Genomic DNA, 53,505 nt, shown 5'->3' on the forward strand with positions numbered 1-53,505 from the left:
GATGACAGACACTCTTCTTGTTCCTAATCTAAAAGCAAATTCTTTCAACGTTTCAACACTGAATTATGCCTATATCTAAAGCTGAAGAAATTGTACTGCTCAGCAGTAAAGCAATTGCTCAAGATCATAAAGCCTTTATTTTTTTTTCTTTTCATTTATTTTTATTAGCTGGAGGCTAATTATTTCACAACATTTCAGTGGGTTTTGTCATACATTGATATGAATCAGCCATGGAGTTACATGTATTCCCCATCCCGATTCCCCCTCCCACCTCCCTCTCCACCCGATTCCTCTGGGTCTTTCCAGTGCACCAGGCCCGAGCACTTGTCTCATGCATCCCACCTGGGCTGGTGATCTGTTTCACTATAGATAATACACATGCTGTTCTTTTGAAACATCCCACCCTCGCCTTCTCCCACAGAGTCCAAAAGTCTGTTCTGTACATCTGTGTCTCTTTTTCTGTTTTGCATATAGGGTTATCATTACCAGCTTTCTAAATTCCATATATATGTGTTAGTATGCTGTAATGTTCTTTATCTTTCTGGCTTACTTCACTCCGTATAATGGGCTCCAGTTTCATACACCTCATTAGAACTGATTCAAATGAATTCTTTTTAATGGCTGAGTAATATTCCATGGTGTATATGTACCACAGCTTCCTTATCCATTCATCTGCCGATGGGCATCTACGTTGCTTTCATGTCCTGGCTATTATGAACAGTGCTGCGATGAACATTGGGGTGCACGTGTCTCTTTCAGATCTGGTTTCCTCAGTGTGTATGCCCAGAAGTGGTATTGCTGGGTCATATGGCAGTTCTATTTCCAGTTTTTTAAGAAATCTCCACACTGTTCTCCATAGCGGCTGTACTAGTTTGCATTCCCACCAACAGTGTAAGAGGGTTCCCTTTTCTCCACACCCTCTCCAGCATTTATTGCTTGTAGACTTTTGGATAGCAGCCATCCTGACTGGCGTGTAATGGTACCTCATTGTGGTTTTGATTTGCATTTCTCTGATAATGAGTGATGTTGAGCATCTTTTCATTTGTTTGTTAGCCATCTGTATGTCTTCTCTGGAGAAATGTCTGTTTAGTTCTTTGGCCCATTTTTTGATTGGGTCATTTATTTTTCTGGAATTGAGCTTCAGGAGTTGCTTGTATATTTTTGAGATTAATCCTTTGTCTGTTGCTTCATTTGCTATTATTTTCTCCCAATCTGAGGGCTGTCTTTTCACCTTGCTTATAGTTTCCTGTGTTGTGCAAAAGCTTTTAAGTTTCATTAGGTCCCATTTGTTTATTTTTGCTTTTATTTCCATTACTCTGGGAGGTGGGTCATAGAGGATCCTGCTGTGATTCATGTCAGAGAGTGTTTTGCCTATGTTCTCCTCCAGGAGTTTTATAGTTTCTGGTCTTACATTTAGATCTTTAATCCATTTTGAGTTTATTTTTGTGTATGGTGTTAGATAGTGTTCTAGTTTCATTCTTTTACAAGTGGTTGACCAGTTTTCCCAGCACCACTTGTTAAAGAGGTTGTCTTTTTTCCACTGTATATCCTTGCCTCCTTTGTCGAAGATAAGGTATCCATAGGCTCTTGGATTTATCTCTAGGCTTTCTATTCTGTTCCATTGATCTATATTTCCGTCTTTGTGCCAGTACCATACTGTCTTGATGACTGTGGCTTTGTAGTATAGTCTGAAGTCAGGCAGGTTGATTCCTCCAGTTCCATTCTTCTTTCTCAAGACTACTTTAGCTATTCGAGGTTTTTTGTATTTCCATACAAATTGTGAAATTATTTGTTCTAGTTCTGTGAAAAATACCGTTGGTAGCTTGATAAAGATTGCATTGAATCTATAGATTGCTTTGGGTAGTATAGCCATTTTGACAATATTGATTCTTCCAATCCATGAACATGGTATGTTTCTCCATCTGTTTGTGTCTTCTTTGATTTCTTTCATCAGTGTTTTATAGTTTTCTATGTATAGGTCTTTTGTTTCTTTAGGTAGATATACTCCTAAGTATTTTATTCTTTTTGTTGCAATGGTGAATGGTATTGTTTCCTTAATTTCTCTTTCTGTTTTCTCATTGTTAGTGTATAGGAATGCAAGAGATTTCTGTGTGTTAGTTTTATATCCTGCAACTTTACTGTATTCATTGATTAGCTCTAGTAATTTTCTGGTAGAGTCTTTAGGGTTTTCTATGTAGAGGATCATGTCATCTGCAAACAGCGAGAGTTTCACTTCTTTTCCTATCTGGATTCCTTTTACTTCTTTTTCTGCTCTGATTGCTGTGGCCAAAACTTCCAACATTATGTTGAATAGGAGTGGTGAAAGTGGGCACTCTTGTCTTGTTCCTGATTTCAGGGGAAATGCTTTCAATTTTTCACCATTGAGGGTGATGCTTGCTGTGGGTTTGTCATATATAGCTTTTATTATGTTGAGGTATGTTCCTTCTATTCCTCCTTTCTGGAGAGTTTTAATCATAAATGGATGTTGAATTTTGTCAAAGGCTTTCTCTGCATCTATTGAGATAATCATATGGTTTTTATCTTTCAATTTGTTAATGTGGTGTATTACACTGATTGATTTTCAGATGTTAAAGAATCCTTGCATTCCTGGGATAAAGCCCACTTGGTCATGGTGTATGATTTTTTTAATATGTTGTTGGATTCTGCTTGCTAGAATTTTGTTAAGGATTTTTGCATCTATGTTCATCAGTGATATTGGCCTGTAGTTTTCTTTTTTTGTGGCATCTTTGTCTGGTTTTGGTATTAGGGTGATGGTGGCCTCATAGAATGAGTTTGGAAGTTTACCTTCTTCTGCAATTTTCTGGAAGAGTTTGAGTAAGATAGGTGTTAGCTTGGTAGAATTCAGCTGTGAAGCCATCTGGTCCTGGGCTTTTGTTTGCTGAAAGATTTCTGATTACAGTTTATATTTCTTGCTTGTGATGGCTCTGTTAAGATCTTCTATTTCTTCCTGGTTCAGTTTTGGAAAGTTATACTTTTCTAAGAATTTGTCCATTTCATCCAAGTTGTCCATTTTATTGGCATAGAGCTGCTGGTAGTAGTCTCTTATGATCCTTTGTATTTCAGTGTTGTCTGTTGTGATCTCTCCATTTTCATTTCTAATTTTGTTAATTTGGTTCTTCTCTCTTTGTTTCTTAATGAGTCTTGCTAATGGTTTGTCAATTTTGTTTATTTTTTTAAAAAACCAGCTTTTAGCTTTGTTGATTTTTGCTATGGTCTCTTTAGTTTCTTTTGCATTTATTTCTGCCCTAATTTTTAAGATATCTTTCCTTCTACTAACCCTGGGGTTCTTCATTTCTTCCTTCTCTAATTGCTTTAGATGTAGAGTTAGGTTATTTATTTGGCTTTTTTCTTGTTTCTTGATGTAAACCTGTAATGCTATGAACCTTCCCCTTAGCACTGCTTTTACAGTGTCCCATAGGTTTTGGGTTGTTGTGTTTTCATTTTCATTCATTTCTATGCATATTTTCATTTCTTTTTTGATTTCTTCTATGATTTGTTGGTTATTCAGAAGCGTGTTAGTTAGCCTCCATATGTTTTAATTTTTAACAATTTTTTTCCTGTAATTGAGATCTAATCTTACTGCACTGTGGTCAGAAAAGATGACTGGAATGATTTCAATTTTTTTTTCATTTTCCAAGACCAGATTTATGGCCCAGGATGTGATCTATTCTGGAGAAGGTTCCGTGTGCACTTGAGAAAAAGGTGAAGTTGATTGTTTTGGGGTGAAATGTCCTATAGATATCAATTAGGTCTAGCTGGTCCATTGTGTCATTTAAGGTTTGTGTTTCCTTGTTAATTTTCTGTTTAGTTGATCTATCCATAGGTGTGAGTGGGGTATTAAAGTCTCCCACTATTATTGTGTTACTATTAATTTCCTCTTTCATACTTGTTAGCGTTTGTCGTACATATTGCGGTGCTCCTATGTTGGGTGCATATATATTTATAATTGTTATATCTTCTTCTTGGATTGATCCTTTGACCATTATGTAGTGTCCTTCTTTGTCTCTTTTCACATCCTTTATTTGAAAGTCTATTTTATCTGATATGAGTATTGTGACTCCTGCTTTCTTTTGGTCTCCGTTTGCGTGAAATATTTTTTCCCAGCCCTTCACTTTTAGTCTGTATGTGTCTCTTGTTTTGAGGTGGGTTTCCTGTAGACAGCATATATAGGGGTCTTGTTTTTGTATCCATTCAGCCAATCTTTGTCTTTTGGTTGGGGCATTCAACCCATTTACATTTAAGGTAATTATTGATAGGTGTGGTCCCGTTGCCATTTACTTTGTTGTTTTGGGTTCACGTTTATACAATCTTTCTGCAGTTCCTGTCTAGAGAAGATCCTTTAGCTTTTGTTGAAGAGCTGGTTTGGTGGTACTGAATTCTCTCAGCTTTTGCTTGTCTGTAAAGCTTTTGAATTCTCCTTCATATCTGAATAAGATCCTTCCTGGGTAGAGTAATCTGGGTGGTAGGTTATTCTCTTTCATTACTTGAAGTATGTCCTGCCAATCCCTTCTGGCCTGAAGGGTTTCTATTGATAGATCAGCAGTTATCCTTATGGGAATCCCTTTGTGTGTTATTTGTTGTTTCTCCCTTGCTGCTTTTAATATTTGTTCTTTGTGTTTGATCTTTGTTAATTTGATTAATATGTGTCTTGGGTGTTTCGCCTTGGGTTTATCCTGTTTGGGACTCTCTGGGTTTCTTGGACTTGGGTGGCTATTTCCTTCCCCATTTTAGGGAAGTTTTCAGCTATTATCTCCTCGAGTATTTTCTCATGGCCTTTCTTTTTGTCTTCTTCTTCTGGGACTCCTATGATTCGAATGTTGGGGCATTTCACATTGTCCCAGAGGTCCCTGAGGCTGTCCTCATTTCTTTTGATTATTTTTTCTTTTTTCCTCTCTGCTTCATTTCCACCATTTTATCTTCTACCTCACTTATCCTATCTTCTGTCTCCGTTATTCTACTCTTGGTTCTCTCCAGAGTGTTTTTGATCTCATTTATTGCATTATTCATTTTTAATGGACTCTTTTTTATTTCTTCTAGGTCTTTACTAAACATTTCTTGCATCTTTTCAATATTTGCCTCCAGGCTATTTATCTGTAACTCCATTTTGTTTTCAAGAGTTTGGATCATTTTTATTATCATTATTCTAAATTCTTTTTCAGGTAGATTCCCTATCTCCTCCTCTTTTGTTTGACTTGGTGGGCATTTTTCATGTTCCTTTACCTGTTGGGTATTTCTCTGCCTTTTCATCTTGTTTAGATTGCTGTGTCTGGAGTGGGCTTTCTGTATTCTGGAGGTCTGAGGTTCCTTTTTATTGTGGAGGTTTTACCCAGTGGGTGGGGTTGGACGATTGGCTTGTCAAGGTTTCCTGGTTAGGGAAGCTTGCGTCGGTGTTCTGGTACTGGAACTTGATTTCTTCTCTCTGGAGTGCAATGGAGTGCCCAGTAATGAGTTTTGAGATGGATCTATGTGTTAGGTGTGACCATGGGCAGCCTGTACGTTGATGTTCAGGGCTATGTTCCTGCGTTGCTGGAGAATTTGCGTGGTATGTCTTGCTCTAAAACTTATTGGCTCTTGGGTGGTGGTTGGTTTCAGTGTAGGTATGGAGGCTTTTGGACAGTCTCTTATTACTTAAAGTTCCATGTAGTCAGGAGTTTTCTTGTGTTCTCAGGTATATGTGCTGCTGAAGCGAGCACCATAAAGCCTTTAAGTGACACCTCCAGCATTCAACATTAATCCAAGACCCATGTTTTTTGGGTTTTTTTAATCAATTTGTCAGTGGCCAAAAATTTAACTAGAGAGACTTAAGTTAGGCAGAAGCAAGGGGATACATTTGGATTTAAGACAATCTAACACAAAGTAAAAATTAAAAATAAAAGCCTTAGAGCTTTGCTAAAACTTCAGAAAATTCTGGTAATCATCCTGAGGTTCAAACATGGACATAATCCTTAAAATGTCCTGATAGTTCCTTGCTTCTCACAAGGATAAAGTCAAATTCTCATCAGAATACCCTTCCAGATTCACTTCTAGCTACCTTATCCCCAAATACCTTCAACACTGCACGATCCACTATTCTCTAAACCTGTAATACATTTTCATCTCCTGTGACTTTGAGCACTCAGTCCTACCTGTTGTACAATTAAGAATCTTATCCATTAACTCATTCATTCATTCAACTAACAAATACTTACCAAGAGCCTTGAATGTGGCAAAAGTTGTGGTAAGCACTGAGGATATAATGGTGCAGAAAACAGAAAAGTCCCTGCATTTGTCAAGGCTTTAGAAAATAGGAAATTGTGAGAAAAGAACAGAAGAAATTGTGAGAAAAGAGCAGTGTTCTAATTGTATTTCTGTTTGCTTTAATGGAATCTTTGATTTGTAAGCTGGGTTAACCATTCTGAAGTCCCCTATCTTTCTTACTTATCCTTGTACTTCTTGTATTAGTCAGAGTTCTCCAGAGAAACAAACTGAATGGATGAATGCATACTTGTGAATGTGTGTACAACACATACAAAGAAAGAGAGAGATTTTAAGGAATTGACTCACATGATTGTGGGGGCTTGGTAAGTCTAAAATATGATGGGTAGGCCAGCATGCTGAAGATTCAGGAAAGAGCTGCAGTTTGAGTCCAAAGGCAGTTTGCTGGCAGAACTCCTTTTTACTTTGGGGAGGATGGAGGAAAGGTGTCAAGTCTATTGAAACTTTCAACTGATTGGATAAGACTCACCCACTCATTACGGAGAACAATCTACTTTACTCAAAGTCTAACAATTTAAATGTTAGTCTCATCCAAAATATACCCTAATAAAAACATCAAGAATAATGTTTGACCAAACACCTGGGCACCATGGCCCAACCAATCTGACATATAAAATAAGCCATCACAATTATCCTTTCCTCTGTTTCCTACATTCTTGAACTAATTTTTTTTAAGGAAAACTTGAGTAGGAGAAGGGAGAGGGGGATAGAAGGAAAGTTTCAAGAATAGCCATCTGTTTTTTTCTCTTTTTCTGCAAGCTTAAACTATGAGGAAGGTGTGGTTGAAGAAGGGCTCAATTGTTCAGTCTGTTTAACCCTGAAACCCCAACAAACATCATTTGTCTTCATGCTCATCTCCCTCAGAAGCTCCAAGAACATGCATAGAGTATTTGGCTCCTACAGCTGGAGAAAAAAAAAAAATCTTATAAAGTAGAGCAGTTATTTTCTAGAAGAAAATAATGTAAAACTGTTTCAGATTTAGGGTTTATGTTCACAAAAAGGGCCCACATAGACTCCCCTTTCTGAAAGAAATTTAGTTTTAAATGTTAAATAATTAAATAACAGAAAATAATTCTTTAAAGTCATATAAAAAGAATATAGGAAAGAAAGATATACTGAATATAAAATGAGATTCCCTGGGGGATATCAGAAGCAATAAGTATTTATTTTCCTAAATCTCTCTTCCACACAGATTGAAAAAGATGTATCAAATAAAAAAATGTATCCTGCTTGCAAAATCATGTGAAATAGCTCCTTCAGGATAGGAATAAAGCTCTGTGAATTGACAGGGAAATATCAATAGATAAAACATTCAGTTCAGTTCAGTTCAGTCGCTCAGTCGTATTACAAGTGTGCAAATATACAAATCTGAATTCACCTTGGATCAGCTGAAGAGGCCATCATGACAAGAGTCCACACTACCATCTAGTGGTTCATTTAAGGAAATGACATTTGTACCCTTCAATATGTTTCAACTAGTTAGGCAATCCAGTCCTTATAAGTGGACCATTTTGCTCTGAGAGAAAACACGCTAAGAAAAATTAAACAGATACACAGTATGCCATGGCAAACATATCACTGGACTGAGAAGTCCGATATCTGTATTCTAGCTCTGAGCTCTACTTTTCACAGCTGTGTGATTTTGGGCAAACTTTACCTCTCCAATACTTGTTCCTCCTTTGTAAAATAAAGTGGCTGCACTAGGGCTTCTCTGGTGGCTTAGGGGTAAAGAATCTGCCTGCCAATGAAGGAGACACAGGTTTGATCTCTGATCTTGAAGGATTCGGCATGCCGTGAGGAGACTAAGCCCACGCACGGCAACTCGAGCCTGTGCTCAAGAGCCTGGCAGCACAAGTACTGAGCACACAAGCCACAACTACTGAAGCACGTGAGCCCAGAGACCATGCTCTGCAACGAGAAACAACGGCAATGAGAAGCCCTCTCGCCACGACTAGAGAAAAAGCTTGACAGCAGTGAAGACCCAGCACAGCCAAATATTTAATAATAAATATTCATTATGCATAAATAAATGTGACTGTGTTAGATTAATGTTTCTCATTAATTTAATGTTAAATGTTCTTATAATTTATTAATTATAAATTAATGTGGCAATTTATAACACAGTAGTCATACAAGCAATTTAATGGGTCATTAAATACAACACAATCAAAACAATGGGTCATCGTGGCAGTTGTGATCTTCCCAGACCAGAGATCCAGGTCTCCTGCATGGGCAGGCAGATTCTTTACCACTGAGCCACCAAGGAAATCTCATACTAGGTACTTTTAAACAAAGTCCCAATCTTTTCTCTCCCAAATCTCAAAATAAATTGTTTTTGTTGTTGTTCAGTCAGTAAGTCCTGTCTGACTCTATGTGACCTCATGGACCTCATGCTACAAATTTTGCTCAAATTCATGTCCATAGAGTCGGTGATGCTATCTAACCATCTCATACACTGATGCTCCCTTCTCTTTTTGCCATCAATCTTAACCAGCTTCAGGGTCTTTTCTAATGAACTGGCCCTCACATCAGGTGGATAAAGTATTGGAGCTTCAGTTTCAGTGCTTTCAATGAATATACAGGGTTGATTTCCTTTAGTATTGACTTGTTTGATCTCCTTACTGTCCAGGGGACTATCAAAAGTCTTCTTTAGCACCACAATTTGAAAGCATCAATTCTTTGGCATTCAGTCTTCTTTATGGTCCAGCACTCACATCTGTATATGTCTACTGGAAAAATCATAACTTTGACTATACAGACTCTTGTTGGCAAAAAGATGTTTCTGCTTTTGAATACACTGTCTAGGTTTGTCATTGCTTTCCTTCCAAAGAGCAAGAGTCTTTTAATTTCATGGCTGCAGTCACTGTCAGCAATGATATGGGAGCCCAAGAAAATAAGTCTGTCACTGCTTCCACTTTTTCCCATTTGCCATGAAATGATGGGACTGGATACCATGATCTTAGTTTTTTGAATGTTGAGTTTTAAGTCAGCTTTTTCACTCTCCTTTTTCACCTTCATCAAGAAGGTCTTTAGTTCTTCTTCAGTCTCTGTGATTAGAGTGGTGTTATCTTCATATCTGAGGTTATTGATATTCTCCTGGCAACCCTGATTCTAGCTCACGACTTATCCAGTCTAGCATTTCACATGTTGTACTCTGCACAGAAGCTAAATAAGCAGGATGATAATACACAGCCATGTTGTACTCTTTTGCCAATTTTGAACCAGTCTGTTGTTCCATGTCTAGTTCTAACTGTTGCTTTTTGACATGCATACAAGTTTCTCAGGAGACAGGAATGGTGGTCTGGTATTCCTAGCTCTTAAAGAATTTTCCACAGTTTGTTGTGATCCACAGAGTCAAAGGCTTTAGTCGAAGCAAAAGTAGATGTTTTTCTGAAACTCCCCTGCTTTTTCCATGATCCAACGGATGTTGGCAATTTGATCTCTGGTTCCTCCGCCTCTTTGAAACCCAGCTTGTACATCTAAGTTCTCAGTTCATGCACTGCTGAAGCCTAATTTGAAGGACTTCGAGCATTACTTTGCTAGCATGTGAAATGAGTGCGACTGTATAGTAGTTTGGACATTCTTTGGCATTGCCCTTCTGTGGGATTGGAATGAAAACTGACCTTTTCCAGCCCTGTTGGCCACTGCTGACTTTTCCAAATTTGCTGGCATATTGAGTGAAGCACTTTAACTAGATGATAATACTAAAAGTATCATCTTTTAGGATTTTAAACAGCTCAGCTGGAATTTCAGCACCTACACTATCTTTGTTTGTAATAATGCTTCCTAAGACCCACTTAACTTCACACTCCAGGATGTCTGACTCTAGGTGAGTGACCATATTGTCATGGTTATCCGGGTCATTAAGACCTTTTCTGCATCAGTTCAGTTCAGTCACTCAGTTGTGTCAGACTCTGCGACCCCATGAACCGCAGGATGCCAGGCCTCCCTGTCCATCACCAACTCCTGGAGTTCACCCAAACTCATGTCCATTGAGTCGGTGATGCCATCCAACCATCTCATTCTCTGTTGTTTCCTTCTCCTCCTGCCCTCAATCTCTCCCAGCATCAGGGTCTTTTCAAATGAGTCAGCTCTTTGCATCAGGTGGCCAAAATATTGGAGTTTCAGCTTCAACATCAGTCCTACCAATGGACACCCAGGACTGATTTCCTTTAGGATGGGCTGGTTGGATTTCCTTGCAGTCCAAGGGACTCTCAACAGTCTTCTCCAACACCACACTTCAAAAGCATCAGTTCTTCGGCGCTCAGTTTTCTTTATAGTCCAACTCTCACATTCATACATGACTACTAGAAAAACCATAGCCTTGACTAGATGGACCTTTGTTGACAAAGTAATGTATCTGCTTTTCAATATGCTGTCCAGATTGGGTCATAACTTTCCTTTCAAGGAGTAAGCGTCTTTTAATTTCATGGCTGCAGTCACCATCTGCAGTGATTTTGGAGCCCCCAAAAATAAAGTCAGCCACTGTTTCCACTGTCTCCCCATCTATTTGCCATGAAGCGATGGGACCAGATGCTGTGATCTTAGTTTTCTGAATGTTGAGCTTTAAGCCAACTTTTTCACTCTCCTCTTTCACTTTCATCAAGAGGCTCTTTAGTTCTTCTTCACTTTCTGCCATAAGTGTGGTGTCATCTGTATATCTGAGGTTATTGATATTTCTCCTGGCAATCCTAATTCCAGCCTGTGCTTCATCCAGCCCAGCATTTCTCATGATGTACTCTGCATATAAGTTTAAGAAGCACAGTGACAATATACAGCCTTCACATACTCCTTTTCCTAGTGGGAACCAGTCTGTTGTTCCATGTCCAGTTCTAACTGTTGCTTCCTTACCTGCATACAGGTTTCTCAAGAGGCAGGTCAGGTGGTCTGCTATTCCCATCTCTTTCAGAATTTTCCACAGTTTCTGGTAATCCACACAGTCAAAGGCTTTGGCATAGTCAGTAAAGCAGAAATAGATGTTTTTCTGGAACTCTCTTGTTTTTTTGATGATCCAACAGATGTTGGCAATTTGATCTCTGGTTCCTCTGCCTTTTCTAAAACCAACTTGAACATCTGGAAGTTCAGTTTATGTATTACTGAAGCCTGGCTTGGAGAATTTTGAGCTTTACTTTACTAGCATGTGGGGTGAGTGCAATTGTGCAGTAGTTTGAGCATTCTTTGGGATTGCCTATCTTTGGGATTGGAATGAAAACTGATCTTTTTCAGTCCCGTGTAATGCAGAAAAAGAAATCATGTACCAAGCACACTGGAGAGCCAAACTGAAGCAAAACTTACCCTACAAATAAAGCCAAAATTAGGGGAATGAGGGAAAACTACAACAGGGGGTTGTCTAGACAAGCAGGGCTCTTGTTGGAAAGCAAACACTAGGTTACTGATATTGTTGATTAGACTGCCATTTTCAGGGCTGACTCAGGAACTGGTGAGGGTTTGAGCCTAACAGATGGGATACATCATCTGCAGAGCTGGATAAAACACTGAGTAACAAAATAAGGCAGTAATAGACAACATAGGCTAAAGTAATATCTAAAGCATCCTAAAGAGAGTAAATGATTCGCATAAGGACAACATGGTTAAACTAAAAGGGGAAGGCTCAGGGTTGACAATTTGTTATGTGTCCCATTATAACAATACTTACTGTAAAATATGAAAATGCTTCCACGCTAGTTTGCCAACAGCAGTTGCAATGAGCATTCAAAGTGTCCCTCTCTCCTCACCCCTCTCCCTCACTGACACCCCCAGTGGCAGGTCATGCTATACAGCTATCTTTTATAACCCTTCTGAGTCTATGAGACATCTGTAGTATTTACCAATCTAACAAGGTTTAGTAAAACACTTTCAACTTTAAGATACAAATTCAACTCTGGACTTCTGTTAAAACTCCACATCCTCCAATGATTTCACCAAAATGAGAATAGAAGGAATTACATACTTTTAAGGCACAAGCCATAAGGACAAAGAGGTGAGAGGAGACAATCACCACAAACATGAAGAAAGCAGAGGGAAGAGTAGTAACTTGCTTGGAAGACAAATCTTAAACTGGTAGTGGAGAAAGTCAAGAGTCAAAGCAAGTTACATGGCATGACTACCAAAGGTTTAAGAAGTGGCAGCACCAGGTGTCTCTGGAAGTAGATAAAGGAGGGTGGTGGAATGAAAATGAGACTAAAAACATGAAGACAGGTTGAAAATCCAGTTAAGAAGTTAGACTTCCTACAACCCCTCCCCCAACTGTGGTCAAGCAACTATGTCAAAATCATCACAAAATACTGAAAGTTTACTGTCTGGAAAGGGTAAAACAGGGTTTTTGTATCAAAGGCACAAATGAGAGCAAGGATTTTATATTCAAACAGGGAGATAATTTTGCAAAACAACAAAGCCACAGATGGCCAATGAAGACCTTTCTTAAGTTCAACTAGTAATTAAAGTAATATAAATTAAACAGTAAAATGTAATTTTTCTCTATTAAATTGGCAGACTTAATGATATGACCTAGTGTTAATGAGAACACAGGAAAATAAACTCTCTCACATTCTGCTGATGGAGTGTTAACTGTTATGTTTTTCTGATTTTTATATATATATATATTTATATATATCAGGTCACTTATTCATTCTTCTACCTCAATTATTCTGCTATTGATTCCTTCAAGAATATTTTTCATTTCAGACATTGTATTGTCCATCTCTGTTTGTTCTTTAGTTCTTCTAGGTCCCTGTTAAACATTTCTTTGATCTTTTTGATCCTTGCCTCCATTCATTTTCTGAGATCCTGGAGCATCTTCACTATCATTACTCTGAATTCTTTTTCTGGAAGGTTGCCTATCTCCACTTCTTTTAGTTGTTCTTCTGGGGTTTTACCTTGTCAGTTAATCTGGAATACATTCCACTGCTCTTTCATTTTGTCTAACTTTCTGTGATTGGGGTTTCTGTTCTACGGGCTGCGGGGTTGTCATTCTTCATGTCTGTGCTCTGTGCCCTCTGGTGGATGAGGCTAAGAGGCTTGTGCTGGCATCCTGATGGGAGGGACTGGTGGTGGGTGGAGTTGGGTCTTGTCCCTCTGGTTGGCAGGGCCATGCTCAGTAAGATGTTAGTCTGCTTGTCTTCTGATGAGTGGAGCTGTGATTCCTCCAAGGTGCTTGCTTTGTCTGAGGCTTTCCAGCACTGGAGACTACAGGCTGCTGGGAGGGCTCAGGCTAATAAGTACATCCCGAAACCACTGCGCCAGCGCCTTTGTCCCTACAGTGAGCCACAGCTGACCCTGCCTCATCAGGAGACTCTCCAATACAAGCAGGTAGGTCTGGCCCAGTCTGCTTTTCCCCCTGGGGCCTGGTGCTCACAGGTCCTTGTGCATGCCCTCCAAGGGTGAAGTTTCTGTTTCCCCGAGTCCTGTGTAATTCCTGTAAATAAACTCCACTGGTCTTCAAAGCCAGCTTCTCTGGGGACTTCTTCTCCTATTGTCAGACCCCCAGGCTGGGCAGCCTGATGTGTGGCTCAGAACTTTCACTCCAGGGGAAAAATTTCTGTGGCATATTTGAAAAACAATAGATACATCTGTATGTATAACTGAATCACTTTGCTGGACCCCTGAAACTAGCATAACACTATTAACTAACTATACTACAATATAAAGTAAAAAGTTTTTTAAAAAAGAAAGAAAGAAAATAGCAACACAGGATCCCAGGGTAGGGGTGGGGAGCAGGTAGGGTAGGGTAAGGATAGGAGATTTCTCATTGCATATCTTTTAGTATCTTTTGAATTCTGTGTCTTGTGAGTGATTTACATATTCTCCCATCACCACACATACACACACAAAAACAGTTTTTAAAATAAAAATGTTTTAAAGTATTTTAAAATCATAGTAAAAGAATGTATATTTAATGACATAGAAAATGTTCATGATAAACTGATAAGAGAAGATAACAGGTTATAAAACAGAAATGTATATATAATCCAAGTCTAGTAATCATATATGCACAGAGGGAAAAAAGCCTGGCAGGGTATAATCAAAACTTTTCTTTTGCAGCTAGAAAGAATTGTTAGCTTTAAATGGATATTATATATAGCTATAAAAAGACATAACAAAATAAACACATAACAACATAAAAACATCTGACATAAATTTAAATAAAAGAAGTCACACACACACACGCAAAAGTGTTTATTACATGATTCCATTTATGGGCTGTTCAAGAAGAGGCATAATTTATGTTAACAGAGGCCAAATTGGTGACTACCTCTGTGGGAAGAATGACTGTGACTGGAAAGGGGCATGAGATAGTCTTCTAGAGTGTCAGAAATACTCCATGTCTTGACCTGGGGGGAATGGTACATAGTTGTGTCATATGTACAATTATCTTGAGATATATATTCAAAACTTGACCACTTTATAGATGTTATGTCTCAATTTTTAAAATTAAGCCTGGAAGGATGCGTGTGTGCATGTGTGCATGCTCGCTCGCTTCAGTCATGTCCGAGTCTTTGCGACCCCATAGACTGTTGCCTGCCAGGCTCCTCTGTCCATAGGATTTCTCAGGCAAAAATACTGGAGCAAGTTGCCATTTCCCTCTCCAATTATGAGAGTTATATATACCACACCTCAAGACAAAAATAATAAGAATGTTCCAGGTAACATGAAATGGTAAAGAGGTTGAACTTTGGAGTCAGATAGACCTAGGTTTGATTCCCAGCTCTGCCACTTATCAGCTGTGTGAATTTGGGCAAGGTATCCAACCTCTCTCTGTCTCAGATTCCTCACCTGTAAAAATGGGAAAAATAAAGAGTACTGATATCACAGGATTATTGTAAGTATCAAATTAGATAAAGTAGGTGAAGTGCTTAAAAGAGTAAGGGAGCAATAGTAGGTATTGTATTCAGGAAAAATTTCTCTGCTGCTAAAAGTAAATGCAGAAATTCTTTTTTTTTTTGATCCAACACAGGAGCATGCCCATGTCTGAGTACCCACTTGCACACACACATGCATGCATACACAGACACATATACACAGATTCTCTACAAATGCCTCTATTCTATTGGCCAAAATTACCAAGAAATAAAGCAAAAAGAAAAGAGACTAACAGCTAGGATTACATCATTTCCAGGAAAAATATAAAGTATTAGACAAAAATATTTTAAAATATGCATATTTCAATTTGCACAAAACATTTTGTGAAGTTTCCAATGGAATTTTCAAAAATCCTAACATCAAAAGAACATATTTCAATATTCATCATCAGTTTTCAAAATTATCACTTGGGAATAAAAAACAAGGTCAATAAAAAACTATATAGCACAGAGGACTATATTCAGTCTCCCATGATAAACCATAATGGAAAAGAATATTTTAAAAAGAATGTATGAATGAATCACTTTGCTGTACAGCAGAAATTAACACAGTACTATAAATCAACTATTCTTGTTTAGTAGCTGAGTCGTGTCCCCATGGATTGCAACCCTATGGATTATTTCAATTCAAAAATATGTGTAATTCTCACTGAAAATTTCAAATAGGAAATTGGAAAATGCATCAGAAAATGGACATGCAAGTTTGTAAATGCAATTGACTTCCATTATTGGAGATATTCAGATCAACCACTAACTATGTGGTGGAAAAGTAAATAAATCTTCGTTTGTATATTAATAAAAGCTGAAGTAAACCCTGTGATTCTTTTGCTTGGGCCAAAGGGAAGAAAACAGTAATAACTCTTTTTCATAGATTTTTAATCAGAACTGCACTCCTGGCCTGGGAAACAGAAATATATCAGTGGATCAATGACTAAAAGAACCAGCATTCTGAAGAAAATTTTCAAATTGTGAGTGAACACAGCACAATTTTAATAACTAAATTATACAAACAAAATGAGAATAAAAATCTTTCAAAGGAGTGCCCTGTGAAGTACTTTTGTTGGCAGACAATGCAAATTTTAAAGCAATGTACAATACTTTAGGGATAATTCAAAACTCTAAGAAATAAAAGACAAAGGTCTTCCCATGTTCAAAGTGTAAAAACCAGGTTATTTGTGATTTTTGTTCTACGACTGAACACCAATAATTTAATTTCTGAGGGTGAGAGAGACCAGAGGACACATTAATGGAAATACACAAATCTCATGTTAGTCAATAATATCAAAAAATAGTCAAAACTGATACTGAAAGTTTGTTGCTGAGCCATGAAAAATGCCAGGATTCTTGGCCTCCAGAGAAGAGGAATTCAATCCAGGGCCAGTGACTAGGCTTGATCGCTCAGAGCTTTTGTGTAATAACGTTTTATTAAAGTATAAAGGAGAGAGACAAAGCTTCTGACATAGACATCAGAAGAGGGCAGAAAGAGTGCCCCCTTCTAGTCTTCAGCCGGATGTTTTATGTCTGTTAGGAAGCTGTTAATCAGATAAGAGAGACACTTCAAGGCTGAGGGAGTTTCACCAGACCCCTCTCCCATAATATGCACTTTTGAGATAGGATAGCATGAGGTGTGTCATCCCCCAGCCATAAAACAATTGATATGAACACTGGTTTGTTGAGCTATTATCAGCCCAAGGTTTGAGAAAAGAAAAAAAGTTAGTCTTAGGTGGAATCATTTTGAAGAAAGGCAAATTCCAAAGCAAATACATAATTTCATTAACATAGCTTAATAAAAACATTTCTATAAGAAAAATGCTTTGGTTAGTTCAAGGTTTGAGAAAAGTTAAGTTCAGGTGGAACCAGGTGTCACCATGGCAACACAGAATTTTAAGAGAAACCTCCTTTTAATTTTGTATGGAGAAGGAAAAAAATCTGACACGTGTAGTTTGCTTCCTCCTGCCGCTTACGGGAGAGATTAAAAAATGTCTGACACTTGCAGCCTATTTCCTCTGTTTGGAGACCCTTGGCCTTCTTGCCTGTTACCCTCTCAATACCCTACTTCCTCTGTGCCAAACACTACCCTAAGTGTTTTTCATGTATCTACTAATTTAATATGGTAAATATTATCCAACTTAATACAGTAAAAAATTATCTACTAATTTAATATGGTAAATATTATCATCACTTAACAGACAAGGAAACAAGGAACAGAGGGATTAAGCAACTTTACCAGGAACTAATAAATGACAGAATCACGATCCTAATTCAGTCTTCAGACTCTAACACTGATGCACTCACCACTCAGTCATTTAACTCGATATTAAAAAGTATGTTAAGTCAGTGATGTCATGTTGATAGTATCCTTGATATAATGTGATGAGAATGACACTCTCCTTTTATCCTCTCCCAAACATCAGACAACCTTAAACTGATAGACTTCTATAAAACACTTGACTAACGCTACTCAGAATAGTCAATATCCTCAAAAACAAGTCCAAAAAACTGTCACAGGCCAAAGGAAGCTAAAACAGCACTAGGACTAAATGTAACGTGGTACAAATTGTGGAAGAAATTCTGGAATAGAAAATGGACATCAGGGAATAATTAGAGGATTCAAATTGTGGAATTTACTTAACAGAAATATGCCAGTGTTGGTTCCTTGGATGTGACAAATGTAGCACAGTAATATAAGACACTAATAAGAGAAAACTGAGTAAGTGAATATAGGAATGCTCTGAACTATTTCTGCAACTTTAATGTAAATCTAAAAATATATATACAAACAGCTTATGCAGCTCAATATTAAAAAAAACAAATAACCCAATTTAAAAGTGGGTTGAAGATCTTCTTTCTCCAAAGAAGACATATAGGTGGCTAAAAAACACATGAAAAGATAGTCAACACCACTAATCATTAGAGAAATTCAAGTCAAAACTATAATGAGGTATCATCTCACCCCAGTCAGAATTGTCATCATCAAAAATATACAAACAATAAATTCTGAAGAGGGTGTGAAGAAAGGGGAACCCCTCTAGCACTGTTGGTGGGAATGTAAATTGGTGCAGCCACTCTGGAGAACAGCATTGAGATTCCTTTAAAAACCAAAAACAGAGCTATCATCTGACACCATAATCCCACTCTTGAGCATGTATCTGGAGAAAACCATGGTTCAAAAAGAATAGCCAGAATTAGCCATAATTAGCCTCCAACTAATAAAAATAAATGGAAAAAAATTCTTAATACAAACATCCAATAAACACAATAATATTTAAAAAAAAAAAAAAAGAATAGCCAGGACATGGAAGCAACCTAAACGTCCATCAACAGAGGAATGAATAAAGAAGATGTGGCACAGGGACGTCCCTGGTGGTTCTGTGATTAAGACTCGGTGCTTCCACTGCAGGGGGAACAGGTTTGACCCCTGGTCAGGGAACTAAGATCCCACGTGCTGCACAACACGGCCAAAAAACAAAAGAGGAAGATACAGTACATATATACAATTAAATAATACTCAGACAGAAAACAGAACAAAATAATGCCATTTTCAACAATATGGGTAGACCCTGAGATGGTCATACTCAATAAAGTCAGACAAAGAAAGACAAGTACCATATGCTATTGCTTATATGTGGAGTCTATTTTAAAAAAAGGATACAAATAAATTTATCTACAAACCAGAAATAGAGTTATAGATGTACAAAACAAGCTTAATGGTTACCAAGGGAGTAAGGGGAAGAGGGATAAATTTGGGAGACTGGGGTTGACATAGACAGACTACTATATATCAAATAGATAACTAATAAGAACCTATTGTATAGCACAGAGAACTCTACTCATTACTCTTATTGGTTTACACGGGAAATAAATCTAAGAAAGAGTGGGTAAATGTATAATTGATTCACTCTGCTATACACCTGAAACTAACACAACATTGTAAATCAACCATACTTCAATAAAATTTTTAATTACAAAAACATTTTTTAAATGTGTTACAAATAAAAATGGCCTGCATAAACTCCTTTTTAAAAAAATGTAAATCTAAAACTATTCAAAAACCAAAGGCTATTTCTTTTAAAATATATAACCAAATGTATGATTTTTTTACTTGACATCTCCACTCATCTTTTGAGGTACTTCTTGGTGAGATATCCAACAGATAAGCAGCTAGCATCAGAAAAACACAAAGAGGGAAACAAATGAGAGATTTTCTTTCCATGCCAGGAAAAAACTCCTGGAAAAGAAAGTGGGTTTTATCTTGTTGCTTTTAGGGAAAGTACTCTGGAATCTAGCCAAAAGACCTGAAGGCAAATGAAAATAATCTATATTTTTCCATCTCTCTTTTACCAACAAGGATATGATTTGTGCCCTACCCCCAACCTAGTTCAGTTCAGTTCAGTTCAGTCGCTCAGTCGTGTCCAACTCTTTGCGACCCCATGAATCACACCACGCCAGGCCTCCCTGTCCAACACAAACTCCCAGAGTTTACTCAAACTCATGCCCATCGAGTCGGTGATGCCATCCAGCCATCTCATCCTCTGTCATCCCCTTCTCCTCCTGCCCCCAATCCCTTCCAGCATCAGGGTCTTTTCCAATGAGTCAACTCTTCGCATGAGGTGGCCAAAGTACTGGAGTTTCAGCTTCAGCATCAGTCCAATGAACACCCAGGACTGACCTCCTTTAGGATGGACTGGTTGGATCTCCTTGCAGTCCAAGGCACTCTCAAGAGTCTTCTCCAACACCACAGTTCAAAAGCATCAATTTTTCGGTGCTCAGCTTTCCTCACAGTCCAAATCTCACATCCATACATGACCACTGGGCAAACCATAGCCTTGACAAGACGGACCTTTGTTGGAAAAGTAATGTCTCTGCTTTTTAACATGCTATCTAGGTTGGTCATAACTTTCCTTCCAAGGAATAAGCGTCTTTTAATTTCATGGCTGCAATCTCCACCTTCAGTGATTTTGGAGCCCTCAAAAAAATAGTCTGATACTGCTTCCACTGTCTCCCCACCTATTTCCCATGAAGTGATGGACCAGATGCCATGATCTTAGTTTTCTGAATGTTGAGCTTTAAGCCAAATTTTTCACTCTCTTTCACTTTCATCAAGAGGCTTTTTAGTTCCTCTTCACTTTCTGTCATAAGGGTGGTGTCATCTGCATATCTGAGGTTATTGATATTTCTCCCGGCAATCTTGATTCCAGCTTGTGCTTCTTCCAGCCCAGTGTTTCTCATGATGTCCTCTGCATATAAGTTAAATAAGCAGGGTGCTGTCGCAGGTATCTAATAAATGCTCCTCTGTCCCTTCTTTCAGAAAGAGAAGAGGAATCAGTGCAAATGAAGGTCCATTTGGAATTCCAATAGAAGAATCAAGCACAGCCGTTACTGTTTATACTTTGCTTCATTACTACTGTATTTCGTCACTTCTAATAGTCACATTTTGTGACATTTTAATGTTTCTAAAATTGGGATTGAATTATTTAATCAGCAGGATTTAATACAGGTTTTTCCTCCTAGAAACCTCTTATTAAAATGAAGATGTGTCTTACAATTGATTGTGTCTCAGAATCAAGGAAATAAAGTAATTATGCTGTTGCTATAGAAAGCATGACAATTTTAAGACAAGAATAGCTAAGCAACTATGGAGTAGAGAGCAGGCCTTAGGTTTTTCGTGTTACAGCAAATTCCCCACAACAGCCATAACCTTTCAAAGACTGAATTTTCTACTGGTAGTAGCCTGATTGTTCCCAGGCCTCTGCAGCCTATGGACACAAGTGAGTCAAACTGCTCTGGCTCCCATGTTTCACTAGTTCTAAATCCTCAGGGCCAAGCTTCAGGACTCAAGCACATCTTCCACTGCCAAGTCTCCCCAGTTACTTCCTGGAGTCCTCTATGCTCAGGATCAGCCTTTACATGAGATTCTAATCTGTTCTCCCTGTAGATGTCCAGTCTTCAAAATCTCAACATCCTCCTGACAAATTTTCCTGCTTAGTTAAAGTGTCAAGTAATCTGGGCCCCTTATACACATTTTAACAGCAGTCTGTGCCTTTGTTGAAACTGCATGTACTTCAGGAAGTGTGTTACTTGGGGAAGAGGGTGATAGTGAGAAGCAAGTGTGTCAAAATGCCTTTCGATAATTCCCTGCTTCCTTTTTAAGGAATCCTCCTAGTTCTTAGATCCTGACTGCTGCTGCTGCTGCTGCTGCTGCTAAGTCGCTTCAGTCGTGTCTGACTCTGTGCGACCCCATAGACGGCAGCCCACCAGGCTCCACTGTCCCTGGGATTCTCCAGGCAAGAACACTGGAGTGGGTTGCCATTTCCTTCAATGCATGGAAGTGAAAAGTGAAAGTGAAGTTGCTCAGTTGTGTCTGACTCTTTGTGACCCCATGGACTGCAGCCTACCAGGCTCCTCCGTCCATGGGATTTTCCAGGCAAGAGTCCTGGAGTGGGTTGCCATTGCCTTCTCCTAGATCCGGACTAGAGAAACACAAAAATCCCTGGGTTCCTTGGCAGAGCACAGACAACCTATTTCTCTCAGCCCATAACTAACCAAGTCTTTTCTGGCTCATATACCAGCTTCACATACATTCTTCTCTTGGATGACTCCCTGTTGTCGCTCCCAGGACTTACCATCCAACATACTATCTTTCATCATGTAAGAAGAAAATAAAATAAAATAAAAACTTCTGGAAAGGGAGAATCTGTTCCCTACACTTTCCTCATCCAACTGGAAAAAAAAAACAAATGAGAACATATTCTGTTGTGAAAACCCCCCTAAAGTCTGCTCATATTGCCCTTTATTTAGCTTACTTTTGGGGCTTCTTTGCCTTTTATCTTCAGCATTAAGAGGAGAGTTTCTCATTTAGAATATGGGAAAATGCCTGAAAACACTGTGTCTGCAAGTGTCAAAAAAAAAGTCCATTCTCTGGAACAAAATAGTGGTTAAAGAGCCCTTACTACTCTTTGTTGTTGTTTAGTCACTAAGTCACATCTGACTCTTGTGACCCCATGGACTGTAGCCCGCCAGGCTCCTCTGCCCACGGGATTTCCCAGGCAAGAATACTGGTGCGGGTTGCCATTTCCTTCTCCAAGGGATCTTCCAAACCCGGAGACTGAACCTGAGTCTCCTACATTGAGAGGTGAATTCTTTACTATTGAGTCACCAGGGAACTCCAACTACCCTTTGTAGGTCTTTATATAGCCTTCACATTCCCACAAAGAAAAATATTCATTTTCAATCTAGGGAAGTTCCTATATGTATTTTTTAATTAATTTATTTATTTTAATTGGAGAAGTTCCTATATCTTTTGATCATTTTCCTTTCCCTTCTTTCCACCCTTCCACCTCCTTGTCAGTTCCTCTTCTTCTCCTTCTGAGGAGCCACACACAAAATTCCTCCTAATAAGCCACTTCATCTCATACATATCATCTATTGCAAAATGGAGGAGGGAGAACACTACTTCTTCAGATTCAACCAGATTCTGAATTTCAATTTGATTCCTCCAAGGATTCCTGCTACAATTACATACACCACCAAAGAGAGTGAATAACTCTCCAAATAAAATAAGCTCCTATTTGATTCCTGAGAGTATGTTTGGGCTTCAGAGAGGAAAATCCTACTCTGTAATATACCTCATTATTTTTTTAGTTAATTAGTCCATGTAGAAGGCTACTGAAAGGAAATGCCATCCTGGTTCTAAATGAAGACCAACTCAACTGCTGAACTGTGAGGATTATTACTAATAACTCAAGCAGCTGTGAACTGCAGCAAATAAATCAGTTCATGCTGGAGAATATCTATGCAGAGGGTGACTCACTGCATACATTACTGATGGAGCTGGGCTGTGAAGTGAGATAGTTATGAAAATAACTTACAAACTGAAATCAAATATAATATTATGGCTTTCCACAAGAAAAGCCTAACTACCAATTTTCTCCTCCTACTCTTGAAACATTCTGACTGGATTAGGCTTTCAACTATATGTCTTATTTTAAGGCCCAATTGAATATTTGAACATTTTTCTGGTATTCAGCTAAAATGAACAAAATATTCATGATAGTATTATAGTTCTGTCATCACAGAAATAAAATCCTAGGGAAATCACTATGGTTAAATCTGGCAGTGCAAACGATCAGACTACAGGGTGAGTTATCACTTCTTTAGAAGCAATCTTAACCACCGATGTGGATTATTTTACGAGAGTTGATATAATCAGGAAGCTCTATATTGACCTTTCATAACAAAAGAAGTTATGAAAGAGGTTTCCCAGGTGGCACTTCCCACCTGCCAATGCTGGAGATTTAAGAGATGTGGGTTCAGTTCCTGGGTGGGGAAGATCCCCTGGAGAAGGAAATGGCAACCCACTCCAGTATTCTTGCCTAGAGAATCCCATGAACAGGGGAGCCTGGAAGGCTACAGTCCACAGGGTCACAAAGATTTGGACACGACTGAAGCGACTTAGTCTATAACACAGTGCAACAAAAGAAGTAGTGAAAATCGCTGACACTGGTGCAAGTCCCGAACCATTTCTAGACTCAAGTATCAATTAATACAATCTCACTCCTTCCATCCCCAAACAACCCAGACCTGGTGAGTGGTATAACTACGCTTTTACATTCAAGTTTTACTAACTCATTCCTAAAAGATAACATATAGGCTTCTAAACGGTAAAAGAAAAACAATCATTTTGTTGTATCACTTACCTTTACAAAGGAGTGGTATAAATCCACCACTCTTACTAGAGAAATAATTCAAATTTTATTCTTCGCTAAAAATGGGTCAATAATGTCTTCCTTGGCAACAAAGGATAGCAAACCATTGTAGGAATAAAAATAATTTTCAAGATCTCTTTTCAGAGGTCACTGAATCAAATATTTCGGCTGGTTTTAGTACATGTGTGTGCATGCTGAGTCGCTTCAGTCGTGTCTGACTCTTTGCAACCCTATGGACTGTAGCCTGCCAAGCTCCTCTGTCCATGGGATTCTCCATGCAAGAATACTGCAGTGGCAAGAATAGTGAAGTGGGTAGTCATTTCCTTCTTCAGGGGATCTTCCCGACCCAGGGATTGAACCCAGCTCGCCCACATTGCAGGCAGGTTCTTTACCATCTGAGCCATCAGGGAAGCCCCTTTTACGGCATAAATAGCATCAGAAAGCTTTCAGTTTCAGATGAACAGTTTTGTGAGCCTTGCTGTATAATACAGATTATTTCATTGTCTAATCTAGAGATGTGAGCTTCTAAAGTCATGAGGCAGTAGCTCAGTATTTTACATCTTAAAAAAACAATTATTCAAACAGTTTGTTAGAATCACTATAAATCAAGTGAAATTTCATTTGATAGATCTATGTTTCCAAAATACATGAGTTTTTTTTTATGTGGTTATGCATAAGCCTAATAACATGGATTATTTCATTGTGTTACCTATTTTTCCACGTCTACTCAGGTCAGAACATTACTAGTTAGGAGGCCCCCTTCCAGAGGCTATATTTTGATATGGAATCTGGAAACAAAGTTGCTCAGAGAGGTCAGGTCAATTTTGTATGAGAGAAATCATTCCTGTACCAAAAGAATCAAACTTAACGAAAGATTTCACACACTAAACTAAAGGGCGAGGAAACAGAAAAATAAGAAAATAGGCAGTGAGGTTGGTGGCTGTAACAATTCAGAGGATAATCAAGTGTAAGCTCAAATCCAGTGGTTTGGAATAGACAAATGTGTGCTCCACATTATTTAGCTTAATTCAGAGGTTTCTTTGCCCTTCACCTTCAGTTTTGAAAGAAGAGTACTGGTTCAGAGTCAGAACACTCCTGAAACCACTAGTGTTTCTGCAGGCAATGAAGGAAGAGTCTACCCTCTGGAATAAAACAGTTTTTATGCAGTCCTTACTGCCCTTTTCAGGCCTTTATACATACAGGAAAATCCCTTATCAGCCTTCATGTTTTCATAAGGGCAATCCTCATTTTTTTAAATCTAGGGAGGCACATGCTTCAAGGTAAGCCAATAATAAACACTACTGAATGATATGAAAGGATTATTAAATATAAAGTCAAAGGTTTGTGGTTGGTTTGGATGCCAGCTAGATGCTTCACTGTAGCTATATAGACATGAGTATGGCAAATCACTGAAATCTGCTGAGGATCATATCACCTTCCACAAGATCCTGCTTGTAAGAATTACCAGAATATCCAACAAAACCACTAGAAACTAAGACCTGCTCAAGGCTATCCCCTGGGAACGGGCAGCCAGGTAATGAGCTAAGTGACACCTAGCCACCTGCCCTCACTGAAGTCCTGATTTTTCCACTCTGTAAGTTTCCAGCTCTGACTGAAGTAGGGGATATACTACTACTACTTTTCTTTGCGGACCACCTCCCACAACTGATAACTGTGCATGTGGACAGACGTGCCTTCAGAAATGTTCAGTGGATGCTTGGAAAGGAAAAAAAAAAAAAAATTGAAAACACATGCATATATCTGCATATATCGTATTTCTTCTCTCTTAAATTCTCATAATACAGTAACCTTTGCTTTTCTTAAACTTAAACTTGACACAAATATAAATTTACTAATTCTCACTCCCTTTCCTTCTTCAAAATAACAGACAGTTGTGACTGGTCAGGCTCATTTTCTAAGCTCTACCACCCCAAGCCTCTGGTACTGTTGATACTCCATGCCATGGGGGCACTGTTAAATTTAAGAGCTTTGAGGGGCCTTCAAATACACTTTATAAGTGGTGCCAGAAGTTTCTCAGGCCCCTTTAGGAACTTGGGAAGGGAAAATTGGGAGGGTATCAATTGGAGTTCTAGACTCCCTGTCCCACTTTGAGGCGGTTTTTATTTATTTCATGTATGAGGCTTTGTTATAAATCTGTTAGCACAAAAAAGTTCAACTTTTCAGAGTTTTTAAAATGGCTTCTGTGATGGAAAGAGGTCCGTACACGGAGTCAGATTTGGTTTGAAGGCCAGAACCAGTCACCTACTGATGTAGGAGGGAAAGTTCCTCTCCCTGACAACTGCTACAGTACCTACCTCACAGGGACGTTGTGATGTCGAAACCACTATGAATACTGGAGGCGCAGGTACTGAGCCTAAGTTCCGCCCTCCGCCGCCTTCAGGCCGGAAGTCCGACCTCCACCACCCCAACCCAACCTACCCTACCCTCCAGCCATCCCCCCCTCCCCCGCCCGCAACCCTAGCCGGCAGTGGACCCTATAAACCAAGGCATCTAGTCCGCAGCCAGGACATTCACTCATTGGCCAAGGCATCCGTTCTACTAGCCAAGACATGGATCCTTCCTGCCTAGAGTCCCACCCCACCCTAGAGTCTGACCCGGAAGGCCTAGACTTCAACTCTGCTGGCCAATACTGTTTCTCCTCTGGTCACGAGTTCGACTGTCTCTACCAAGAACTGGACCTGGACTCTCTTAATGAAGATCTTTCTCAGTCTATGCCAGACGCCTTGACAGAGACCTCTGTAGGCCCTTATGAATCCCACTCGACTGCCAAACCAGAGGATCTTACTGAGGCAGAGCAAAAGGAGCTCAAATCTGAGCTCGCTGAACTGGAGGCAGAAATTGTAACACTACGCCAAGCGCTGGCAGCCAGAGAAAGACGCTGCGTGGAGCTCAAGAGGAAGCTGGGTCTTACGGCCTTAGTGGGGCTGAAGCAGAATCTGTCCAAGAGCTGGCACGACGTTCAGGTCTCCAACGCCTACATGAAACAAAAGACGTCAGCTGCCCTGTCCACCATGAGCTCTGCCATCTGCAGGAAGCTTGGAGACATGAAGAAATCAGTCACATTAAGACCCTTTGAAGGTCTTATGGGGACAATCAAGTCCAGAGTCGCAGGTAGCAGAGAGCTTGGCCGTGACTGTCTTCCTTCTTCAGCGGGGAGTGGGAATGATCCACTCCCAGTTTCTGGGAGTTGGGATGACCCGCTCCCGGTGTCAGGGATTGGGAATGATCCAGTTCTGGCAAGTAGGGATGACCTACTCCCCTTTCTGGAGCCAGAATGAGCTCCTTGGTTAACTTGCCTGGTCACCTAACCAGTGCAAGAACTCCCTTCCATAATCCTGACTGCAACTCTGCCCATCAAAAACAAGTAACCAAACCACAATGGTAAAGTGAATTTAGGAAATGGAGAGAGTCCGGTTTTGAGAAAAGCAATCCCCGTTTGTACATAGATATTTGCTACTGTTGAGATAAAAATCCAACGTTTTGTACCCAGTTATTTTACACTGAAGTTTGTAGATGAAATGTATCACTATACTAGCCTTCCCGGGGTTGCATTTAAATGGACAGGAGTATGGTTCCAGAGGGTTTTAGGCCAAAGCCAAAACTTTTTTTTTTTTGGAAAAAACTAGTGCACAAAAAGGGCATAATAGGCTTCTGTTTAGATCTAGGAACAAAGGATGAAAGAACTGCAAGTTTCTTTCCTCCTTTCCCTAAATCTTACAAAGAGCCTTGAAAGCTCTGCCTGGCCTATGATTTTTATTTTTTAAAGGTGATAAAACTGTTGTTTTTCTCTGAGACCCTCATAAAGGGGGAAAATACTAATAGACTAACTGTTACAGGATACTATGACTTTTATAAAATGATTTTTTAATTGCTAATTAAGCAAAGTAGCTTCAATTTAGGGATCGTCAACTACTTTGGACTCAAGCTGAAACTGCAACTTTATTCTGCTTTGTGCTTTGTTTAGAATCTTTATATATATGAAAATGAGGGCCTTATAATTTAATCCTTGTGGCTATGTGTCTCTGCCACAGCAGCATGCTACCTATAAAAAAAGAATATTGTTTCTTTGTTCTGCAGCAATTCCTAGTTATCATTTTCAGTTGAGGGACTGAGGGAAAAGAGCATTGCCAAATTCAAGAAAGGTAAACCTCTGTCTTAAGTGACATTTAAAACAGACTGTCTTTCCCCTGAAATTCTGGCTATTATACCTTTGAATGGACCTAACCGATTGTACATCACTGGTCATTTTGACTCCAAGTTTGTACTTGTTTATAAGCACTTGTTTGTACTAATCCCGAATGAGACGGAAACAAAACCCAACCCTCAGGGATATCAAGATAATAGGACCCTGTAGGACCTGGTTTGGGTTTATTCAAACTTTCTCATATCTGATTTTCATAGGAGCTACTTTTTTTTTTTTCTATTTTCAACTGTCAGGATCTGGCAGCTTCTCTCACTCCTCCAGTAACACTGCCTGGATTAAAAGCTTGTGTTTTATATTGGCTTTTAGCAGGGGTCTAGAGTCTTTATTTTCTTGGATATATATATTGATAACATCTCATCGCCTAAAAGTAGTCCCTACAATGTAATAAAGTGATCCTGTTTTGTTGATTTTTGACTGCTTCACCTATATTATTTTGGTTTGACTATAAGCAAAACAAAATACCACTATAAATACAAAAGCATTTGGTAAACTATAAAGCCACTGATACAAAGTCCACATATTCCTGAAAACAAAGTTTTGCTTGGATTAAAACAAGATGTTCAACTTGTCTTACAAGTTGTGTTTTAATTTGTTGTAGTTTTTTAAATTTGGGGCTTATTTATTTTTGGCTGTGCTCAGTCTTCGTTGCTCTCTGCAGGCTTTCTCTAGTTGAAGTGAGTAGGGGCTACTCTGTTGTTGTGCGCGGGCTTCTCATCATGGTGGCTTCTCTTTTTGTGCAGCATGAGCTCCAGGGCACCTGGGCTTCAGTAATTGCATTGCATGGGCTCAGTAGTTGCAACTCATGGGCTCCAGAGTGCAGGCTAAGTAGTTGTGGTACATTGCCCTGCAGCATGTGGAATCTTCCTGGACCAGGGATTGAACCTGTGTCCCCTGCATTTACAGGCAAATTCTTTACCACCAGACCACTGGGGAAGTCCAATTTGTTGTAGCTTTATAAGTTGAAGAACTGGAGAGAAACTTGCAGAATTCATGAAGCCAAAGTAGCCCAACAGGCAAAGTCTTTGACCCCATATTACAGAAAGCCTTGTGTTAGAGAAAATCTCCAGCTAACATGATGGGCCAAACTCAGAATATGTTCTGTTTTATTTAGTAATTTATACAATTGCTATAATAATTTCCCCCAATAAATCCTCAACTCCTGAAAGTAGTGAAGAGCACAACTATTTTTGTTTATCATTGTATTCCCATGCCAAGCTTAGGGTAGATGTTTAATAAATACTTGTTGCATAAATGAAGGAATCAATATCACATACTTCAGATATCAAATCTTGAATCCAAGAGATTATCAACAACATGAACTTATTGACAAGTTCCTCCTGCTTTTAAAGCATTTCACTTCCGTATCCAGAGATAATTTGAGATTCTACTATGTGTCGGGCACTGTGCCAAGCTCTGAAGGCACAGAAATTTATTAGTCATGGACCCTGCTCTCTTAAAACATTTTCAAATCATTGCAACTCATTGCAGTAGATGCTAAAATAGAAGATACCTATAAAAAAAGAATGTTCAACTCTGCCTTGGTAGATCAGAAAAGAATTCAGAGTCAAAGTCTTAGAGGACTAGTAGGAATTTGTAAGATATAAAAGAGTAGAACATTCCAGACAATATCCAGAGGAACTAAGTCATGAAGGAATGTAATAGAATAGTATGTTCCAGGAAATACCAATAGGTCATTGTGGTGGGAGAGAGGGGGGGAAGTGATGAGAGATGAGGATGGAGAAATAAGCAAAGGGCAAGATCATAAGTAGTCTTATATACTATCTGACATTAGTATTTAATTCTGTAGGAAATGAGGAGTTGAAGATGTTTAAGTCAAATTCATGTTTTAGATGTATCACTCTGGTCACCATAGAAATAGATTAAGTATTTAAGAGATATACTCTCTAAAACTTAGGAAGAAACTGCATAGGAGAGAGGGACAGATAGATTTGCAAGTTGATAAAGATGTAGAATTAAAAAGACTTGATACTGATAATGCTGGAGCTGAACATTCATTTTGCTTTGACTCTTTTATTGGATTTCAGCATACCTGCATCAACAGCCACAGACACCAAACAAAATGCCTCCATGAGCTTGTGGACTCTGGATCAAAAGTTTCCCCCAGCTTTTCTTTCTTCCACTTGCCTCTACCCTTCCGATACATTGCTGACCTTCATTTTCTAGCCTGTCCACCTTTATAATTTGATCACTTCTGCTCATCTAGCCATATCTGGATTTTGTAGCCTAGCATCAGTCTGTCTCAGTTTAGGGCACTTCAGGATGCAATTTGCAATAGTGCTCAATATATGAACCCTCAAAGATGACCCATCTGACTCAATTTCTGAGAACCTTTGGTTGGGAGTGATATTGGAACAAAATTCCCTGAGTTTCTTGGTTTTCTTGGTCTTCCACTGCTCATATAAGTGAAGGGCTGGAGTGGAAGATAGAGACAAGGTTGAAAGTTCTAACTCCCACAGATGGCACTCTCCATGTAGTTAGCAAGGACGGGAGTATAGTACCAAACCCTTGTTCATTAGCATCATACATACACCAGAATATTGCAAGCATCACTTCCAGAGAAATTCACTTGCACTTTTGGAGTATACTTTATTCTTATCTTCATATTTGAGAGAAAATATATCACATACCTACTCATGAATTGCATGAACTGCAGAGAGGTCAGTGGTAATCTAGAACTGTGTAGGTCTTCTGACAGTGCTAGCCAATGTGCTTGATGGCCCTCCCCGTTAAGGGGACAATGATGTCATTTGTTGATTCTGCTAAGGAATGAGATCAGTTGCCTCTGGGCCATGTAATTTCAGTTCTTGTCCATGAATTCCAACATAAGAAAAATTGATGATTGCCACACTATCAAAATTACTGGGGCTTCCTGGCAGCTATTAATATCTGAGACCATGTCCCACTCCTTCTGACCAGATCTATTGCTGGGAGGCTCAGTGATGCCATGCCTTCCAGTGCCTAGAGCCTCATTCACATAAGGCAAGTGAAAAGTGGAAGAATGCCCTCAAAATGATGCACCTTGGCCAGCTACTATGACACATTATCATGGCACTTGGTCATCTCTCAGAAATTACTAAGCAGATCCCTAGAACAGTCAAAAATATCTGGAGATTCCTGAGAATTCACCAGGTAATTTAAAAGTTCCTTCCCTGTGTAACTACACAACAACCCAAATAAATGATTACCTCAAGAAAAGAAATGGGTTCTTCTGGAAGTTGAAGGTTTCCATCACCTCTACCCCAGTCCTGGCTACCTTACCTCAGGCCCATGGCACTAAAACTTTCAGCTAATTAGATAAAAAATGCTTACCTAAGTTAGAGGAACAATTCATAGACTTAGCTGAGCCAAACTTTCATTCTAGAACATTAGAACTAAGAAAATATTCAATTACATCGAAACTGGTCCATACAGTCATATAGATTTTTCATATTTAACTTCATAGTATGACTTCAAATATCCTAATATTGACCTGGAAACTTGTATTGTAACCCAGGCCACCCACACTTCTGACCAACTGGCTACAAACCTCCAGGGATTTCTCAGTACTCCTTGAAATACCATAATTAATTGGAATAACTCACAGAACTCAAGGAAGCCCTGTGCTTGTGATTAAAGTTTTATTATAAAGGATATAAATTGGGATTGACGAAGTGAAGAAGCACCAGAATGAGACCTTAGAGGAAACCTGATGCTTCCATGTCTTTAGGATGCATCCTCCTGACAGCACATAAATATTTGATTACCAATCTGGCAGGTTCACTTGTACAGCTTCAGGTGACCAGAGTTTTTATTGGGGTTTCATCACATGGGTATGATTGATTGAATTATTGGCCACATGATGGAACTCAATCTTCAGTCCTCTTCTCTCTCCAGAGATTGGGAGGTCAGGCTGATATAATGTGACTCAACTCTCCAAACCTTAATCACATGGTTGGGTCTTTCCAGCACTGCTGCTGCTGCTGCTGCTGCTGCTGCTGCTGCTGCGTCACGTCAGTCGTGTCCAACTCTGTGTGACCCCATAGATGGCAGCCCAACAGGCTCCTCTCTCCCTGGGATTCTCCAGGCAAGAACACTTGAGTGAGTTGCCATTTCCTTCTCCAATGCATGAAAGTGAAAAGTGAAAGTGAAGTAGCTCAGTTGTGTTCAACTCTTAGCGACCCCATGGACTGTAGCCTACCAGGCCCCTCGGTCCATGGGATTCTCCAGGCAAGAGCACTGGAGTGGGTTGCCATTGCCTACTCCACCAGCATTGCTAGCCCCCGTCTTGAACCTATTGAGGGACCTATCACGAAAAACGACAACAGTCCTTTCACTTGGACTCGGGAAATTCCAAGGATTTAGAGGCTCCTTACAAGGAATCAGAGACAAAGACCAGCCAATATTTTTTATTATACAGAAAAACAAGCAATAGGAGGCTGCTCTACAATCTCCACAAACACAAGCAAAAGTCATTGTGCCTCCATTCTAGCCTGTAAACACTTCTTAGAAATAATTTAGCTGGTCAATGTTTCTTACTGCCACAAAAATCTCATATAATTCACAGCATTGCTTCACCACCCAACTATACCATTCCATAACTCTTATAGCTTCCAGACTATTATTTACCCCAAATTCCTGATTATTAGAAACAAACCCAATGATCAGCACCTAGAAAAGACATAGACTACAATGGACATGTATAAAACACCTTCAAAGGCACCAGTGACCATTGGGCTGAGACTGTACTAGAGACGAGACATCTACCCCACTCATTCCTGCATAAAACTTAAATATGTCTTCCTTAGCCTATTTATCTACCTTTATCTATCCTATGGAAGAAGACATCTAATTATTCCCATCTCCTCATATTCATCCTGCCTTCCATGAATCCTTGCTGAGCCGAGTCAATCTAAATCTTTACCTACTCTTAAATATTATCTCCTAGTCCTAAAAACTTGGGCTGGGAAGCCAGGGCACATAGAAATATTAAACACCTGTTGATTGGTACCTTGGCTCCCACTTCTATGGTACTTAATACCATGGGGATTTTATGGAGCCAGAAAAAAATTGTAATGGAAATCAGTCTCCCACTGCAAAATTATCCTAGACCCTGGCCAGGGACTTTCATGAGGCTTTCCTGATGGGGTTGGGTGGGGAATCTAGGGGAGTGGGATGAAGCTTTGCAGCAGCCATCCTGAACACCATCTCATTTGTTTCTAGCACACTGTCATACTGAACTCTCCTCCTTCCTCTGTGCTCTTCCCCGCCTCTGACTCCCAACTTTTGACTCTATACCCCCAACTTTAAGCCTACCTTTGGCTATATGGATTTGTTATTCAAATCAGGTGTTCTCATCAAATGGCCCTTATCTTTTCCCAGCAGACTTAGTTTACCTTTCAATCTATGACTTTGTGTTGCTGCCTATGAAAGCCTGATAAGCCCACCTGAACTTTATAGGAGAGGAGATAGGTACACATTTGGAGGCATGAGATTGGCTACTTTGTAATGTATATAGTTGCCAGGAAGGCAAACATTTATAACAATAATATACTATTTACTGTGGACCATAAGTTTTCCCAACTTCATTTCATTTTATTCATTTAATCCTCACGATACCTTTGTGAGGTAATTATTCCAATTTTACAAATTATGAAACCAAAACGCAAAGAAGTAAAGCAACTTTCCAAAAAATATACAGCTAGTAAATGGCAGAGCCACATGCATGCCAGGAAGAGAAGTCTCCTCAGAAACCAATCCTAACAGCATCCTGCTGTTAGACATCCAGCCTCCAGACCTATGAGAAAACAAAGGTCCACAATTTGAGCCACCCAGTCTGTGCTATCCTTTTATGACAGCCCTACCAGACTAATCTCCTTCAAATTTTTACTCAAAAACAACCCCTTTGGTCACCCTATGTACAGTTTTAACTACTATATCCTTGTTCCTGGGTTTAGCATCATATGTCACAGATTATATATTTGCAATCTGTTTATTGTCTGCCTCTTCCACTAGAACGTGAACTTCATAAGTGCAAGATTTTTGTCAGTATTGTTCACTAATATATTCCCTGTGTATAATGAAGTGTCTGGCACAAATTAAGTGTTTAGTAAATAAATGACAGGAGGAAAGAGAGCCCAGGAACTGACTGGCTCCATTTTCCTCATATCTCACCAAACTCCACAGGACAGAAAGGAGGCAGGGCTGGGACAATAAATGAAACCTTGTCTGTATGTAGAATGGTTTCAGCATGATGACAAATACCAACTTCTACAAACAATCAGAGTAGCCAGAGTCAGAAAAGCAAACCAAAGAGACATCTAAAATCACTAAAAACTTAAGGGCATCTAGGCAACCAATGACTAACTCTGCCCTATACCTGCTTGTTAAGGGTTATGACCGGGAGCTTCCCTGGTGGCTCAGATGGTAAAGCATCTGCCTGCAATGCAGGAGACCCAGGTTCAATCCCTGGGTCAGGAAGCTCTCCTGGAGAAGGAAATGGCAACCCACTTCAGTATTCTTGCCTGGAAAATCCCATGGATGGAGGAACCTGGTAGGCTATAGTCCATGGGGTTGCAAAGAGTCAGACACAACTGAGCAACTTCACTTTCAAGGCTTGTGACTTTTACTTCTGCTTATTTTACCTACTCAGATGTCTGTCTTCGGAATGCTTCTGCCTCCAGAAGCCTTCTCACTCTTACTTTAGCACTTTTGTCCTTAGCTAAGGCAAGATTGGTGGTGATTTGAGGAATGATATGCAAGTTTACCCAGGGTCTTCAAAATTTTCCTTCCCTTAAAAGCTCGAGAGTCCTAGAAAAATAAATGCTTATAATGTTCACTCAGGTAGCAGCTAGGAGTCTCTCCAGGCTCCACCAGGAATCCCTTGCTTCTGCCTAGCTTCCGTTACTGTCTATAGCTCATTCCTGGGCACTTGATTTTCACCTCCCTCCCTGTTCTCTTTTGATGGCATCTTAGTTTTGGTTTCATCCCTGGATGCTTCTCTTGAATTACCTTAAGCACTTTACTCAGAAGTCTCTTAGCAGATGAATCCAGCATCCTGGAATTCTGCTCCTGAAGAAGTGGATTTAAAGCTAAACAATAAAGAGAAGGGGCTTCCCAGATGGTACTAGTGGTGAAGAACCCACCTGCCAATGCAGGAGACACAAGAGATGTAGGTTCAATCCCAGGGTCACAAAGATCCCCTGGAGTAGGAAATGACAACCCACTCCAGTATCCTTGCCTGGAAAATTCCATGGTCAGAGGAATCTGGCGGGCTATAGTCTATTGGTCCATAAAGAGTAGGACATGACTGAGAGACTTAGCACCAACAAAGAGAAATTCTGTAACACCCCCATCTCTCAGCCACCTCTCCTCTACTCATAGCTTCTCTTCAACACTAGGGGGTGCTAGTCACACTGTCATTTTACCCTGTTAAACCTCCAACCATCAGTTACATTTCTTAATATGTTTATCACTAAAGACTAAATCCATGGCCCCTCTTGAAATATGGATAAATCTTGCACCTGTTCCTTATGTGATAGAAGAGGACTTACCATTAACTAGGGTTTTGACCTTAACCTGTAGAACCTACTTGAAATACTGAGAATAAGGTCAGGGGGAAATTTCTTTTGCTAACTCCATAGAGTATGTGTTCTGTGTATTCGTTTCAGGACTAGGCAAGGAGAGGGGACTCCTTGTTCTGATGCAAAATGAAAAGAGAGAAATCCTTCTTTGAAGAAAGAGGTTGTTTGCGGCAGTGGAGGGAGAAGGAACAGGATCAATTATCGGGGTTGGAAGATAAAAAGAAAGGAAAAGAGGAGGGGCACACAGGCTGAGGACTGGGGGGTGGATGGAGCAGGCACGGTGGAATCTGAGGGCCTTGGACATGTATCGCCAGTTGGCTGGGGTGCTGTGGGCCAGGAGTATCACACACTATTTTGAGGTGGTGGCGGTCATGGGAAGGAAGGAGGAGAAGCAACCTAAACGTTCATTGTCAGAGGAAGGGATAAAGAAGATGTAGTACATATATCAATGTAATACTCAGTTCAGTTCAGTCTCTCAGTCGTGTAAAACTCTTTGTGACCCCATGAATCGCAGCACGCCAGGCCTCCCTGTCCATCACAAACTCCTGGAGTTTACGCAAACTCATGCCCATCGAGTCGGTGATGTCATCCAGCCATCTCATCCTCTGTCATCCCCTTCTCCTCCTGCCCCCAATCCCTCCCAGCATCATGGTCTTTTCCAATGAGTCAACTCTTTGCATCAGGTGGCCAAAGTACTGGAGTTTCAGCTTCAGCATCAGTCCTTCCAATGAACACCCAGGACTGATCTCCTTTAGGATGGACTGGTTGGATCTCCTTGCAGTCCAAGGGACTCTCAACAGTCTTCTCCAACACCATGGTTCAAAAGCATCAATTTTTTGGCACTCAGCTTTCTTCACAGTCCAACTCTCACATCCATACATGACCACTGGAAAAACCATAGCCTTGACTAGACGGACCTTTGTTGGCAAAGTAATGTCTCTGCTTTTTAATATGCTATCTAGGTTGATCATAACTTTCCCTCCAAGGAGTAAGCGTCTTTTCATTTCATGACTGCAGTCACCATCTGCAGTGACTTTGGAGCCCAAAAAATAAAGTCTGACACTGTTTCCAATGTGTCCCCATCTATTTCCCATGAGGTGATGGGACCAGATGCTGTGATCTTAGTTTTCTGAATGTTAAGCTTTAAGCCAACTTTTTCACTCTCCTCGTTCACTTTCATCAAGAGGCTCTTAGTTCTTATTCACTTTCTGCCATATGGGTGGTGTCATCTGCATGTCTGAGGTTATTGATATTTCTCCTGGCAATCTTAATTCCAGCTTGTGCTTCTTCCAGCCCAGCATTTCTCATGATGTACTCGGCATATAAGTTAAATAAGCAGGGTGACAGTATACAGCCTTGACATACTCCTTTTCCTATTTGGAACCAGTGTGTTGTTCCATGTCCAGTTCTAACTGTTGTTTCCTGACCTGCATACAGGTTTCTCAAGAGGCAGGTCAGGTGGTCTGGTATTCCCATCTCTTTCAGAATTTTCCACAGTTTATTGTGATCCACACAAAGGCTTTGGTGTAGTCAATAAAGCAGAAATAGATGTTTTTCTGGAACTCTCTTGCTTTTTCGTAATACTACTCAGCCATTAAAAAGAATGAAATAATTTCATTTGCAGCAACATGGATGAATCTAGAGATTACCATACTAAGTCAGACAGAGAAAGTCAAATACCATATAATATTGCTTATATGCAGAATCTAAACAAAACAAAACAAAACAAAAAACGCTTCCCAGGTGGAACTAGTGGTAAAGAACCCGCCTGCCAATGCAGGAGAAGTAAGAGACGTGAGTTCAATCTCTGGGTCGGGAGAATCCCCTGGAGAGGGCATGGCAACCCACTCCAGTATTCTTGCCTGAAGAAACCCATGGATAGAGGAGCCTGGCAGGCTATAGTCCATACTGTTGCAAAGAGTCAGACATGACTGAAGTGACTTAGCATGCACACACATTCGCAGAATCTAAAAAAAACGATACAAATGAACTTATTTACAAAACATAGACTCACACACTTAGAAAACAAACTCAGGTTACCAAAGGGGAAAGAAAGAGAAGAGGGATAAATTAGGAGTCTGAGACTGACATATACACACAACTCTATTTAAAATAGATAACCAGCAATGACATATTGTACAGCATAGGGAACTCTGCTAAATATTCTGTAATAATGTAAATGGGAAAATAATTTGAAAAAGAACAGACACATGTGTATGTATAACTGAATCACTTTGCTGTACACTTGGAACTAACACAGCATTGTTAATAAACTATAGTTCAATATGAAATAAAAATGTTTTTAAAAAGAAAGTTAAAAAAAAGGAAGTATATCAGGAGCTACTCCGAAGCTAAGCAAGGGAGAATTCTCACAACACATCATCCTCTGGTCCCCAGACTCTGAGAGCCTCCAGCTCCACACCTCATTACCCTCCTTTCAATCATCTCTTAGGGAAACTCTTTGCCGTAGGCAACAGAGGCTCAGAAATGGAGGATGGGAAGGACAGAAGAGGCTCCATTCCTGGCATCCATAGTTAGATCCCTGAACATATTTCTCTGTAAAAATACTGCTCATTGAATGGCCACATAATATAGTTCTGTTGGAGCTTTACTTCAAAGTATTATGGGTTAAATATAACTGACCACCATGTATAATATGGTTTCTATGGAGAATGCATTTTGAGTTCCACATAACTCACTTCTACAAACAAACCACTGGAATTCTGGCATTCCAACAGGACTGCCTGTGCAACTCTCAAATGAGAGAGCAAGATAAATTAATGTGTTTTGGGACTGTTGACTTCATCAGACAAGGAAAGACTTTGTGTCCTTTTTGCTTGAGAGCTTTCTTATATTGCCTCCTGATCATTCTAGAGATAAAGAAATACAAGAGAACAAGTAAAATATAAGAGAATGAGTAAAAATCAGAAGGAAATCTAATTTTAGCTTCTTTAGGTATTCTGATAATGAAAACTACTAAAGTATACCAAATAAAAGTGAGATCAATAAATTAAGTTTATCTAAATTCAGATTATTAAACTGTACTTTAACCACTTTAGTATAACTGTATGTGTGCATGCACATACACACAGATTAGGGAGAAACGGAGAAAATTATTCGTGCAGTTCTTCTTAGTGAAACTGAAAGTTTAGTTAACCTTGAAAAGATGCCATTATTAAGTGAGCTATAGCTCATTGTTTATGTGCAAGTTAGCCACTAGATCACATGTATCCTTTTTGGAGGCCTTTAGCAAAACTAAACATTTAACTTCTAGTACACGGAAATATTTTTACTTTTTTTTCTGGTAAAAGAAACCCCATGCTTTGAAAATGCAAGAGATGAAACAGACTTTTAAAAATGATTCTTCAGTAATTAACATTTTTACATAAAAGAAATGTCCTGCAAATATTTAAAGAACATTCATAAGTGTCAGGACAGAGATGAAAAAAAAAAAAGTCCAGTAAACCTTGATATCATGCATTTGAGCACTTCTTATGTGCTAAGGGATTTACTTCTATTATTATTTTTAATCCTCACTAAAGGAAGAAATTAACTCCCACATTTCATCAATGAGAAACTTAAGGCAGAGAGACTAAAGAACTTGCCCAATTCTTCAAAGTCTGAAAATAACAGAATGGACACTTGAATCCAGGTGCAGATAACTCACAGCCAGGCTCTCAGCTACTCTGCTGCCTCACAAATGGCAGAAGTCCAAGTGCCACTATTAAACATTAGCCATTATTACCAAGAATTGCCCACGGGGATCTTTATAGTGCAAGTATCATGTGCAAAACACTCCCAAAGGGTTTCTCTTTAGAAAAGAGTACACTTGCCAGAGGAAGGTGTTTCTGAATATCATTACCAGTAACAAATCCTTAAACTTAATCTATACTTTTGGGATAATAAACAATCTAAACAAGTACCATTTTTATAAATAAGCCATGACTAATGCAATCTGCATAAAAATAAGCATTATGTCTTGGAGGGATACAGATGCCCTGCTTGGGGGAGCTGGCAAACAGAGGTGGACAGGCAAACACAGGGGCACAAGTGTGTTTACATGTGTGTGCACCTTGAGGCATGGTTCTGTTATCATCCAAGAGAAAAAGGGAGTCATGGTCTGTTCCATCTCTAGCCTTATACAGAAGCTTGTTAATATTGGGAGGTTCAAGTTTAGTAACCTGAACTAGTTCATTGCATAACCCACTCTTGAGGCTCTGGCTAAACTGCGGTGGAAGTTTGGATCCTTTCCCCCAAGAGAGCCCATAAAGCTTAAGAGCTGTCAATTCTTTCTCCTGGCAGCTGGTCAATGTCTATCAGTTCTTGTGGGTAGATCTTCATTGCTTCCTCTTCCCTCCTGGGAAATGACTGCTGGGCTTCTAAAGCTAACACCCTCCACGTCTCCTAAAATGTAGTATCTCAGAATTGCAATCAGTGTGCACCCAACAGTATTACCCACCCCAACTCCCCACGAGTTCCCAACCAAAGCTCTGGATATTCATGAATCATTATGACTACTTAATCCCAGTGAGTTCTACTGAATTGCCTCTAAATTTCTCTGGATGTGTGAATAAGGGAAGGCTTAGCTGCTCAGAACAGTTGCTAGACTCAATATCCGTGAAAGCAGGGTCTGAATCTGCATCTCAACCTCCACTGACTGGATGGATCCAGTGGAAATCTGTCCTCAGGATTTTGAATTTTCCTTCTGTAGTGTCATAGTCCCCATGCCTAGGGACAGAGAAGCCTGGTGGGCTACAGTCCATGGGATCACAAAAGAGCTAGACATGACTTAGTGACTAAACAGCAAGGGAGTAAAGAAAAGCAGAGACATTGCCTTCTTGCCAGGGCAAACAAACAGGTGCTGTGAATCCAGTGGTTCATAACAAAATGCTCAATTTCTCCTTGCTTGGAGGCAGAAGTTGTTCTAGCTAGGATAGAAGTTAGATTCCAAGTGGTCAGAACTGGAACAGTTTGCCATGTGACATCAGGAGGTCAGTTGGGCCAGTTAAGTCACAATCCAGTAGGGAAATCTTATATTTGAAAGCTGGCAAGACAAATAGCTAATATAAAACCCAAAGGCCAGAAATTAGTATTTCAAAACAAAGACTTGAGAATCAGACAAACTGTGATTCAGTTTGTTACACAGGAAGGTAGAGAGCAAAGAGAGGTGTCTAAGGGCACTGTTGTGAAGAACCTTAGAGTGTTTGTAAGTGAAAAAGTGAAAGTGAAGTCGCTCAGTCATGTCTGACTCTGCGACTGCAAGGACTATAGCCTAACAGGCTCCTCCGTCCATGGGATTTTCTAGGCAAGAATGCTGTAGCGGGTTGCCATTTCCTTTCTCCAGGACATCTTCCCAACCCAAGGATTGAACCCAGGTCTCCCTCATTGTAGGCAGACGCTTTACCATCTGAGCCAAAGGAGATACAGGCAGATTTGTCAGGTTTACAGCAAAGTGTGTATACTTCTTGCTCCTGCCCAGCCTTCACATGATTGGAACAGTTTCAGGCCCAGGGGTATGCATCAGTGGGTTACACTATAGAAAAGCTCCTTCCTCAGAGCTGTGATATTACCTTGGCTCCTTCTGAATATTTTTGTCTACTTTTACCTATATTTGACCACAGACCAGCTGAAATCTCAAGTCCCTTCTTTCAGATGTTCTGTCTAAAAGCTTTGCAGATAAGTCTCAAGGTCCCAATCAACTCTCACTTAAAGCTTTGCAGACCTAACTGCAGGTTGACTGGCAAACAAGATATGATAAAACAAAAATCTGAAAGCCTTTTCATTGTCTTCAAAGCTTAGATCATCAGTCTCAACTTATTATAGCTTCCCATGCTTACCTCCTTCTAGCTTCACTAGTCTTTTTGTTCTCTGATCATTCCAAGCTCCCCTTCCACTCCTAGACCCAGGCCCTGCCTCAAGTCCTGTACTTTATAGGGTTCCATCTACCTTTCCTTCATTCATATCCTTCCCTGTAGGGTGAGGTCACAAGACAATGGACATGCCACTGAGACCCAGTACCTCCCATCCTTTTAGATCACACTTGGCATGCCTAGGACCACAGAAGGCTCTGACCAAACAGCCTTGAACCTGCCCCTAGAACCTGCAAGGAGGTTTTCCCTACCTTCATCCTCCTGAAAGAACAACCCCCACCTCTAGATTCTCTGTTATGTAGCATATCTTGGAATATAGTGACACAATGTAGTTATTGAACAAAGAAGTAAAATTATTCAACATATTTGGTTAGAAATATGAAGAGTTAAATTAAAAGCATTGCCTTCAGCTGTGCCCTGCCTGAACACCAACTCACTAAAACTTCATTAAACCAGAAAGTCAGGGAAACTCAGAGCTCAAGTTACTCTTAAGACAACTTTAGTTTTTGTCTCTTTTGATGAAAACCCAGGAACTTGCTCCTAGTTTTTCAATATATGCAGTGCTTCAAGGTTTGAGGATTAAACCCAGCATTTCACAAGTCCATTGCCAAATCAGTGCTACAACACAAACTTTATCATTGACAGTAAAGACTGTCTTTTAAAAATATTTTCCAAGTCAGAATGTCAGTCATATTTGGACTGTGGTACAGAGATTAGAATATTTCTTATCTGCAATCTTAAAATAATTGCTCATGGACACTGTCTTGCTGATACAAACTAAATGATAAATGTAAATTAAAATGACCAGATGCTATATGGCTATTCAGAAGGTCTATATAGAGAAGTGCAGTTCTCTTTCAAAACTTACCTCTGCTTATCTACATATTTATGTTCTCTAGGTTAAACCACTTGGAGTGTGTGGAGATCCATTTTCTTAACTCAGATTTATTAGAAAATAGCATGAAGTAAAACTTTCTGCTAATCCTTCATTGAGGATTCAGTCCCAGGGTGGCAAGAATGAAGGGAAAAAGCAAAGATGGCAAAGAAGAAGAAAAAGGTAAATAGACTCTTTCTTGTATTTACTGAGCTCACTAGACCTTTAAAAGAGACTTCACAAGTTGTTTGGTAACGCAGGATAACTTCAGGAAGGCATTTTTGGAATTATTGCATTTTGGAATCTTTGAAGGGCAAGAAATTTATCTTTCAGCTCTTTTTCCTTGTCCGGTTTCCCATAGGACATTAACTCAGTGCTGTTCTTGCCATGTAAAGACAAAGAGATTTTGATACTTCCTATTGGGGACTGGAAGAAAAGCATTTATTAACCAATACTTGCATGGCAAATGCCAGAGGATAAATTGATATGATTTTGTAAAGATAACCATATCCTGCCCACTAGCCATTACTGGGACTGTCACCAGACTGGATGAATGGGGACTCACCATCATCCACCATGATCCATATGGTTTTGAGAGAACATAGAAGTGAACTGAAAGGGAATATGATGGGTACCACCATCCCCGCATCCTTCCAGTCCAAGAGTAGCACGAATTACTGCAATCTTTCCTCAGATGAGACATTTGTTTCTAATTTACATTCTTGAATGGGAGGGTGGGAATGGTCAGTTTATGGAACTTCCACTTAGCTATTCTAAAAATAATGGTCCTTAGTCTACATAGTGGAGGGAAGATATCTGATATAAGATATAAGAGTTCTGATATCTATTCCAGTTGACACCTACTCCTTTTATATACTCAAGGACTAGGGAAATAACCACAGACTATAGAGCAAGTCTGCTGACTCAATTGTCCTACTGAATTGGACTTGGGCTAATACCCCGTTTATCATCTGGCTACTGTAACTTCTGCTCTAACTAGAAGACCAGGATAGCATTTTGGGTCTCCTAATATCAGTGTCGGGCTTCCCTAGTGGCTCAGATGGTAAGAATCCACCTGCAGTGTGAGAGACCTGGGTTCGTTCCCTGGGTTGGGAAGATCCCCTGGAGGAGGGCATGGCAACCCATTCCAGTATTCTTGCCTGGAGAACCCCGATGGACAGAGGAGCCTGGAGGGCTACAGTACATGGGGTTGCAAAGAGTCGGACACGACTGAGAGACTAAGCACAGCACAGCACAATATCAGTGTCAGTGCCAGCTCAAATCCCATATCTAACAGATTTGAAAAGCCTGAGTAGTTGCCCTTTCCTCTGGAACAGTTACTCTGGTAAATGACCGAATGTCCCCTTAGGGAAGAATCAGAAAAGACATTTATCATATATATCTACGGTGACACTGACAGACTTTTCCTCATGGGGACAGGTTCCCTTTCAGTAAATGAACTCTAGGTCTATAGTCCTCTTTAGTTCTAGAAACTGGATGATTTTTTCACTGTAGCACTGACGTCAGCTTTCCAGCTCTCAATTTTCTATTACACAAATCAAACAATGCCCAGGTCAGTTCTCCATCTATCTTACCGCTAAAATCACCATAGATCCATGTAGGCCAAGTCACTCTGATTTCTACTCTGACTTTGATGCCCATTGCTGTAATTGTGTCCATTGTGACTCTGAGAATTAAGTCCTGCCACTGGTCTCTGTCATTCTGAAATTCCACCAGCCTCATTAATATCAGGCAGCCTAACTTCTATGCCGCATTTACAGTCATGGCCAGCAGAGAACAGGCACCACCAAGCTTCCTAAAAAACCTGGAATACCTAGCACTAGTATATTTCTTATTGCTGTAGAGATGGGAGTGAGCTCTGCACCCTTCCAGGGGATGCAATCAGTGATAAGCTCTCCAGCTGTACATAGTAAATCCATTCTAATGTTCCTTGTCTGGAGCTGCCGATGAGGTGTAGTAGAGGCAGTTTTTGAGAACAAGTATCACCTTGTTAGGCACCTTTTGTTGAGATCATTGCACAGCCTCTAGGAAAGGAAAGAGGAGGTTGCTTTCCTTTGGCAAAGAAAGCAGGTAGATTCCACTGGCCCAGAAACATTCCAGGAAATTTTTTTTAGTTTTTTCTTAGGTATATCCACTCAAATATCTTCACTACAGACAAGTTTTCCTGCCCTCTTTCCCACCTGGGTCCTGAGATTTTCATATAGCATATTCATGGATGCTACAAATTTAATTTCCCTTTACCTCTCTACTGTCTTTATAATTATAATCTGTATCTGATTTTCAACTCATTCTACTCTGAGACCAGACTGCTATTGACACCTTTGGTTTTCAGAGGATCCTTTAAGTTAGCAAGGAGCTGCCCTGAGTCTATCATTTTCTTTAATAAGACTTGCACTGCCACTAAAAGCAGCCACCCCACATAACAAATCTCACAATTACCATTTACCACATTATGATCTCACAGTGCCTTGCCTTCTGCCTTGCATCTCCTTCCAACTAATCATGGGTGAAATTTCATTAATTGTGACCTCACTGCCGGGGGTTATTATTACCCCCACTACCACTGAGCAGTGGGGTCTCTATTGCCTTTAGTCAAGTAGGCAGTTCAACTCCAAAATTCCATCCTGAGAGTTTGCTTCTTAGGACTAATCCTGGAATCTGTTGGGGCATCCCAGGTGGCACTGGTGGTAAAGAGCCCACCTGCCAACACAGGGTGTCATAAGAGACACAGATTTGATCCCTGGGTCAAGAAGATCCCTTGGAGAAGGGCATGGCAACTACTCCAGTATTCTTGCCTGGAGAATCCCATGGTCAGAGCAGCCTGGTGGGCCGTAGTCCATAGAGTCACAAAGAGTCCAACTTGACTGAAACAACTTGGTGCACACACACGCACACACTGGAATCTGTTTTCTTCACCTGAGTTCCAACTGAGTCTAGGCTTTTGTGCAATTGTTTTATTGGGAGAGAAATTCTACAGAAGCAAGAGGAAGAAAGAGAAGTCAGCCAGGGAAGGAGAGGAGGTAAATACAAAGTAGAGCATTAATAAGTTGACCATAGCTCCATAAGGCATACAATGAAATGTCCAGTCATCATGGGACCTCTCTAGAAAAGCCGTAAGAGCTACAGTGTCTTGAAATTACCTGTTAGGGAAAAGAAAGGTGGGCAATTTATCTACTGATTGCTTTCTGTTTCCTACTCTCTTCAGACAAGATTGCCTCATATAGCATTAATGCCCCTTCTTCTACATTCCCTCTAAACATCTACTGGTTCCAGATCGATCAAACAGGTCATAGAGTTACTGTGATAAGCAGCGAAGAACCTTGGAACATAATGGATCTATGAAGACAGATATATAGTTTAGGTCTTGCATAGCCATAGCACAAGTAGGGAGAAATGTTATCTCACAACTTTGAGCCATTCAAAATTATTGTTAAAACTATCAAAGAGAAACAAAGTTGGATATGAGTTAAAGGCAGTAAAAACAGATTTACTCAGTACCTACTGCTATAGTTAAGAGAGTGCAATGTAAACGAAGCTCAACTTTGATCCATGCAGAGGTGACTGGGCATTTTAAAGGGAGAAAGATGAAGTGGAGAGAGAGAGAGAAAGTAAGTATAAGCTCAACAAAGTCAGGGAAGAGGAAAATTATATTTTAAAAATGGGTAGCGAGGTTGGTCTATAGGATCACAAAAAGTCAGACACTACGGAAGCGACTTAGCATGCACAAACACATGTACATTTAGTCCCACACTTCTCTAAGAAGCCTGGAGGCTTTAACAGTTCCTGCCTGACTTACAGATGGAAACCTCAGCCACCTTAAAATAAGACCCCTACTTTAGCCTTCTAGAGCCACATGTAGTCTCTTCAGTTTTCAACTCTGTCCAGACCTCTAGCCATTCTCTTCTGACTCCACTGACTCCAGCAGGCCAGCCCTGACTCACCAAGCTAGTTCAGTGTCCAAGAGCCCTAGTTGGGAAAAAAAAGTTCAGAAATCCCAGTAAGAAAATTATCTTCCTTTGCAATTGAGTACCATCTCCTCAATCCTGAAAAAAAGTACCATCTCCTCAACCCTGAAAATAACAGCAAGAAAAACTGTAAAACATCTTCTCAACTCCTGACTTTTCTCTGAAAGACACTGCAATAAAGATTAATTAAGCTTCTAAACCTCCAAAGGTGTAAGATAACTCTGGTTTCTTATTGTTCAAAGAGAAATTGGTATTTTGTTGCTGTTGTTGCTGCTGCTGTTTGGGGGGATATCAGGCATTGCCGCCTATTTATTATAAATTCATGTTTTAGTCTCACTGACTTCATTTAACTGGCTGCTGGTTTATTTAAAGTCAGTTTAACGGCAAAGCAACTTATGTAAAAACTGAGAGGCTGCCACTCTGAAATTGTTTAATACAGATATAGAGCCAGCAGTCAGAGTTACCTCTGAATCCTAATTCAACTCTTGTGAAAAACTTACCTGGTGTGGCTTCGGAGGCTCTACTCCCTACTGCAAAGATGCATTTGGACTTTTCAAACATCTAGCTTCAAATTTTTAAAATAAATCTGAATATTAGATTGTCAAAAATCTCTATCATAGGAAACCTGAACCAAGAGAATTCTTTTCCAAAGAGTTATTTCTCTAGTAATACTCTATTGGATCAAGGAGGGTAAATGACCTAGATAGGTTATTTCTTATCTCAACCAAATTTTGTTAGGACTGTGGGCAAATGAGAAATTTTGCCCATTTGCTCATATTTAACTCTTCCTTGAGTTAAACATTTTGACTCATCCTTGAGTTAAATATTTGGACTAATTGCCCACCTAAGAAATGGTTGGTTGGTATTTTGTACACACACACACCACACACACACACACATATATATGACGTCTTCTTCAACCAATTGTCTGTCAATGGGCATTTGTGTTTCCATGTATTGGCTTTGTAAACAGCATTGCTGCGTCTTTTCAAATTAGAACTTTTGTCTTTTTCTATGTGTACTTGGGAATGGGATTGCTTGATCATATGACAGCTCTATTTTTAGTTTTTTAAGGAACCTACTATACTATTCTCCAGAGTGGCTGTACCAATTTACATTCCTACCAACAGCATAGATAGAGTCCCTTTTCTCCACACCCTCTATGGCATTTATTATTTGTAAACTTTTTGATGACAGCCATTCTGATAGGCGTGAGGTGATAGCTCATTGTGGTTTTGGTTTGCATTTCTCTAATAATTAGAGGTACTGAGAATCTTTTTATGTGCCCATTGGTCACCTCTATGTCTTCTTTGGAAAAAATATCTGTTTAGGTCTTCTGCCCATTTTTTGATCAGGTTATTTGTTTTTTCAATGTTGAGTTATATGAGTTGTTTGTATATTTTGGATATTAACCCTTTGTCATCATATTGTTTACAGTATTTTTTCCCAATCCATTTTTGTTTGTAGTTTCCTTTGCTATGCAAAAGCTTTTAAGTTTGCTTAAGTCTCATTTCTTAAAATTTATTATACCTTAGAGACTGATCTAAGAATACATGGCTATGATTTATGTCAGACAATGTTATGTCTATGTTCTCCTCTAGGATTATATGGTTTTAGGTCTTATGTTTAGGTCTTAAACCACTTTGAGTTTCTTTTTTTATATGGTGTGAGGGAGTGCTCTAATTTCACTGATTTACATGTAGTTGTCCAACTTTTCCAAGGGCTTCCCAGGTGGCTTAGTGGTAAAGAATCAGCCTGCCAATGCAGGAGACACAGGAGACGTGGGTTTGATCCCTAGGTCAGGAAGATCCCTTGGAGGAGGAAATGGCAACCCATCCCAGCATTCTTGCTTGGAGAATCCCATGGACAGAGGAACCTAGTTGGCTACAGTCCATGGGGTTGCAGAGAGTCAGACATGACTGAGCAACTGAACATGCACACATGTCCAGCTTTTCCAACAACACCTGTTGAGGAGACTGTCCTTTCTCCATTGTATTGTATTTTCTTGCCTCCTTTGTCATAGATTAACTGGCCATAGGTGTATGGGTTTATTTCTGGACTCTATTCTGCTCCATTGACTGCATGTCTATGGAAGGGTTATGCCTCCAGCTTTGCTCTTTTTCCCCAAGATTGCTTTGGCAATTCTGAGTCTTTTGTGGTTCCATATAAATTTTAGCATGATTTGTTCTTGTTCTGTGAAAAATGTTGTATTTGATAGGGACTGTGTTAAATCTGTAGATTGCTTTGGGTAGCATGGTCATTTTAATAATATTAATTCTTCCAATCCAAGAGCATGGATAATCTTTCCATTTCTCTGAATTATCTCCAATTTTCTTTATTAGTGTTTCACAGTTGTCAGGATATAGGTCTTTTATCTCCTAGGTTAAGTTTATTCCTGGGTAATTTTTATGTGACTTTAAACAGGATTTTTTTTAAATTTCTCTTTCTGATATTTCTTAATTAGTGTAAAGAAATGGACAAATTTATGCTTTTAATATTCTATGCTGCTACATTGCTGAGTTCATTAGTTCTAATACTTTTTGTGTGGAGACCTTACAGTTCTGAGTATCATGTCATCTACAAATAGTGTTCTGGAGAAAGGCATAGCAATCCACTCCAGTATTCTTGTCTGGAGAATCCCCATAGACAGAAGAGCTTGGCGGGCTACAGTCTATGGGATCACAAAGAATTGGACACAACTGAGTGACTAAACACAAATAGTGTCAATTACCTCTTCTTTTCTAATTTGGATAACTTTTACTTCCTTTTCTTGTCTGACTGCGATGGCTAAAACTTCCAATACTGTGTTGGATAGAAGTGGTGAGAGTAGAGCACCTTTTCATGTGTCTGTTAGCCATCTGTATGTCTTCTTCGGAGAAATGTCTGTTTAGTTCTTTGGCCCATTTTTTGATTGGGTCTTTTATTTTTCTGGAATTGAGCTGCAGGAGTTGCTTGTATATTTTTGAGATTAATTCTTTGTCCATTGCTTCATTTGCTATTATTTTCTCCCAATCTGAAGGCTGCCTTTTCACTTTGCTTATAGTTTCCTTTGTTGTGCAGAAGCTTTTAATTTTAATTAGGTCCCATTTGTTTATTTTTGCTTTTATTTCCAATATTCTGGGAGGTGGGTCATAGAGGATCCTGCTGTGGTTTATGCTGGAGAGTGTTTTGCCTATGTTTTCCTCTAGGAGTTTTATAGTGTCTGGTCTTACATTTAGATCTTTAATCCATTTTGAGTTTATTTTTGTGTATGGTGTTAGAAAGGGTTCTAGTTTCATTCTTTTACAAGTGGTTGACCAGTTTTCCCAGCATCACTTGTTAAAGAGATTGTCTTTTCTCCATTGTATATTCTTGCCTCCTTTGTCAAAGATAAGGTGTCCATAGGTGCATGGATTTATCTCTGGGCTTTCTATTTTGTTCCATTGATTTTTATTTCTGTCTTTGTGCCAGCACCACACTGTCCTGATGACTGTGGCTTTGTAGTAGAGACTGAAGTCGGGCAGGTTGATTCCTCCAGTTCCATTCTTCTTTCTCAAGATTGCTTTGGCTATTCAAGGTGTTTTTGTATTTCCATACATACAGATGACTAACAAACACGTGAAAAGATGCTCAACATCACTCATAATCAGAGAAATGCAAATCAAAACCACAATGAGGTACCATTACACGCCAGTCAGAATGGCTGATATCCAAAAGTCTACAAGCAATAAATGCTGGAAAAGGTGTGGAGAAAAGGGAACCCTCTTACACTGTTGGTGGGAATGCAAACTAGTACAACCACTATGGAGAACAGTGTGGAGAGTCCTTAAAAAACTGGAAATAGAACTGCCATATGACCCAGCAATCACACTGCTGGGCATACACACTGAGGAAACCAGAATTGAAAGAGACATGTGTACCCCAGTGTTCATCACAGCACTGTTTATAATAGCCAGGACATGGAAGCAACCTAGATGCCCATCAGCAGATGAATAAGAAAGCTGTGGTACATATACACAATGGAGTATTACTCAGCCATTAAAAAGAATACATTTGAATCAGTTCTAATGAGGTGTATGAAACTGGAGCCCATTATACAGAGTGAAGTAAGCCAGAAAGAAAAACACCAATACAGTATACTAATGCATATATATGGAATTTAGAAAGATGGTAATGATAACCCTGTATGCGAGATAGCAAGAGAGACACAGATGTATTGAACAGTCTTTTGGACTCTGTGGGAGAGGGTGAGGGTGGGATGATATGGGAGAATGGCATTGAAACATGTAAATTATCATATGTGAAACGAAGCACCAGTCCAGGTTCAATGCATGATACAGGATGCTTGGGGCTGGTGCACTGGGATGACCCAGAGGGATGGGCTAGGGAGGGAGTTGGGAGGGGGGCTCAGGATGGGGAACACATGTACACCCATGGCGGATTCAAGTCAGTATATGGCAAAACCAATACAATGTTGTAAAGTAAAATAAAGAAATAATTTAAATAAAATTTTTTTTAAAAAGTGGTGAAAGTAGGCATCCTTGTCTTGTTTCTGAATTTAACAGGAAGACTTTTAGTTTTTCACCAGTAAGTATTACGTTGACTGTAAGTTTGTCATAAATGGCTTTTATTGTATTGAGATAGATATGTTCCTTCTAAACCCACTTAAAGGAGAGTTTTTGTCATGAATGTATGTTGAATTTTGTCAAGGTCTTTTTTTGCTTCTATTGAGATGATTATGTGCTTGTCTTTCCTTTTGTTAATGTGTTGTATCACATTGATTTGCATATGTTGAAGCATCCTTGTGACTCTGGAATAAATCTTGATCATGGTGATGATCATGGTGATCATGACTTGATCATGGTGTATGATACTTTTTTGTAGTGTTGGATTCTGTTTGCTAATATTTTGTTTAGAATCTTTGAATTTATAGTCACCAAAGATATTGGCCCATAATTCCCTTTTTTTTTACTGTCTTTGGTTTTGGTATCAGGGTGACCATGGTTTCATAGAAGGAATTTGGGACTGTTTTCTCCTTGTAAGTCTTTCAGAATTGTTTGAGAGGGATAGGTATAAGTTCTTTTTTGTATGTTTCATAGAGTTCTCCATTGAAGCCATTCAGTCCTGAACTTTCATTTGCAGATAATTTTTTTTTTTACAGGTTCTATTTCACTTCTGGTGATCAATTTGTTCAAATTATCTGTTCTTCATGGTTTGGCTTTAACAGACTGTATGTTTCTAGAAACTTGTCTATTTCTTCTAGGTTGTCCAATTTTTTGGTATATAACTGCTCATAGTATTCTCCTTTATTTTTGTATTTCTATATCTTTATGTTGTTTTCTATGGTATCAGTTGTTATTTTTCTTCTCTCATTTTGTTTATTTGGGTCCTCTCTCTTGGTGAGTCTGACTAAAGGCTTTTATAAAAATAAGCTTTTATTTATCTTTTCAGAAACCAGTTCTTGGTTTTATTGACCTTTCCTATTGTTTTTGATCTCTAATTAATTTATTTTCTCGCATGATTATTATTTCCATCCTGCTGCTGGTTTTTGCTCTTTTTTCTAATTCTTTTAAGTGATAGATTATTTTCTTGTTTTTTTTTGAGAAAGACCTTTATCACTATAAACTTCCCTCTTAGAGCCAATTTTGCTGCATCCCATAGATTTTGTAAGATTGTGTTTTCATTTTCATTTGTCTTAAGATATTTTGTCATTTCTTCTTTGATTTCATCATTGACCCATTGGATTTTTACTAGCATGTTGTTTAGTCTCCATGTGTTCATTCTTTTCCTGTTTTTCTTTCTCTGCTTGATTTCTAGTTTCACACAACTTGTGGTCAGGAAATAATGCTTGAAATGATTTCTATCCTTAAAGTTTGTTGAGGTTTATTTTATGATCTAATATGTGGTCTATCCTAGAGAACATCCCATGAGCACTTGAAAAGAATGTGTATTCTGGTTGTTTTCTTTTTTTTTACTTGAAGGGGGTGGCTGTGGTGTCCAGTAGAAATTGATTAGATCTATTTGGTCTATTGTGTCATTTAGGACCTCTGTTACTTTATTGATTTTCTTTATGAGTGATCTGCCCATTGATGTCAGAGAGGTATTAACGTCTTCTACTCTTATACTCTTGTCGATTCCTCCTTTTATGCTTTTTGGTATTTATTTTATACATTTAGATGTACCTATATTTTTGTTGTTGTTTAGTCGCCAAGTTGTGTCCAACTCTTTGCATGCCCATGAACTGTAGCCCGCTAGGCTCATCTCTCCGTGGGATTTTCCGGGCAAGAATACTGGAGTGGGTTGCCATTTCTGGTACATACATATTAACAAATGTAATATTCTCTTCTTGTATTGGTCCCTTTGTCATTATATAATGCCCTTCTTTGTCTTTCTTCACAGCCTTTGTTTTAACTCTCTTTTGTCTGATATGAGTATTGCTACCCCTGCTTTCTTGTAATTTCTATGTGTATAAAAATCTTTTTCCATCCCCTCACCTTCAGTCTGTGTGTCTTTCACCCTGAAGTGAGTCTCTTGTAGGCAGTATATTGTAGGTCTTTGGTTTAAAAAAAAAAAAAAAAATCCAACCTGCCATTTATGTCTTTTGATTGGAATATTAAGTTCATTGACATTTAAAATAATTATTGATAAGTATATTCTCACTGCCATTTTAATCCTTGTTTTCCGGTTCTTCTTTGCTCATTCCCTTTTTTGTTTTTCCTTTTGTGGTTTGATGGGTTTCTTTTGTAGTATACTTGAATTCCTTTATTTTTTAGTTATGTGAATCTATTGCATATTTTTGAACTCCCATAGTATGGAGTTCAAGTGTGTTGTGACTCAATACTATATCTACTCCCTTTAAACTGATTATCATCCAAGTTCAAACATTCTAAAATTTCTACACTTTTATCCTCCCCTCCCCCATACTTTGTGATTTTGGTGTCATATTTTTACATCTTGATGCTTATTTTTCACTGCTAATTGTAGCTATAATTTCTTTTACAATTTATTTATTTAATCTGTGTAATGGCTTATTTAAATGATCTTCAGTCCTCTTATATATGTGTCTTCCCATTATGATTTTCCCTTTCCTATGGAATCTTGCTTCTTTTTTATTTCGCAAAGATCCTTCAATAGTTCTCTTAGGGTAGGATT

General features: G+C 39.3%; 1 protein-coding gene and 1 non-coding gene across 3 annotated transcripts; both read left to right on the forward strand.

Moving 5' to 3' along the window:
- The first annotated feature begins 26,197 nt into the window (after positions 1 to 26,197).
- Positions 26,198 to 42,631, forward strand: TPD52L3 (TPD52 like 3). 2 transcript variants are annotated; one of them, XM_020904582.2, is made up of 2 exons: positions 26,198 to 26,971; positions 28,298 to 28,471. In XM_020904582.2, the coding sequence occupies exons 1-2, from the start codon at positions 26,410 to 26,412 to the stop codon at positions 28,447 to 28,449; spliced, it is 714 nt and encodes a 237-aa protein (XP_020760241.2). In that variant the 5' UTR covers positions 26,198 to 26,409; the 3' UTR covers positions 28,450 to 28,471. The 2 variants fall into 2 exon arrangements, with proteins under 2 accessions (XP_020760241.2, XP_020760242.2); XM_020904583.2 differs by lacking the exon at positions 28,298 to 28,471 and adding an exon at positions 42,414 to 42,631 and having other exon boundaries at positions 26,208 to 26,971.
- On the forward strand, positions 34,470 to 34,542 carry TRNAC-GCA (transfer RNA cysteine (anticodon GCA)). Its single transcript has one exon. It is a non-coding gene; the product is annotated as a tRNA-Cys (tRNA).
- Positions 42,632 to 53,505: the final 10,874 nt, after the last annotated feature.

Source organism: Odocoileus virginianus, chromosome 18 (genome assembly GCF_023699985.2).
Source record: "Odocoileus virginianus isolate 20LAN1187 ecotype Illinois chromosome 18, Ovbor_1.2, whole genome shotgun sequence".
Classification (NCBI taxonomy): domain Eukaryota; kingdom Metazoa; phylum Chordata; class Mammalia; order Artiodactyla; family Cervidae; genus Odocoileus; species Odocoileus virginianus.

What these genes read in the sequence shown, in the direction of transcription:
- TPD52L3 (XM_020904582.2), top strand. Translation starts at nt 26,410, where the DNA reads ATGGATCCTTCCTGCCTAGAGTCCCACCCCACCCTAGAGTCTGACCCG. An exon ending in AATCAAGTCCAGAGTCGCAG is followed by an intron (nt 26,972 to 28,297) that starts GTAGCAGAGAGC and finishes TTCAACTGTCAG; the next exon opens with GATCTGGCAGCTTCTCTCAC.